Source organism: Carassius carassius, chromosome 17 (genome assembly GCF_963082965.1).
Source record: "Carassius carassius chromosome 17, fCarCar2.1, whole genome shotgun sequence".
Lineage (NCBI taxonomy): Eukaryota > Metazoa > Chordata > Actinopteri > Cypriniformes > Cyprinidae > Carassius > Carassius carassius.
In genome coordinates, this window is record NC_081771.1 from 15505251 (window position 1) to 15577339 (window position 72089).

At 38.5% G+C, this 72089-nt stretch overlaps 2 protein-coding genes across 6 annotated transcripts; both read right to left on the reverse strand.

Annotated features, from left to right (window-relative positions):
* Positions 1-30016: 30016 nt before the first annotated feature.
* Positions 30017-34208, reverse strand: LOC132160535 (prohibitin-2-like). 2 transcript variants are annotated; one of them, XM_059570196.1, is made up of 11 exons: positions 34083-34208; positions 33126-33255; positions 32432-32604; positions 31992-32076; positions 31778-31857; positions 31451-31629; positions 31167-31296; positions 30989-31092; positions 30670-30747; positions 30356-30432; positions 30017-30246 (listed from the first exon to the last, which is right to left on the reverse strand). In XM_059570196.1, exons 4-11 carry the CDS (start codon positions 32030-32032, stop codon positions 30225-30227), a joined length of 711 nt encoding a protein of 236 aa, XP_059426179.1. In that variant the 5' UTR covers positions 32033-32076; positions 32432-32604; positions 33126-33255; positions 34083-34208; the 3' UTR covers positions 30017-30224. The 2 variants fall into 2 exon arrangements, with proteins under 2 accessions (XP_059426179.1, XP_059426178.1); XM_059570195.1 differs by lacking the exon at positions 32432-32604.
* A 274-nt stretch (positions 34209-34482) lies between these two features.
* LOC132161195 (retinal rod rhodopsin-sensitive cGMP 3',5'-cyclic phosphodiesterase subunit delta) lies at positions 34483-41525 on the reverse strand. 4 transcript variants are annotated; one of them, XM_059571076.1, is made up of 5 exons: positions 41260-41515; positions 36733-36821; positions 36427-36537; positions 35109-35214; positions 34483-35009 (listed from the first exon to the last, which is right to left on the reverse strand). In XM_059571076.1, the coding sequence occupies exons 1-5, from the start codon at positions 41310-41312 to the stop codon at positions 34928-34930; spliced, it is 441 nt and encodes a 146-aa protein (XP_059427059.1). In that variant the 5' UTR covers positions 41313-41515; the 3' UTR covers positions 34483-34927. The 4 variants fall into 4 exon arrangements, 3 of the variants coding, with proteins under 3 accessions (XP_059427059.1, XP_059427058.1, XP_059427060.1); XM_059571075.1 differs by having other exon boundaries at positions 36412-36537; positions 41260-41512; XR_009438108.1 differs by having other exon boundaries at positions 34964-35009; positions 35109-35212; positions 36409-36537; positions 41260-41521.
* Between the last annotated feature and the right edge of the window lie 30564 nt (positions 41526-72089).

The window sequence follows — 72089 nt, forward strand, 5'->3', positions numbered from 1 at the left end:
ATTTAATTTAGATAGAATCTTTGAGTCATGGTCCAGGAGCCCCTCCTACACAGTAAGAGCCAACCAGATCTACTTGTGTTAAAGCCTAGGTGGCACTGATGTGCAGTCAAGACCTATATAGCTCCAGAGCTCACAGATGAATTCTCACATTCTGGCTTTACAGGAAGAAGCTCAATTACACAAGTTATGAACTGGAATCCCACTACATCATTCCCAGCTATTTGGTCATGGTAAGTGAGCTTTCACTGCAGTCATTCTATCTAAAATAACAGTGCACTACTGACATTGTATCTGGTTTTAATTTTACTTCTGCTGACTACAATCACAAGACGCATTAAATGCGTATGACTGCAACAGATGAAACCTTTTGTAACCAGTATAACATGTGGCATATCTGTGGTTTTACACAAAAGTCAGTGTTATGAATCTATTCTAAAAAAGACTAAATCTACTATTATACAGAGCTTGTTTAAAGGGTGTGGTTAGAATTAGTCAAAATAAATAAATAAATAAAATATTGAAAAGATAGAAAGAAAGAAAAAAGGCACATTTAATTTAAGATTATTGCTGGTTGCAAAGAGAGAGAGAGAGAGAGAGAGAGAGAGAGAGAGAGAGAGAAATTTGAATGATCATATACAGACTTCCTATAAAAAGTAAAAATACCAAATTACTAGAGTGAAACTTTAATGAAAAAGGCTGAAACTGTAAGCACAATGACATGACTGGATGGGCTGAAATGTGAAGCTTAATTATTATAATTTGTGATGATGAAATGCTAAAATGAACATTTTTGAAAAATGCATTTACCTCTCCATATCAAAGATTGATCATCTGGCAAAACATTAGCATTTCAACAGCAGTTATTACAGTTATTTAGTTTTTATATTTCTCCATGCAATGTGAGGCGTTATGTAAGCAATAAACTCAAACAAACTTACATTATCATAAATACATTTGAAAGGGGTAATCTAACAGTATTTTTACATACACTTTAAGTATTCAGATTATAAGTATAAAACAGGTTCAGTATAAAAAAATATGCATTTTTTATCTTAATTGCACATAATTTAAGAAAATGTGTAGGTTAATATTAGAATGCTATATTTTTCTTGAGATTTATATAAAATGTTTTAATGTTTAAATTAGTTAACTTTATTAAATAATAATAATAATAAGTTGTCCGAATTTGTTTTTTTTGCCTCATATTTCATCTCTTAATCTTATTAAATTCCAAAACACACAATAGCTGGCACAAATAGCTGACCCTGCTGTCTTCAGATACACAGATACACAGAGCCACAATCTACATGCATACAGTATACACAGATCCAATAAAAAGCAGTGGATAATGAAAAAAAAAACATGCTGAATAGCTCAATCAATAGTGATTCCCACTTACCTTATTTTTTATTTCCAAGCATTTCACTCGTCTCATACTAGACATGCACTCATCTGAGAGAGCTGGCAATAGGCCAGAGTAATCTTTACACACGCACACACGCGCACGCTCACACACACACACACACACACACACACACACACACACACACACACACACACACACACACATGGTAAATCCTGTAATATAAGCAGCTTTAATGCTTCTATCAGTGCATTGCCTATATGTCCATACTGTATAGCAAATATAAAAAAATCATAAAATAACCTTTAAAAAAAATGGTTTATGTTAATAATAATCCATCAAAATAATATTTTTTTCTTGAACATAAAAATGCACAAAACAAGTATTTTTACAAAAATGTATTCTACAAGCTTTATGTGGTTTTAAATTTCGAATCAAGTATATTGCTTCATAAGATTTAATCAGCCTATCCATACAGAAATGAAATTATTTTTTTTCAGGGTCCAACCAGGTGAATAGCTCCTAGTGTGGTGTTTCTCAAAAATTAAATTAAAGAATTTTAATATTATTATTGCTCAGTGTTGGGAAACATGTACATGTAACAGTCTTAATTTAATTACACAATAAATGTAGATTCTTGAATTGAGATTATATTCTTTTTTATTAAATTGCTTTAAAATCTAATTAATATAATCTTGATTCAAGAATGAAGAATTTTGAAAGTCAGTGTGGAGTACTACCGTACTACTTTAAATGTTTATAATGATTAACAGTTGAAAACATTTTGTTATAAATTTAGAAAAGTAATCAAATGTAATAAGTTACATTCATTTTGATAAAGTAATTGAATTAGTTACATTGCTCAATAGGGTAACTTGTAATCTTCCTAAACCTTCCCAACACTGTTTCTAAACACTTGTATAATCAAGATCAGATTGCTTAGGTCACATGATTGGAGATTATGTACATAAATACATAAGTATCACTGACAAGGAAACAGTTGATATGTGTGGGTGATGATATGACAGCATAATTTGAATGTCTGAGAACACTAGCTCCTAGTCTCCTTGGTAACTCACGGTGCAAGGTGCTAGAAAATCAGTCCTGTGAACATAATCACTTATACTCACTTGCTTGTTGAGCAGGCGTTCTCTATAGAGGAGATAAACCACATGTTTGCACTAGGTTACATATGTGATGTGTCTAGGCAGATATGGTATGAGAACAGGGCTTGCTCTCCTTACCCAGGAAGGAGTGTGAACAAACAGCAGATTGCACTTAGCCTAACGGTATGTGGCTAGTCAGCCAGATATAAAAAAAAAAAAAAAAAAAAAAGAAAGAAAAAGAATAACCATACAACTATACAAGCACATTATGAAGGCATGTTCTCACATAATTTTCATATTATATCCACTCATAAAGGGAATCATAAGATACAAGCATCATTTAAAGGGATAGTTCACACAAAAATGAAAATTCAGTCATCATTTACTCACAGTTGATGAAATTCCATTGTATGGGAAAATATACTCTGACTATGGAAGTCAATGGCTACCATCAATGGTTATCAACATTCTTCAAAATATCTTCTTTTGTGTTCAACGGAAGAAAGAAACTCATATAGGTTTGGAATAACTTGAGGGTGAGTAAATGATGACAGAATTAGCATTTTTTTGGGTGAACTGTCCCTTTAAGGTCAAATAGCTGGCTGTAACACTGATTGATTGACAGGGTTTGTCAATGTTAAAAGCACAAGGACTGGAAGTGTGTCAGGTTTTTATATGAATTGAAATCCAGTTCATCCCTCATCTGTCTGTGCACACTCCAACCATTTGTTTTTTCGAGAGCTCAACAAGATGGGGTTTGTGACTATTAACCTACAGTATATTACATCATACTTTTCAATTTTCAGAACTGATGATGGTTTAATAATGCCCAGGAGGAGGATAGTACGCATGGCTAGTGTTCAGTAGGGAAATGAGGCTTACTGCTGCCACAGTAACCAGTGCCAACAATCTCATCACAATAGTGTCTAGAACAACAGACTCTATGGGCACAAGATGTGATCAGTTGATAATTTCAGTAATCATAGAATTTAGATTAGAGTCAGACTCAGAGGACAAAAATAATGTTTGTGAACAGAAATCATTTTTGTTTTAGGATGCAGCCATAGTGATTGAGATTGGACAAAATTCTGAATTAATGACTTGGCTCCCTTTCAGTTCATGAGTCAGAAGTGGAAATGCTTTGATTATGCCCCACAGGACACTGAAATTGAATTTAAATTTAAATTTGTGAGACAGGAAGAATTTACTGAATTAAAATTCAAAGAAATTTAACAGATAATTGGTAAATGAACTGATCCATAATGCAGTTCATATATATGTATTATATATGTATTTCCCTTTCAGTCAGTCACGTTCAACATTACGTCAGTGACTAACGAAATTGGGATCTCGCTAGAGACAAATCGCCTTTGAGTGTTAACAAAACAAGCCAATGAATATTGGCATGTGAGATTTGCATCGTGCACCCCGCCCTGCAGCGCGGGTATAAAAGGAGATTGCGTGCAGTCGCACATTCAGCTTTTCGCTTCGGAGCCGAGCCTTCAGCTTCCTGAGCAGAATGTTTTCAAGACAGCCTTTTGATGAGTGTTGGTCTTACGGCGTGTCAGCGGGGGTTTCCAGTGCTGCTGCTTTTTTCTCAGCGTGCTGCAGCTTCCCATTCTGCAGTCACGCTGCAACTCCTCCTGGGCGCTTCAACACTTCAGTATTTTTTTTAACTAAAAGAATACGTTCTAAAAGAGCTCCATGTGTGACTTGGCCATCTTTTTAAAGATGTCTTTCCACTTGTGCGTTTCTGGATGTGGTCGCTTCCTGGCTCCATCTGATGGTCACGATCGCTGCATCTCGTGCCTGGGCCTCGATCACATTGAGGCAGTGTTTGTGGATGAGTCATGTTCTCCTTGTGGGAACATGACCATCGTAATGTCGCGTTCAAGGCTCCTCTATATCAAACGAGAAGGAGACCCCCTCCACATGCCTCATTCTAGTTCCTCCTTCAAGAGGAGGGCTACTTCGGCTCATGGCCAGGGTGATTTGAATATTATAGTGAGGGCTTCCCTGCCGAGTGAGTCTCCACAGGCCCCTCACTCCTCCAGCACATCATGCCCCTTGGTGTACCACGATGCGGATGCTGGTGCCTCGGACAGAGCGGGACCCAGCACTTCATCCAGCCCACCAGCAGATGACCTGATGTCGATCACTGCATCGGGGGACAAGCTAGGCTCTGGAGATGAGGATTTGGCTGCGTTGCCTCCTTCTGGGAGAGTGCCGTTGCCTGAGTTAGATCCAGAGCTGACTGCTATGCTTGCCCGGGCAACCGAGAGCGTCGGGTAGCCATGGAATCTCCTGAACATTCAAGGCTGGATGATTGGTTCTTTAGGGTGCTGTGCGCCGATCGTCGGCAGCCACCTCCGGTTGCATTCTTCCTGGAAGTGCATGAGGAGGTCACTAGGTCCTGAAGGGCACCTTTTTCTGCTCGAAACAGATCTAGAGCTTCCTGGTCCTAACTAACCCTTGATGGTGGGGCAGCTAAGGGGTATGTGGAGATTCCCCCAGTTGAGCGCGATGCAGCTTTGCCCGCAAAGCGCTGCTACCTGACAGCGTAATCCAATCCTCCTGTCCAGGGCCTGTAAGTTCTCGTCCGCACTGACAGCCAAGGCTTACGGAGCTGCTGGACAGGCCACCTCTGCCCTGCATGCCATGGCCCTCCTGCAGGTCTGCCAGGCCAAGGCGTTAAAGTAGCTGCACGAGGGTAGTTCTGACCCAGGTGTGATGCAGGAGCTGCGCACTGCGACGGACCTTGCCCTACGGCCGAAGAAAGTCATGGCGTGGTCCCTGGGTAAGATGATGTTTGCTTAAGTGATCCAGGAACGCCACCTTTGGCTTACCCTGGCAGATATGAGGGAGTCCGACAAGCACAGCATCTCTGAGGCTGGCCTCTTCGGCAACGCGGTGGAGAGCTTCGCCCAACAGTTCTCCGCCGCACAGAAGCAGATGGAGGCAATCAGACACATCCTGCCCCGGCGTCCCGCTGCTTCTGTCACCAAGCTGGCCGCTGCCCCTCTGCCTGCTCATCACTGAGGGAGCCCTCCTGCTACCTCCATCTCTGCTCCTGCCCGGCCTTGGCTTGGAGCTGGCACCAGGAACGCGGCGCAGCCCGTCTCTGCCCCGACGCAGCACGTAAATCACCAGGGCAAGTGGCGCCACTGAGACAGGCGACCTGGAGTCTCAGAATCCTGCTCTTCAGGAGATTGTGATGGCACTGCTCCTTCCCCCGGAGGAGGGCCAGGTGGAGAATCTTTTGTTTCCTTTTTGTTCTGTTCCACCACTGGCTCCCAAACATTCAATAAAAGAGCAGTTTCTTGTTTCTCTGGGTCTCAAGAGGACCAGGATGGAGGTGCATGAGGCACAGCCTCTACACTTCCATCCCCCTCTCCTTTCGCCTGTGGGCAGCAGGGCCTGGTTCGAGGACGCTCTGCCTGCTCACATGCCCCCTGCTTAATCGCGGAGCCAGGTAAGAGTCATATCACTCACTCAGACCTCAATCCGGGACGCTGTGCCTTCCAGGTTGGGTCCCTGTGCTCCACCTCGCTGCCCCACCGTGGGTATGCCAGTGGTCCCCCAATCGCTGACTCACGAGAACCATCAGACTTGGCTATGCGATTCAGTTCGCCGGGCGTCCTTCCAAGTCCAGGGGCATACGGTTCACCTCTGTGCTGGACAAAGATGCTCCCGTCTTGCGAGCGGAAATTGTGGTCCTGCTGGTGAAGGATGCGATAGAGCCGGTCCCTCCAGCCGATATAAAGTTGGGGTTTTACAGCCCGTACTTCATTGTACCCAAGAAAGGCGGTTGGTTACGGCCAATCCTGGACCTGCGCTTTCTGAACCGGGCCCTTTACAAGCTCCCGTTCAGGATGTTAACGCAGAAACGTATCCTTCAATGTGTTCGTCCATGAGATTGGTTCGCAACGATCGTCCTGAAGGTCTCGTACTTTCATGTCTCGATTCTCCCCCGAAACTGGCCGTTTCTCCACTTCGCATTCGAGGGGTGGGCATATCAGTACAAGGTGCTCCCCTTTAGGCTGACCCTGTCGCCTCATCTCTCCACCAAGGTCATGAAGGTAGCCCTCATTCCCTTGAGGGAAGCAGGCATTCATATTCTCAACTACCTCGATGACTGGCTCATATTGGCCCAGTCCTGACCTCAGATGTACGAACACAGGGACATGGTACTCAACCACCTCAGTCTGTTGGGAAACTGGAAAAAGAGCAAACTCTTCCCTGTGCAGAAGATCTCTTTTCTCGGTGTCGAGTTGGACTCAGTCAACCTGACAGCGCGTCTCTCAACAGAGCATGCTCAGTTGATGCTGATCTGCCTGGAGTCATTTCGGGGCAGGAAGGCGGTTCCACTGGAACAGTTTCAGAGGCTTCTGGGGCATATGGCATCTGCTGCCACCGTCAAGCTGCTCGGGGTTGATTCATATGAGACCGCTTCAGCGTTGGCTTCACGATCGAATCCCGAGATGGGCATGGCAACGTGGCACACACGGGTCTTGGTTACCACGTCCTGCCGTCAAATCTTCAGCCCGTGGTCGGACCTTGCTTTTCTATGGGCAGGGGTGCCCCTAGTGCAAGTGTCCAGGCATGTTGTTGTTTCAACAGATGCCTCTGCCATTGGCTGGGGTGCCATGTGCAATGGGCATGCAGTGTCAGGCACCTGGACAGGGCCTCACCTGCAGTGGCATATCAATTGTCAAAGGTCACTTCATGCCGTTCACGTCCCAGGCGAGCTCAATCGTGCAGCTGACAAGCTCTCATGACAGCCCGCCCTTTTGGGAGAATGGCGACTCCACCCTGAGACCGTCCAGCTGATCTGGAGATACTTCAGGGACGCTCAGGTAGACCTGTTTGCCTCTCCAGACACGTCCCACTGCCAGCTGTTCTACTCCCTGTCTGAGGGAACCCACGGCACGGACGCACTGGCACACAGCTGGCCTCTGGGTCTACACAAGTATGCATTTCCCCCAGTGAGCATTCTCGCACAGACACTGTGCAAGGTCAAGGAGGACGAGGAGCAGGTCCTCTTAGTAGCATCATACTGGCCCAGTCGGACTTAGTTCCCAGAACTGATGCTCCTCGTGACAGTCCCTCCTTGGTGTATTCCTCTGAGGAAGGATCTCCTTTATCAGAGATGGGGCACCCTCTGGCACCACGCCCAGACCTGTGGAATCTCCATGTGTGGTCTCTGGACAGGACGCGGAGATTCTAAGTGGTTTACCTCCTGCGGTAGTAAACAACATAACTTCAGCTAGAGCACCCTATACGAGGCACGCCAACGTGCTGAAGTGGAACCTATTCATCGATTGGTGTTCTTTAGACCCCTGTAGATGCACGATTGTGGTTGTGCTCTCCTTTCTGCAAGATGTGTTTCTCCTTTCTCTCAAAGTGTACATTGCTGCTATTGCCACGCATCACGATACAGAAGTCCATTGGGAAGCACAACCTGGTCATCAGGTTCCTAAGGGGGGCAAGGAGGCTAAACCCTCCGTGCCCTCACCTGGTACCCTCTTGGGATCTCCCCTTGGTCCTGACGGCCTTGAAGCAGGAGCCCTTCGAGCCTCTGCACTCAGTAGAGCTTAAGTTTCTGTCGCTGAAGTCAGCACTCCTCACTACATTGGCTTCGGTCAAGAGGGTCGGGGACCTGCAGGCATTTTCGGTCAACGATACGTGCCTTGAATTTGGGCCGGCCAGCTCTCACTTTGCCCTGAGACCCTGGCCTGGATATGTGCCCAAAGTTCCCACCATGCCTTTCAGGGATCAGGTGGTGAACTTGCAAGCACTGCCCCGGGAGGAGGCAGACCCAGCCATCGTTTTGCTCTGTCCTGTTCACGCCTTGCGCATTTACATGGACCGCACGCAGAGCTTCAGGACCTCAGACCAGCTCTTTGTCTGCTTCGGAGGACAGCAGAAGGGAAAGGCTGTCTCCAAACAAAGACTTGCCCACTGGATAGTGGAGGCTATAGTCTTAGCATTTCAGGCCCATTGCTTACCGTGCCCCCTTGGAGTGAGAGCATACTCTATAAGAGCTGTGGCTTCCTCCTGGGCTTTGGCACAGGGCACTTCGATATCAGACATCTGTAGGGCTGCCGGCTGATTCTATAATCTCTGTGTAGAGCCTGTGTCCTCCCGCGTACTCGCCTCAGATGGCCTGTAATGCTGGACCGGCTCAGTGTAAATCACGCTTGCTGCGCCTTTCCCCTCTGCGGACCAGATACGCAGTTTCCCTCTTGGCGAACCCTATTGAAGTTCCTTCCGCACTCTCGGCAGTCTGGCGTGGCGGAGCGCCAGACGCCAGGTCCAGCACTCGTGTGTATGCCCAAGGTCAGCCCTTGTGCTGGGCTAGGTGCCCGTGTGTAGTGATTCCCCCTTTGGGTGATCCCACATGTGTATTCTTCCATGGTTTGGCTTCCTTCACGGTGAGCCCGTGTCTTTCCCTGGCAGAGATCTCTCTGCCTTCTCTGCTGTGTAGTGATCTCACCCCAGGTGGGCTGAGTCTTCCACGGAGTAATTTCCACTTGTTACCTTCTATGTGCAGGATGTGGTTCCATAGCATTCCCCTATTTGTTTACGCTTTCCCAGTGTTATCCAATTCTCACTGTATGAAACAGCAATGTGGGTTCCTCTGCCTAAGCCCTGTCCTATCTTCTGCCCCAACTGGTGTGGGGGGACTTGCAGAGGGTCAGCGATAGTGGCGTAACGTTGAACTTGACTGACTGAAAGGGAACATATCGGTCACGTTCTGTCACCACAGTTGCTGTACCACCGCTGTACGGCCAGGGCACAACACCTCAGCTCCTCAGCGAAAAACTGAATGTATGACTGCATGCGATCACCTTTTATACCCGCGCTGCGGTGCGGGGTGTGCGATACAAATCTCGCACATCAATATTCATTAGCTTGTTTTGACATAATGTCTCCATTCCGTCCTTCAGGGAACGAGGGTTACATGCGTAACCGAGACGTTTTTAAAAAATATATATTTTCACTTACATTTACTGATTTAGCAGATGCTTTTATCCAAAGGGACTTACAATTGAGGACAATGGAAGCAATCAAAATCAACAAAAAAGCAATGTATATATTTAATATATGTATTGAATGAATGAATAAATAAATACATTTAAGCAAATCATTCAGTTTTGCAATGACATGAAGGTGACTTAATTATGACAGAATTTTCTTTCCGTTATTTTAAAAACTGAACTAGATTTTAAAAGTGTATAACTGAGTGATAGACTTTTAGAAGTGAGTGTTAGATTTTTAAAAGTGTTCTAATAACAACAGATCCATTGTTGGATATACGGTTCTAATCTCATTTATCACAATTACCATAAAAACATTATTAATAAAAGGTGTAAGATTTCACCACAACACATTTAATCCTGAAAATTGGTTACAGAAACAGGTACAAACAATTATTCAGTGTAAGTAGTGCTTTTAGGTTATTATTCCACCATCTTTGGCATGACAAAAGACACGTTGTCCTTTCTAATGTTTCTAAATCTCTCTCTCTCTCTTCTCTCTCTCATCTCTTCTGCTCCCACCCACCAAATCATTTGGTTCTAAATTTATCTTCAATTACATCATCAGTGCTATTATAGTAGGGCATGATTCTCTGTGGCGTTGGGGGTCCCACCTGACCCTGTATGAGTGCTAAGGCCTGAGAATTGGATTACAGCTTATCCATATCAGCATCTGTAGCTTCCAAACAAAGCCTGTGGGCCCCTGGGCATATTTCAAGCAAGCCAGAGTTCACCAAGGACACTCCTGACTGGAAAAGTGGAAAGGCAGAGGACTATCCAGTGCCATAATCCTCTTTCCCTCAACATATTACCTGATACACCAGCACATCGACTGGCTAACACTACCAACAGAATCGTAAGAGGTAAGAAATACTGTGTAGAAACGCTACTCAGCCACACAACAAGAAGGTCAGAGTTTATTTCCAGCCTGATAACAGAGACTCTCTAAATCAGTGTGATCACAACCTCACTGACAGGTTGTGACTAACCCATGCAATGCCCCTAAATCACACACACACACACACACACACTGGGCTCAGACCTCACTGCATGCTTTTATTCTTAGTGCAATGAATGAGGGCATTTCAGGTCAAAGCTGCAAAAGCCCCCCCCCCCCCCAAAAATATATATTCCAGACTTTTCAATGGCCCTCTCTTCCTTTGGGGCCCTGGTAATCAGTACTGGTTTTACCCCCAGTCCGACACCCCTGACACTAATATATACTTAACAACAAATAACTGATATTTAGATGATGCAAACACTTTTACAAGCACAAACTGTAATCGCAATGAACACTTCACATTAACTAACCACATAACGTCTTTACTTAGGTATATATTAATGTTATATGGACATTTTTACACATCTCTGGCTGATGACAGAATTTTTTTTTAATTGTTGCATTGCAGTGAAACAAGTATTTTCTGTAAAGCTGTTAAAAGCATATACAAATAAACTTGAATAAATAAAAATGCATACAGTGTCTGAAAGTTTTTTTTAATGTTTTTTTTATTGTGATACAATCCAACTAGATGTGATCCAACACATATCAATTATTCTATAAATGTATCAGTGGACTGAAACTCTGTGAGAGTACATTAAAAGGTCATTCATTTTAGCCTGAGGTCATGCATCCAGTGTGACATCACAGGCACAGATGATGTAAGCAATGCAGTGAGCTCAGAGCCAGTTTCAGTGGGAGGGCAGCTCATTTGGACCAGATAAAGGTGCTTTGTTTTCTTCACTTCCTCCTCTCTGGTACATGACTAGAACATTGTTCCTGTGTTTTAGTATTTGCTCATTTGAAGGGAAACTGAGTTGCACTTTGTGGATCTGACCTAACAGACACACTTACAAGAGAAGAAAGTATGTTTACCAAGGACCAATGAAAAACACCTATAATAAGCTAAGAAATCTTAGAAATAAAAATGGATAGATCTAATACTGCAAAATGGCTTAATGAAACACTTATAATACTGCAATAACCATGAATGCAGATATCATACAGTGTTAATCTTCACAGGTCAAACAATGCATGGTTTGCCGGCACCGATGGCCTCGTGGTAAGCGCACCGACATGTAGCACTGTTGCACTTGGGCATCCCCAATTTGAGTCCTGTCTTGCAGACCTTTCCCGATCCCACCCCCCCCTCTCTCACCCACTTCGCTTCCTGTCGACCTACTGTCTTATCTAAATAACAATTAATTTTCTAAAACATTAAAGAAATAACATTTTACCAAAAGCTCTACCAGAAAGCTGTTTTGTGTTGTTGTTTTGTTTCTGTTAACAGCTTAAATTAATTATAAATTAATTAATACAAAATATTTGATGAACACAAATCAAAATTTACTGATTTTTTTGGGGGGTGGAGTGTATGGGTCAGATGGGAAGTAAAAATATATTTCAATGCTCTTGCTTTCTCTAGCAAAAGTTTTAACTTCCCCAAAGAAAATTGCATGAAAATGGCATTTGCTTGTAAAACCTTTACTTTTCCTTTTGTAAATCTTTTGTGTTTGCTCACAATAGTTTTGGGGGGAACACAAACATTTTGCAAGACAACACAGACATTTGCAGAAAGAAAGCCAAATTTCTTGTTAGACAGCAATTTTTTTTTAAGATATATGAAAAAAAAAGAAAAAGGAAAAATCCTCCAATTTCATGTTTTTCCATCCGCGTGTCCTTTAAGGAGCTTTATAGCATAAGGACAGGCATCCTACTACATTATACAAGTATTATTCAAATACAATACAAAGTATTTGCATAAGTGATGAAAAAATAATCACTATTTTACATTTTGCATTACTCCTAGATATGAAAATAAGATTACATTAAGTGAAAAATCCTGGTCAATACAATGTTTCAAGCTAGACCAGTTTCCCCAGAGTCATACGTCATATCACTCAACCAAATGCACTAATATACTTAGGAGTAACAGCGATCACCAGAAGAGCTTTCTGAGCTGATTTTGATAATAAAGAGTCACAGTAAATGTTGTACTGGGACTCACGTGGGTCCATTAAGTCCCATGCTTTATGGGAAGACATGGGAAACATTGGAGTTTACATATTGACTGATGATAAACAACATCGAGCTAATGAATCATAATGGAGCATTTAACAACACTAAACTTTAATGTGGTTCCCTCGTTGGTAGGTCTTTTATAAGGTAAAACAAGTCTGGAACACTGGCCAAGCAGACGTCACAGAATGGTTATGTGTGTCTCACCGCTAAATGGAAAATGCAGTAATCTTTGCCAAGCCAGACAAACACAGGACATGGATCATTTTAGTGAGGCAAAACACAGTTTTTTAAAACGGAAGCTGAAGGAAATCTGTGTTTTAGCACAGCATAAGCATCCTTTGATTTCAGTATAAAAATGTAATGAATTAGCAGTAGACCAAATGTGTTGATTTCTCCGCATGCCTGTTACTTTCATGGTTTACACAATCCTCTGCTGAGCTCAACCTCTAAAGGTAACCCAGTCCCAGAGAGGACTTACAAAAACAATTCACTTCCCTAAAGACAAACAAACAGTGGAGCAGAGGCCTGTTGACCCAGCAGCATAACACACTGTGTTAACCGGTAATTCCTAGTTAAAGTGGGTAGACCATCACACCAGGTCAGACTAGCACAGCTGCAGTACCTGTCTTCTCACAAAAACACAATAAAGATTTGGTGCAAAGGTTGAGGAATGAAATCATCAGTGTCCTTGAGGATATTTTAGTGAAATTATGCTTTTAGGGTATTTGGGTCTTTGGCTAACTGATTTGTACTTTGTATACTATAATTTTGTCAAAGTCATGACGCTCATTAATTAAATATATATATATATATATATATATATATATATATATATATATATATATATTTCAATTCATCACAGATTTAAAAAAAAAACTGTATCATGAAAAAGAAACGTGATCATTTTCAGCATTTATTTAAAAAATTGTTTTTTGAGCATCAAATTAGCATATAATTTACATTTTGTCATTTTGCAGATGATTTTATCCAAAGCAACTTACAACTGGGGAATACATAAAGCGATTCTTCTTAACAGGCAAACAGACACAGGACATGCACGTTATACCAAGTTTTGGGCATTGTCCAAACAAGTATAAGCTAGAAAGGGAAGGAATAAATAAATAAAGAGAAAGACAATGCTTTTATTATTATAATTTTTTTTAATAAATTAAGGATGAAGTCAAGTAGCATCAAAAGAGATGAGTTTTCAGCAGTCGCTTGAAAATTTTCAGGGATTCAGCAGTCCGGATAGGGGTGGGAAGATCATTCCACAAGCCAGGAATGGTAAACGAGAATGAGAATGTGTTTCCCTGGGTGTCCACTAGTGGTCTCACTTCCCCATAGTCACCCCACTGCAGGCACTACTGTACATTTCCCACAAAGCCTTGTCCCTTCATCACTGTTAATTGCACACCTGTTAATTGCACTCAGCTGTCTCCACTTTCATCGTTTTCACCTGTCTATATATACCAGTCTGTTTTCATTGAGTCCTTGTTTTCCGTCACCAGGCTTTCTCTTGTCCCCTTGTGTTTTTCTTGTTTCTTGTTTGGACTGATTTTGTGGTTATGACTTCTTGCCTGTTTTTTGGATTTTGATTTGGATTACCCCATTAAAACTTGTTTCCTGAGTGCATTCGTTACAGAAGGCAATTTGTACTACTATTTACCAAAGAAAAAAAGATCTATCTCTACATATACGTGTGTGTGTGTCTATATATATATCTACTGTATATACTGTGTTCCTGTGGCTAAAGTGGTATAGCATTGTGTTAGCAGTGCAAGGTTGTGGGTCCGATTCCCAGGGAACACATTAGGTAAAAACTGTTTGCACTGAATGCACTGTAAGTCGCTTAGGATAAAAGCGTCTGCTAAATGTATATATTTATTTAATTCATATATATATATACATATTCATATACATATATTTACTTGACCAGAAAAGTATTTACATCTACTTGATTAGTTTCAAAGACTTGTCAAGAGCTGCAGAAACATGCCATTTTCACTTTAAACTGATGTACTCTACATACATATATATATCATACTTATGCTTCAGGAATGCTGCAAACCAGTCCGGGCCTTGTTTTAGTACATATCTCTGCACATGAAAGGAGTTAAGACATGTCAACACACAAGAGGTCCTCAGGGACTGAATTGTTGATGGTGCCTTTGTGTGGACGCATGAACACTACACTGGTGGTCTTGATGAAAGAGTTCCTCTCACAAGCTTTAAACAGACTCAATGTAAGAAAACGATTGCTTTTTTTCCCCACATAGTCCAATTAGAAAGCTTTCATAGAGAAAAAAGTGTGCAGTGCTGCAATTTCCGCTGTGATTATGTCAGATACTACCCTGTCCACCTTCCCAGAATGACTGGTCACATTAATTAATCTACAGGACTGACTGACCCCAACTCATACAAACCAGAAATTACATCTACTGAAGAATCAAAGGCCTGTATTGCTTAATGACCTTTATTTGAACCATGGACAAATAACTACTCTCTGAGCTCAGGTGCTGCCTAGGCTGTATGGCGCTCCTGTATTTGATGTCTGCTAAACTTATGTATGGGAATAGGAAAGGGTGACCTGTCTGTGGTAAGACTGGCTGTCTACTTTCCGAAACACATGATGATGGCAATGATAGCAGGACACCCAGGGACAGAAGCACCGTAACCATGACAAGTGCTCTGGCAACACCTAGTGGTGAGATCTGGAATATTCCTCATTCTGCCATCTATTAGGGGATGCCATTGAACTATGAAAACTATGAAATCTGATACAAGAGTGAGTTGTTAAAAAAAATCACCCCCCAAAACACCACTCAACCAGGAAGTTGCTCCTCTCAGCACAACCCCAGCGCTTTTCTGCTCTGGTAAACAGAAAGTTTACTCTGCTGACCAGAGCACCTTCCTCTCACTAATTGTCTGTCTTGCTTAAGTTATTACCTTTGTGATGTCACCACTAAAGCAAAATCTCAAACTTGGATAATAGAAAAAAAATATTCCTATTCCTGTTAAAAGAAATACCACAACAGTTTGCAACAGTTATGAAAAACATATGTTTCTTGAGCACCAAATCATGGCCATTTATTTTTAAGATCTGTTTGAAATTAGATTTTTTTATATAATAATCTTATTTATTTATTTATAAATGAACAAAACAGAAAAATAAATATAAAAAAGTATCACCATTTGGAATAATAAGCAGCACAACCATTTTCAAAACTGATAATAATAAGAAATGTTTATTGAGTACCAAATCAGCATGATTAGAATTACAGAATTAGAATTAGATTACAATGAAAATATAATTTTACCCCTGGAATTTAAGAATCATTTCATTCTCAAATTCAGTGTCTTCTTTGTTCCCACAGAACATTTAATGTGAGGGGGATGTCTCTAAAAATGCATGAAACATCAGAAGATAATTAATAATTTATACACCACATGGTGTGCACAGCTGTGCAGTTCCCTTAATCTGACATAAATAGTGAAAGGTTTGCTTTAACTATTCATTCACTTCTATAAAATGTCATGCAAAATGTACATTCTGTGTAACTGATACATGTTAACATTATACATAACAGAATACCTTTGCATAAAACACACAGCTGGTCAGTGACACTTTAAACTAATCAACAAAATGTGATGGATTGTTCTGATGCGCAAAAGACAATAAACAAATAAGAAAACAATGAAGAATTCAATTTCAACTTCAGGTTCCTTCAGAAACAGGCTAAAAGTGTGTAGTTATATAAAATAAATGCATATGTCATTACAGATATAACTGTAAATTCAGTCTCCATTTTAAGTGTCATGGCTAATATATTTTTAGGAATACAATACCTTTCCATTGAAGTACCTTACTTAGGCCTGTATTTGATGCAAAGAGTTGGAAGAAACCAAAGATATCTGTTTCCATCTAGTGGACATGTTTACAAACTGCATTGGGTATTTTCTGAAAAATTATTTCCCAAATTTAGTGGAACTGTACATGCCAAATATTTTCTATGGTGATGAGCATTACATGGGGGGTGGGGAGTGGGGGGGTGGGGGGCACAGAATGTATTCTGAATGTATTCAGTTCATGTATTTCATATTGAAACAGGAAGTTTTTTTTTTTTATAACATGAAAGCCATGAACCATGATTCTCGTCCAAATGTGTTTAGATCTTTCTCTGGACCTGTAAATGCCCAATAGCCTACATGACAAATATGTTCGATGTAGATAAAAAATAAATAAATAAATAAATAAAAAATACTAATACTAGTTTACTAGTATGTCTGCAGGTGCCTTCATGGCCTCTAGAGGGACTAAATACAGCCTCGGTTTACTCTGACAGCTGTTATGTAGCCTAGTCCACAAAATAAAGAGTTAGTTCTAATCTACCATCATGATACTTCAGCATTGTCCTTTTGCATATAAAGGAATATCTGAACTAGCATCCAATGTTAATGGAAACCTAATTTGATACCTATAAACATTTGTAAATAAAGACTGACTTAAGACTGAGATGTTTTACAGCAATGCTAATTTAAATTCTGGAATGTCAATATAATTTTTGGCTATATAAATACATAAAAGTGTGTAAAAGGTGCATTTGACATGAAACAAGTTATTGAGCCTATCAAATTCCAGCAAGGGAAAATACACAGTATAGCCTAAATAAGTAGACTAATATATAAAACCATGATAAGCACACTTTCCACCAATATTACTGTTACTTGCCTATATATATATATGTATAATAAGGAATAATAAAACATATTAGAATTATATTTAAAGATACTAATATATTATGTTGATAAAAGGATATTATAATAACATAATATAGCCTAACATCTTTCTATTATTAAAAAGAGAGAGAGAAAAAAACCCTTAAGCAATGTAGCACCAGGCGCAACGTCGACATACTAATACACTTGCATTGCAGAAGGGCTCAGTTCCACCATGACACGCTAGGCCTAAACGAAAATCTCGATTATGTGAAATGGCGGCAAGAGGAGGAGGCGAGGTCGGAAACATGATACAGTACAGCGCCACAGCACTGAACTAATGAGTGAAACAGAAAACCCGGAGCGGATTTTGTACATCAGTCTGAATCATCTACGCTGCAAGAGCCACAAACTTCCAGAAGAACGCTCCATTATCATCGTCACACTTCAAGTAAAACAGTCATGCAGTGAGCTAGTCTTCTTGACAAGGCTGATATTATTGACAACTTTATTTATTTATTGAACTCCCTCAGGCATTGTATTAGATACTTTTTTATTTAAATGATAATTAAATTAAGTACTACATTAAACAATTAAATACTATTATTTAAATATAAATGTAAAAATGCTAGATTTTATAAATAACCTAACTGTGGAAACATCTGTCTGTGAAAAGGCTACTAAGCTCATTATGCAAGGAATCTACTTCAACTTATCTGCTTAAAGGAGTTATATATGACAAAAAAAAAGAAAAAAAAGAGGAATGCATCACCATCATACATGTCCTTGCAAGTAATTTGTGAAGAAATGAAGTGGATTTAGTTCCTCTGCAGAAAAATGAGACTAAAGTTGTGCCCAAATACAAATAGGCTACTATAGCTACTGGATTTGATCAAGAACTTAGGCTACTTCTCAAAATATTGGTTAAGTATGTTATTTTAGTTGTATATTCCCAGGCATATATGTGGCAATTTTCCTTAGAATTGTGTGTTTTTTGGTTGTTAAAGATAATTTCATCATCAGTGACAACTTTTTTGTTACCAATAAGACTTTAAAAATGTCTCAAAACTGTATTTAGAATGTCAATGTTTCTAGTACATCATCTGAATATTGCTTACTCTATCATGAAGAATAAGTTGTTGGACATCTTCATCAGGTTGCTATTACAACAGTATAGTCTGGCTGACCTATTTGTTCAGAGTGGAAGTCTACGACTCTTAAATATTACTCTGCCTTCACTGTTTTTCATTCTTTTCCAGCTCTGATTATGCTGGTCCTCAAAATAAATACTTGTTCTCAAGTTAATTTTACCACTGGGGCCTTGACTGTTCCCAGTTGTCCCTCCTCCCATCCACTCTTGAACTGGTCCCTGACCATACATGGTCTTAGTTGAAGAAAGCGGCAGGCCAAGAGAGCTAGGAAGAAGTGATCTGCCATTAAACAAGCCTGTGTGTGAAAGGGAGGACTCAGAAGTGCTGGCCATGTTACTCCCCCACCGCAAAAATTTACACTGTAATAGTGTAGAGCTAAAAATGGGTGAGGAACTAACAGCAGCGAAACAGAAACTTTACCTAGACTGTATGTTTCACTCAGCTTGTAATGACTTGAATTGCCTTTTTGTAAAATATTGAAATAGCCTAGGTGTTTCTGGGTGTGGATGTTGAAATACTCTTTCTGTTACAGTTGCCAGGTGAGTCATGTATTATAAGCTTCATAAACAAAATTTGACTAAAAACTCTGAGGTGAGACTACAGCATTTACATGAATTCCAGGAATTTTTCAGCAATAATTGAATATAGTCAGAATTGTGATGCATGCTGGTTCACGCAGGCACAAACCTGTTCTTCAAATACTAGATGATATCTAGGCATCTTAGAAACAAAACAAAAAAAGTGTAAGTCTGAGCGTAAGTATCCTTAGCAAATTAAAAGGACTGTGTCTGATTCATGAAGTAGGTGTTTGAATTTGTAGTGGGAGATATGATGACATAGTTCCTGTTATGTTATTCTAATGATGTGGGAAACAGCCTTCCTTCCTACATTCTGATTGTATGACGCACTGCATGGAATTTAACACTCCTGATTCTTAAAGACTCTATGAAATTGCTTTATGCGCACGGCAGTGACCTGTGATCATCTATTTCTTATTGAAACAGGAAGCAGTTTCTTTTTTAATAAAATGAGGGCCATGAACCATGATTCTCATACAAAAGTGTTTAGGGTCCCTATCTGTCTTTATCTGTCTGTTTTTCTGTTTATCTCTCACTATCAAATACATAAATCTGTCTGTACATACAGTACAGGGGAAATGTACTGTGTTTTTTTTGTCCTTCTTTTTTTTCTTAGTGTATGATAATTTAGTGGTTAAAGTAATGTATGACAGAATGTATTTCATGCTTTCAGATTCATAAAACCCATGTACAAAATATGAATTTAAAGGTTTGCAAGTTTCAGTTTTGTCTGCTTATAGTGAAATTAAATTCCACCAAATAAAACAGATTATTAGTTACAAGAAAATATATTAAATTCAATAAATATGTTACATATTTAAAAAAAAGTTTGAAAACATGCATTAATCAAAGAATTTTAAATATACAATTAATTCTTTTTAACTTTTTGAAGTTTGTTTGAATTTGAATGTAAAAATAGTTTTTATTTCTGTTGTATTCGAAAGGAGAATTTTGTCAGAATGTCAATTCCATATGAGAAGTGAATGATCATCAGGGGCTTTCTGAAAGTTCTATTTAAAAGTGTTTAAATGTATTTAAAGTAGTTGTATGTGTCATTTGTACAGCTTGACAGTCCCTATCACTATTCAATTTCACCATGTAATCCAACAACATGAAGGTGAGTAAATGAAAGACTTTCATTTTTTTGAATGAGCTATTCCTTTAATGATGAGCAAAAGACTGACAGTTAACTGACAAGATTTCACTATACAGTTACATCCTACAAGTAAAACACCCCTGAGTCAGAAAGCCAACTCATTCTTGATATTACTCATGCTCTGAAAAACATAAACGCTTTTTGTGAGAGAGCAGAAAGATGAGCACCAGTTCAACAAGAGAAGCAGGATATAGGGACAAAAGACTGTCACAGTAACACTGCAAGCACCTTCTGTTATAAATCACAATAGATCTGATTGACAACAGTACTGCAGATTAAATATTCTATCTCTTGCCATCAGTACGATGTTCTTATGCAGTCATTGCTTTATCTTTTTTCTGTATGTCATAATATGAAAAACCTCATCATTATTTCTAGATGTTCGTGCACAAATAGAAAAAAAAATGTCATTCAGTATGTTTAAATACATGTTATCACTGATTACCTGTCAGTAAACCTAATCCTGTACTTGTGCTGCAAGTGGGTGTTTATGGGCTTGCACACACTCTCTGCATTTATCATTTTATTGCATGCATTGCAAAAGGAGGTAATAATTCAACAGAACAGCTGAGGTCAACAATTTTTTTAAAGGTGAAACCACCCTAACTTGCTGTCTAATCAGCCAAATACCTTTCATTTTGAAGATTTCTGAAGCTAGTTGCTTGTGTTTCTTATGTTAAAGCTGGTTTCACAAACAAAATGAGAAAATATGAACAATCATGCTTTACTATAGAAGGCCTATATGACGAAAGTGCATGACCATAAAAAAACAATAGCAAATGATACCAAACTAAGGTCATGAGGTGCGAGTGTGAATGTGACATCTATAATATTTCAGAGTATGTATTTAGAATAGTATAAGGTTAGGTTTGGCTAGTAAGGTGTGGTCAGATAGGCATAGTAGTCATTTTCTTAGCTTTATCAACAGTTTATTCGAGGAAAGATTTCTCAAATGTTTGTCTTAGATCTGTAGTTTTTACTAGTTGAGATCACTTTGGTGGCAAGGAATAATGCCTTCCTTGTAAAAATAAATAAATAAATAAATAAAAATGGTTGGCAGTTCATCAGCTACTTAATTCAGAAGATTTGGGATATTGCACCATCAAAGTTTTTGTCATTTGTATATCTTAACTGTTGTTAATCATTCACTTTCATTGGACAGTCGAAATGGCAAATGGCAATGTGAAAAAGCAGATGACTTTTAGTTTAGCTGGATCATGAAATGTATAAGGGCCAGTGCTGTTGATGGCCTTGCAGCCCAACAACAGCATTGTGAATCTGAATTGGGGAGCTGTGAGAAGCCAAAAATTGGGCTACAACAGACCAATGAAGAATGAGTAGCAATAATCTAGTCAAGAGATAATTCAAAATCTGAATGAATGTGACCCTCTGCAGCAAGATGAAGCTACATACAGCTGGTGAAAGAAATCAGAGAGATAATGCTGAAGGGCAGAAAGAGAGCCACTCATCAAGCTTTTAGAAGGAAACAAAATTGTTTTACATTCATTTATAATCTAAAATCTAATTTTCGACCCTAACAATACAAAATAACACTGAAATCCATGCTCCATTTATTACAACAGCAATTCATCAGAAACCATATTAGCTGGAAAATCTTTATTTTATTTAAGCATACGGTTTGCCTGGAGGCACCAGCACTATACAGAGTGAGTGTAGTATGCCAAAAAATGATCAGGTTTCCTCGTCAGTGGCTAGTGATAAGATCCATATAAAAATAGGGCTTGTAGTGCCCTTCTGCCTCACTGAAGAATCTATTCTAATATATAACACAGGCCTATCAAACCTCACTTTACCCCATTACAATTCTTTTGTTCTGACTAAGACTTTGTTATGGCTACAGATGTCTGTCTGAGCTGCCACTTTTTCTCAGGCAACAGAGGTGAAGCATGGAACGTGTGGAAATTCCCCTGCAGAAATCCACTGACAGGTACATAAAACCTAAAACTGAGAGAACGCCCCCTTTAAAGACAAAACTGCGCGAAAGCCTAATAATGCTTAGCTTAACGTGGACTTTAGAACTTGTATGTGGATAATGTCAAACAAGCCTCAACTTTGACCAAAACATTTAACAATTTAGTCTCTCTCATCCAGAAACAAATGAGCTGAAGATTTCCGTATTGACAGAGGGCCTGTTACCATACCTGCTTGTTCTGTACAGTATGTGTTGGTAGGTACAGATATAAACCCTGACAATTGAGAAGGCGAGATAACAATGGCGAGGAAGATGAAAGAGAAATGGCAGAAAATGGGACGTTTGACAGACAGAGAGGGGAGAGAGGGGGAGGCAGAGAGGGCAAATGCAACCAATGAATAAATATTCATGTTCACCGACAGAAAGGTTGCAGTGTGCAAAATTTCCAGCCATTTGCAATGTGAGTGGGAGATACCAATGCAGAACAGAGAGGGGGAGGAATGAGAGCATTTACAAGCTTGAAGAATGATTCCACTGATCAGGAGGTCCTCAGAAAATATATTCTTGCAAAACGAAACAGCCCGTTATTGTTGGTTCAGATGTGTCACAAACGAGCGACTCTTAAATAACGATTCTTTCCAGTCTGTTAGATACAAAAGAGGTTTTAGTGCACTGACATATTTCTGGGGCTTTTGAAGATACATAAGGCTGGAGATTGTAGGGTAAAATGTCAGTAGAACCAGAGGGTAAAAATTTTAACCACATCTGCTGCTGTTGTGCATGAGTTGCTTGGCAGAAGAACTTGAGTTTTTTGTCATTACTGAATGAGAGATATTAGAACATCTAAACCCTGCCTGAAGTGCACAGGGCTTTTAGAAATCAGTCAATATCCTTTAGGCATTTTCCAGACAGATTCAGATTCAATGGTTTTGTAACAATAAGACTGATCATACACACTTGGTCCTGTTTTGCATCAGACTGGCTCATTCTTCTTTCTAAAGCAATGTGAGATTTACAAACATGCACAGAACGTTCCTGCTGATACTGTCCAAATTCTTTCACACTGATTACAAATGGTCAAAAACATCTAAAAATCTTCTAAGAATGGAATTCTCATGTTCCTTTGCCATCAGATGATCACATTTTTTTTCTTTGAAACTTAAATTACTAAATTGTAAAGGGAGCAACTGTTTCTTTTTATTTCAAAACAAGAATATAAATTAAACGTTATAAAATTAATATATATATATATATTTTTTTCCTCAAAATGATGTGTTTTTAGAGAATTACATATTTTCCCACTACAACACTTTTTATAGTTTTAATTTGTGTTTCCATAATATATATATATAAATTTTTTTTTTTTTTTTAAGCTGATAAGGCAACATTTTTCATTTTAATTCATGTTTTTAAATTTTACATCTAATATTTATATTTTATTTCAATTACCAAAAACTATTTTTAGCAGCCTTATTTTAAAATACAGCTAGCTACAACACTGGATAAAGCAGACGTCATATGATGACAATGCCTCAGGATGTATGCAGATTGTATTCATCCTACACACATGTATATTTTATAAAACTTACGTCATTTGGGAAGTTCTTTAACAAATGCAATATACTCAGCAGATAAATATCATTGTGTAAGAACAATCACACAAAGTTATGGGTAAAGCCTCTTTATGGGTACTCTGTTCAGTGCCTGATTAGATCAAAGGCTTTATTGTAACACTGCTTTTACAGTGTATTTCACTAACCATGAAAATGTTATTTAATGTATTTTAAATACATATTACATAACCTCATCCATAAGAATAAGGTTTAAAAGTGTAATTGAGAAAAGTCAGTGGTGAGGAGAATGGGAAAGGCTGAATGAGTGAGTTCTGCAGATAACTGTGGGCACGTTAGGGCTGATGCCAAAGAAGAGTGACACCTCCTACAGACAGTATGATTAATAAACACATTGATGTGAACCTCTGAATATGACGAAGAAGCCTAAACTAAATCAGTCCTCATGGGGGAAATGCTTACAGGCCAGCACAACAGACATCACGACTCTTGCTGAGTGGTTTCCTTCAACTGGAGAATATTTATACATGAACTGGACCACCATGAACAAAACACTCCACCAAACTCTCACGTAATAAGTGTAAACTTCTATAAAGAATGTCTGCTTGCTATAATATCTAAAAAAAATAATAATAATTTTATTTAGCCAGTATTTACTGTTTCATGTTGCATGTACGTACATCCAAATGTAAACATATTCCTTTAGATTAACTATTTTAAACAAGGGTTGACATTCAGAGTCATTAGATTTATCATCTTTTAATGTGGTGCTGTAAACAAAATCCTCCCTTGGGGATAATGAAGGGGCCATCGAGGTGAAATGGAGAAATGGGTTGGAAATGAAGTGACAGGGTAAACATATACTGACTTTGCAGCAGGTCACCTGAGGTATACTTCCTCACCCCAACCACAGGAAGACCGACCACATGAAAACAGGAAACTCCACTGCTCTAATACATCAAAGAGCTACTGTGCATAGGTGAAGTCCTCAGAATAGCCGTGCCAAACTCAAGGCAGTTGGAGGACTTTCTGCGTAGGCTACAGAGGGTTATAAGCGATAATAAATTTGTTATTCTAAATTTCCAAGTTATAATATAGATATACTGTATAAACAGTGGAATGCATATATAATATAAACATTGGAATGTTGTGAGATGAACGTGAGACGTGCAAAAAAAACAGTCAAACAAATTAATCTAAAATGAAAGGAAAAGCACTGCAAAATGCATGGTCGCATTTACCTTTATATCATGAAATTCTCAATTGAGTTCTACAGGATCTGTAATTTTTTGTGAGTTGAAACATTTCCCACACAGATTTTGCATCAGTTTTGTGAAGCTTTTAACATGCAAATTTGACGTTGACAAATATGAAGCTCCTTTGTTAGGAAGTGACCTCTTGAGTTAGTGTTTCATGTGTTGCTACCCTATTAAAAATGGGAAATATAGATTTTTTGCTAATATGACCACACCTTTAGTGTAAAAAAAATCAAAGCTGTTATGAAACTGGATTTTGACGAGTGGTGCAGTCTATCAAAAGCGAAACTTCTACGTTGAATCTACATCTTAAAAGTGCGCGCATGTGCAAGATGCTGAAAAAACAGTGGGTCGCAGCGCAGTAGTCAAAGACGTCTGTTTAATGCGTGCTTACATAGTAAAACATCATAAAGATTTTAAGTTCTTAATTTATTTTAATGCATGTGAACTAGATGGACATCTGCATGTTTTACGTGTTTGTAGCCTTATGTATGTGCAAAACATCCTGCATTCATTTACTAGTGTGAGAAAGGAAAATTTGACTGCAAAACAGAAAACAGGCATTTTCCACTTAGTCATTTTTCCTACAAAAGTGTCAGAGATCACTGTATGGTCAACAGCTACATGGTCAACAACATTACATACATGGAAATAAAAACCAACAAATGAAAGTAATATGAGTGTTGTTTCGCTTTTTTTTCTACTCTGTAAGTTGTGATTTCCTTTCAGCACCCGTCTAGGCTGGGCCCAGTGGTGTTCATTATCGGCTTCATTATCAAACTCAAGGGCATCAGATGATGTGTGCAGACTGTCTTACACATGATGCATGTCAAACTAGGACACAGTTCCCCAATGTCACTTAGCACTTTAAAGACTACAGAGAAGGAGAGGGGGAAGGTTAGTGCGTTTGCTCTGTAAAATATTATCATGAAGCACTCCTGACTCCTGACTTTACAGATGTGGTTTCTGTTGAACTCTAACAGGAGGTGAACACATCAGGATGAAGAATGATCAAGAGAAACTGGAACTCTAAATACAAATAAATCTCAACTGTATCAGAGAACAAGGCTTATTGGTGAGTACACACAATCAGGAGGTGGGAGGACCAAAGTGAAAGTGAAGGGGGAAGGGTGGAAAGAAAAAAGAGAAGGGGGGGGGGAAGGAAGCTGGGCGGAGCTGTTATGGGGGCCCTTGTTCACATTTATCACCCACAATGAAGATGGGTGAGGGGCCTTTGCAGTACCCAACACCTCTGCCATGAGGGACACTACACACACCTTTAATGAGCCTTGAGATACCGAACAAGCATGGGCGGCACCCACGATCTGTCCAAACACACGTACACCAGCGGGGTATGCCAATAATTTCCCCCAAATTCTAATAATTCAGTTTGTGGTTTGATGCAAGTGCAATTATTAGTAGGAAGTATGCAAACTGTGTCAAAGCCTTCATTCAGATGTGCCGCTGGAGATGAAGATTAGTTGACCCAGAGCGCCACCTTTAGATTAAATATGGTATTCATAATTCTTAATTTGTCCTTTTAAGCCATGACTTACTTGAAGACATCAAACTCATAAAATAAATGTTTTCATAAGAAGGATTTTCATGATGGACTATGCTAAAATTATTCAAATGTTTATTGAATAATGAACGTACAACACTTGATGTCGCAGATCCAAGGCGGAATTGTAAACAATTGAATAAAACAGCAGCAGAACAAAGGAATACGTATCACAAATGGAAATGGGACATTGTAACTGTGTTGCCTGTTGGCTTCAGACATCACACAGAAATAGCTGCTGAGGCAATAGGTGTGGTGCCATGGCAACTGGGGCTCAGGTTTGATGTCACAACGATTCTCCATAGCAACCTGTCACAGCATGAGGTCAGTGTTGCCATGGAGACACACCAACTGAGCAATGGGCTTGCCATCTTTTTAGCAGTGTGTGTGTGTAAGGAAGGGAGGGTGCAAACAAGCCATGTTAAAAAATGCACTGCCGCAGCCATCACATTCCCCAATTAACATTCAGCTTATTCACACAGGTGTTTCACTGTTCTTGCCCAGTGGAGTAAATCACAGTCTAAAATCTTGATGTCGGTATTTAAATATAAATGCATCCTTCCAAACAATTTGAACCACTTAAAGGGATATATATATATATATATATATATATATATATCGTAGAGGTCATTGTACTCTAAAAACATCCTGTAAGTTTCAGAACTCAAAACTTTCTCAATAGTCTAAAAACAGCTTATATTGAAGCCAAACTGACAAAAAGACAGGTTGTTAAATGAGCCACTTTATGACGTAATAGTGTGGCCAAACACTGCCTCCGCAGAAGATCAACGCTTGCTTCTACATTACCTGTTTAGCCCCCCCTACCGATTCTACATCACTGCCTATTTAAAAATGAAAGATGAAAGTTGTGACATTTGCCAAGTATGATAACCCATATTTGGAATTGGTACTCTGCATTTAACCCATCCAAGTGCACACACACAGCAGTGAACACACACACGGAGCAGTGGGCACCTATAGGTCCAGCGCCCGGGGAGCAACTGGGGATTCAGTGCCTTGCTCAAGGGCACTTCAGCCATGGGTATTGAGGGAGGAAGAAAGTGCTGTCCATTTACTCCCTCCCACCTACAACTCCTGCCAGCACCAGAGCACCGGCAACCTTCTGGTAACTAGTCCAGCTCTCTAACCATCAGCCCACAGCTGCCCCCTAGAATTTGTGCTCTGCATTTAACCCATCCAAAGTGCACACACACAGCAGAGAACACAGACACACACACACACACACTATGAACACACACCCGGAGCAGTAGCCCAGCCCAGCCCACTGATTGTATATCACCTGTATGTCAGCCTGTTTAGCCACATCCACCGATTCTACATTGCTGCCTATTTAGCCCAAACTACTGGTTCTAAATCACTGCCTGTTTAACTTAGTCCCATATGCATCAGAGATTTAGCCAACGGTCCATTGGCGTCACGTCTGAGGCTGAGACTGTTTAACCCAGGCTACTGATTGTACATCACTGGCTGTTAAGCCCCGCCTACCGATTCGAGCAAGCAGTCTAAGACTATACACTACTCTTAAAAGAACTTTGATGTAGTGTAAATAATGAGAACTATTTTTATTGCGTGGTCACTTTTGCTTTGTCTGTTTGTTTGATGTGCACTGAGTATTTATGCATTTTTAACCTAAATCACAGCGTCCATCTTTGAAGAATGTAGGCTGTCAAACATACACATCTGTTAGCCAATCATAGCAGTGGGTGTTTACTTGTGAGTCTACAATATGCCACACCTATTTAAATAAATTGTTCTAATGAGGGTGGTCAAAACAGGACAGAAAATAGCTTATTACTTCTAAATTATGATGCTTTTGTATAAAAATCTTGATAACATAAGTGGACCTCAGAGAACAGTAAACCCCTGTGAACTGTATTTCAACAGTCTAACAATGTTTAATTGGACAATTTCCACTCAGAACCTAGAAGTCTTGGTCTGTTGTTGGGTTTTGAGGACTGGTGCTTTTGGGAGGGTTGTGTTAGTGTTTCTCTCTCAAATGCCTGACCTACAGCCCACACTCATGAATAAGCATGTGGCACAAAACCTCCTCTCCTTCAACAGAGCCTTTCACTATAGAGGGACATTGTGTAGGGGCCCATTAAGGATGAATACAAGCTTTAAAGCCTGAAGCAACACGCGTGTGCTGTCACGCTTAACCCAGCTGTGTGTTATGAAAACTACAGGAACAGACTTGACTTGAACCCTAGCTCAAAAGTTTGTAGTTTTATTTAGCAGACTATCTCAACAACTGAATGAAACGTGAGACCATAGTAGTACTGGGCGTTGGGTGCCACCTAGTGGGGCCCTTTAGCAAATCTGATACTGATAGGCTGTAGTTGCATCCAAACACGTACACAAATGGTTTAATATGATCTAATTATATTGAGACAGCACAGAGTCATATAAGAGCTTCAACACAACCCCTGATTATCCACTGAAACATGCAGGCAGTCAGCGACTTCTCAGTTCTCATCTGCTTATCATGTTTACCTGCAAAAATCTTACTCTGAGGTCAGGTTAAACTGTATATATATATATATATATATATATATATATATATATATATATATATATATATATATATAACCTATATATATTACCCTAGTAATGATAAAATAATTACTCACAAAGCTATAGTAAAGCTGCCCAAACTCACTGCAATTGGATCTACTGACACTTAGTAAGATTGCATTAAACAGCTGCACTTACTGCATTAAACATTATGCTGAAGTTAAATTAACACTTTGCAAAATATTTAATTATTTATTAATTAATAATTAATTATTTAATTATCAGTTGAAAAGGGTATTTGTTAGGGTACATTAGGGAAATGGACACCTAAAATAAACTTCCAATAATGTCAATGCTGAGAGCCAAACATCAGCCTGATTCATCAGCTACATGGCCAATAAACATCCATATTTATCTATTTATAGAAGAAATGTCTAAGAGATTAAGCAATAATTTCTTATGTAACTTTTTCTTATTGAAACACTAACATGTATTTGGCTATGCAGTCTGACAAAGGCTCAGCATCTGTTCACTGGTGCCTTTCAAAGAATGCAAATACACAGGAGCCAATCAGAGAACCAAACAAGCCCCACTCCACTGGAGAGAGGCAGTTCAAAGGATAAACAGAGATGTAACCTGAGCAGGAATAGACTGCTAAAGTAACCAGAACCAGGTGGTTGAGTGATGCTTTTATTCACCAAGCCAGTTTAATACCAAAAAATGTCATACTTATAACTGAAAATCCGTTTTTAGGATTAAAATATTGCAGGTTATTCCAAACACAAGGCGAATGCCCAACATGATTGGAAACTGATTGGAAATAGCAAAGTTTTTATTGGCTGTCATTTTTGAGTCACATGTTACAACTATTTTTAATTCTTAAGAAAATGGATGGATTTATTTTTTCTCAACCAACCTTGAGCTCATCTAATGTATCATTTAAAGACACGTTTCCTGTTACAACAATCACCATCTAAAATAATTAAATGATCTGGTACAGTACACTGTTGCCTTCATTCATTGTGCTGAAGATGAACACAAACGGCAATATCTTTTTTAAAATTTGTCGAGTCAAATTTAATTGACCAACCAGGACTACACCATTAGATATTGAATGAGTCTTCCCCCGACTGACATATTCATTTGTGACTCAATCAGAAAATGCCATCTCAAAGGACACACATACGTTACTTGTAATATAGCCTCTGACAACTGGAATGAGACTTGCTTCTGAATGGGTTACTTCTTTCCGAGAGACAAACTGCAATTCAAACAGAAGATTTTGTCAACATCAAATATATTTTGACCCAATGTAATTAATTAAGAAATCACAAAAAATGCATACAGTTGAGGAGGCATACAGTTCTTACTTGTTAAAAGAGTCGTCCTGTAGATTCAGAACCAAACTATCTGCGCTCAGGAAAACCCTGTTCTGTGAAGCCGCTACCTGGAAAACAACCTTCATCTGGTCAGGGCTTTGAGAAAGGACATCAAAACATTCAGCTTTTTCTAAAAGGAATTGAATAAATGCTAAGCCAAAACATATGCCATCCAAGACCAGCTGAACTTTGGCAGAACTGCTAGTGAACATCAAATATTTACATGGATGAAGTGTACGGTTTACATCAGGAAAACACATTAAAAATGCTGAATAAATAAAATGAAGTGAGTAATAACATCGTACCGTTTTGGCGATGTTCTGCGCTGCTCTGATTCTTCTAAGTTTAAGGTATCCAGGGTTCTTTGTGACGGCTTTCCCCAACTGTCAATTAGACCAGATCAAACTAAAGTTCTCATATTATAGAGAAAATAATTCTGATATTATTCATTTTCTCACATTAATAATATTAACATAATATAATACTAGTCTAATATAATAATTATTATTTAATTATAATAATATACTAATAAGAAAATTAAAAATAACATATTTAAAATACCCATGACATTTGGACTTGTGAGTGTTTGGCAAAATTAAGTATTTTTATGTAAGAAGCTCAAACCATTTTGGCTGCCTGGGCCTCTCCTTCAGCTTGGATGATTTTCTGCCTCTGTTCTTGTTTTGCTTTCTCCACAAAGAACTGAGCTCTTTGCGCCTCCTGCTGGGCTGGAAGACCACAAACAGTTTTTATTACAGTAATTATGTCCACATATTATGTGCTTCAGTACAATTTTACCTACCAACTTGTTTGGCCTCCACAGCTGCTGTGTACTCCTTGCTGAAGCTCAACTCTGTGATAGCCACGTCATCCAGAATAATGTTGAAGTCCTTAGCGCGTTCAAAGAGCTCCCGTCGGATGAGCAGAGAGACCTTTCATCGAAATCAGTGGAGAAGACAGATTAAGAATATAATCATTTTTAGACTGTAATTTGGAGATTTTCCTTCTTTTGAATCTAGACTGTTCATGTCTAGAATAGGTGAAAGTCTTTCAAAACTGAGTAACAGATTGTGAGAAAATACTAACCTGGGCTCTTTGTGTAATTAGTTGGGATGCGTTAAATTTGGCGACCACACTCTTCAGAACTTCATTTACAATGGAAGGCAGCACGCGCTCATCGTAGTCCTTTCCCAGATGCTGGTACAAGACAGTAAGGTTGGAAGCCACAGACAGCACACGCAATGCGATGTTCACCATCTGCAGGTCTGAGCACATTACAAAAACAAGAATTAACAACTTGAAGACTTACGGATTTGGTAGCCACATTTAAATAATAGGTGAATGAATTATGACTGTTGAAATTAAAGTAAATAAAGCATGACTATGACAATGAAATAAAATTGTAAAATGTACCTTTGCTTCCTGTTAAAGAGGATATTTTTCTTGGTTTCGCTCTGATATCATATATGATTGGATATTGAAACCATGGTATCCTATAAGAACAATGTTGTTCATTTTTTAAGCTACAGCTTTCCTTTTTTTTATTATGGTGAGAGAAAAAAACATTGGTTCGCTTTCAAAGAAAACAAGTATAGAAAACTGTTCAACAAGTCAATTAAAAAACTACCTGAAGTGGAGACCCTCAGAGAGGACTGTATCCATCTGCATCCCTCCAATTCTATTAAAGATAATTGCACGCTGACCGCCCTCCACTAGAAACAAGACAATTTGTGTGAGTGATGGCATTACTAGTCCTCTAAATTTATTATATTAATTTCAGAAGTATAACATTCAAAAACATTTTATCCAAAAAGCTTCTTATGCCCATCAAGGCTACATTTACTTGGTCAAAATACTGTTAAAAACAGTAATATTGTAAAATATTATTACAATTTAAAATGCTTCCTACATTAATAGATTTTTTATTAATTCTTGTAAAAGCAAAGATTATTTTAGCAGCCATTACACCAGTCTTTAGTGTCACACAATCCTTCAGAAATGATTCTAATATATGCCAATTTATTAATGCATGGTTTTTCCTTCTAGAGCACTGGTGAGTATTTGAACCTTCTGTAATATTTGCGTATGAGTCCCTCAGTTGTCCTCAGTGTGAAAAGATGTTTCCCAAAATCATACAGTAACTTTTGGAAAAGGTGGAGGATTTTGGAAAAGCTGGAGGATTTTTCTGAAGGACAGCAGGCAGATGAACTGCTAAGGACCAACGCAGGACTCATGAACAACTACCACAAAACAGAAAAGCAGTAGTGGATCATCCAGGAAACGGCACACAGTATTTAGATGCAAGTGTATGTAAACTTTTGAACAGGGTAATTTTTATAATTCATTTTTAACTGAGTTATTATTTTTTCTTGTGAAGTATATATAAACATCTGTTATTAGAAATAGCTTATTCAGGACAGTACTAAATAAAAAATATCATGCAATTTTCATGAGCTTTCTTATTCTTCTTAAAATTATTAACATATTTTCATATTCTGCAAGGTACATATATATATATTAACCTTTTTCATGATTTTTTGATCGATAGAAAGTTCAAAAGAACAGCATTTATTTAAAACAAATATTTTACTGAAACTTTTGATCAATTTAATGCATCCTTGCTGAATTAATTTCTTTTTCAAAAACAAAACCTTAATCACAAACTTTAGAATAGTAGTGCATACATTTGCTCTAGACACCCGATCTCTATTTCTAATACCTTTTTTATGTAATACTTTACACTATTGTAATACTGAATTACCTGTATATGTGGCCTATTTGACTCCATAAGCAAGTGCACCTGCTCCAATTAACAACTTCAGACCAAGTCCAGCACCCTTTGAGCCAGAGGACATGCGTCCGGCGAGATCCTTTAGGTTCTGGAGCAGCCTCTGTGAGATTACAAAATAATAATATTCATTTTCAGTGCAAATTACATTACAATACAATATTACAATACAATATTAGCGTTATATATCAACAGTAAAATCTGCACAGACAGGGTCTTACCAAAAGGGTTAAATGTTACGACAGCGCCATCATTTGAAACTTAATGGGCAATTAATCATGGCTAGAATTTTCCAGTTTTCTATTTTAACGTTGCCCTATTAAAGTGTTAATATTAATAACCATTGTCTGAGAAATTACTCTATTAGCTGACATTCTGATTCAGATCATGGAAGGAACTGTGACAAACAAAACAGTAAATCTTGCATGAAAATATTAAAATTGATTGTGAGTCTACACACCAACTACCTAGTATGTATCTAGTGTGTAATAACTACCTAATATAATGCAATGAATACCTAATAACATTCACACGGGACAGATGTGGGCCGGATCTGGACCAACACTATGTTTCTGTCTGGGTAGTTGTTACAGGTGATGTTAAACGTCAAAGGTCAGGACTTCAAGTATTCAGTATTCAAGTATTCAAAGTCAGATACTGTTATTCAGAAACTATTACCATTCAAATCCCAATTAATAAGTCTAATTTTAGCTTAGATATCCGTGAAGGGCTCTGACAGCAAGTTTAATCTAAAAAATGCGCTTTAATTAGAGTATGAGGAGATCAGGGTTACTGATCATGTACAGTACTGTAACGTTATATGTAACACTCTCTTTCTCTTCCGATTTCTGTTGGCAAGCTGAATGTGACAGTGTATTAAAAGTTGCCCCTTTCATTACTGAGAAATAAGAAATAAGATAGTATACTCACGTTAGGCTCTTTATTCGCCATGCTTGCATGAGTTACCCTGAGTTTTAAGTCACGATTAACTTCCGCTCAAACCTGAAGGAATTATGGGTAATGTAGTACTCTTGGGTATATACACGTTTTGGATGGTTAATCTTTATAAAGCAATTATATGCTAGGTCATATCCAAGACTAAACATTTTATTTAAAACAAATGTGATGTAACTGGGCCCAGATGAAAGCCATTAAGATATTTTAAATGGATAAAGATTTGAAATCAAAATGCACAAATTGTTTTAAAACATTCAAACTGTTTTTTTTTTTTACATTTTTTCTTATTTTCTACATATTTTATGTTATGTTCATGGACATGCAATGCAATGTGTGATATAAAAACTGGCAGAGAAAGACTTATAGGACAATATTTTAATCCATAATTATATAATTTATTTTAAAACACAGCCTATTTTACAGTTTAACTAAAAAAAAAACAAAAAAAAAAACCAGACCATGAATAACCACACAGACTGAGAGCAAACCTTTTAAAAACAGCTGATAAGGAAGAAGTGTACATTGCAGGATTGAATTATAGAAGGAGAAGAGGAAAAATATACAAATAGGTAATTTACACAACCAGGTTGTCATGAGCATGACAGCTCTTATGTACAAGTCCTTATCTGCCATAAAACTGGTGTGACCATTGGTCTTGAAACTGGGTCGTACTGAAATGTTCCCTTTAATGCTGTTGTCACTGCGCCTCAGAGTAAATACTCAGTATGTAGAGTGTCTCCTCTGGCTATTCAGACTTGTAGTGATGGGTCCATCCTCTGGAGTGACAGTAGAAAAAAAAAAAGTAAAGGTTCCATGTCTCAGACGTAGAAGAGTCGTACCCGGGATGTGCTGACATGAAGATCATCATCAAAAAACTTGGTCTCTATAACAACATTACCACTGCAAGAGACAAAATTTAATGTGTGATTAATCCATGAGCAACTTTAACTAATATCAATTATGTAGAATATCAGATTTTCCCCCCAAGAAAACTCTTACGTTAAGACATTTGCAGGCATCATCTGTGACTCTGGTGCAGCTTCTATCAAAGATTGCCATGTGTTTGTAGAATTAGGAATCACAAAACCAAACTCAAAAAACCACTCTGAAGAAAAACAAAACAAAACAAGAAAAAAAACAGACAAGGTACATGTGTAAGTACTTTGTATTTTTTTTATAATCAGGCTTTCAAAAATCTTTTCAATTAAATTTTTTCAATTCAAGTCAAATTGCAAATGGTTTTCACATTATACAGTCTTAAGGCCTGTTCACACCAAATACGATAACTATAAAGATAACGATAAAGATATAGTTCTAAAAATCATTCTCAATATTAAAGAATAGCAGAGTACACACTACAAATATAACGATAAAGGCATTGAGAAACGGTATCGTTGGAATCATTTTCAGAGCGATTTTTTCCAGCTGATGAACGATACAAACATTGACAGCCAATCAGAATCCATCTTGCTGTAACGAGCTCGAAAATTTAAAGCGGCAGACGAACGTGCACTTAGAATAAACAGACGATATCGTTCGCTGGTGTGCTAATATCGCTATCTGTATAGTTATCTTTATAGTTATTGTTCTTGGTGTGAACGGGCTTAAGTCTAATTCCAAATAACCATGAAGGCAAGAATATATCAAAATGTAAATGGCCAACTGTAGTGAATTAGTGGTGAATGTGTAATAAATATTTTATTGAAAGAAATCTTAGAACATTGCATTTAAATTATACTGTTCAGGTTATTCAAGAACATTAAGAATAGTATAAGTACGTTTAAATATTTTACAAGTTACATGTACCTGTGATTTGGACTGCATTAAAACGAAATCTAACTAAACAATGACTATGATATGAAGGTCACATTAATGCAATATCATGATCAAATGTTTAGCACAGTTCATATATAACACATTTTAGCAGTGTTTAGTTAGAATGTTTATGTATGTTAAAACATCTGTAGAAAAGATAAGAACATATGTTTAGTATTCAGAAAATAAAGGTGGTGTATTACCCATTTTTTAACACTACAGTCTTGTGACAATCTTTTTTTTTTCTTTTTTTTACATTATTTGACTTCAGTGGCGACACTATTAAAATGGATTATGTCCTTTTTTATTAATGGACAATGAGAAAAGTCATGGAGCTCCTTACCTGAGAAGACCTCTCTATGTTAGATAATTTGAATGATATTTCAGAACCAGCCACTTTATAAAGGAGAGCTCTAATTTTACACTACTTTCATAACTGCTGTTCCTTATCACTAAAGTGCAATGTGCAAGAAAGAATTAGAACAACCTTCTAGGCACTGGCCTTTAAAGAAAACTTTTTGTTCCAGTCGGAATTTTTCCAGTTTTTCTACTGAAGAGAAATTCAGCTCTCTGGAGACAGCTTTACATTTCAGGATCTTCTTAGGAACCCGGGCTGGAAAACAAAATCATATGTTAGCTAACCAGACATGGCCCATTCTGCACCAAACTGTACCAAAACTGATCTTGACCACTTACTGACATCACTAAAAGGAGCAGTGGAGTAGTGGAAATAAGAGAAGAATTGGCATAGCTTAATCGAGTCAATAGTTTAAATCTTTAATGCAAGGTAATGCTGAGAATCACAAACCTTCATGTTCTACCCCAGGAAGAGAGAGGTCTTCAGTTCCCTGCCAGAGAACCTTTCCTGTCTCTGCATCTCTAAGATTCATCCAATTTCTGAAGACAAGTTAAGGCATGTTGAACAGACGGACAATGAAAACATCTCCTGATGTCAGGGCCCACTCCAAAAAGAACAAAAAAGCACTACAAAAGCGGCCCATAAGACACCTGCACTATATTCCAGCTCTTCTGAAGCCACATAATAGATTTGTGCGAGGAACACACTTTTATATCTTGCTTGTTTTTTTCTGTTCCACAGAGAAAAGTAAGTAACTCTCAAAAGGCATGATGAGCTAAATATTCCTTGAAATTATGTCAAAATTCAAGAGCATCTAATCACTACAATCAGCAGCAATTAGTGCAAACAGCCCAGCAAGGTTAATTGAAATAGACCACACTTGAAGTCCAAAAACAGCCTGATCTTTTCAGCTAGTGACAATGTCCTTTACTTTGTGTCAATGACATCTGACCTCTTCATCTTCAGACCAACTGTATGAGCCTTTCAGGCTAGCAAAGCGCACTCAGACAAGGCTGCATGTGTCATTATAGGTGCATTGCATAGGCCCTAGATAGCGACCCCATGAGACCTCAGCCAGGGCTGCATAAGTGTGCTACATGTATCATTCTAATCTATCTCTAAAGCATTAATAGCAACACATAAATGCTTCTTAACAAATGCAAATCCCTAAGTTGTTCATGTAGGAATAAAAAGGGCTCATCATAAAAATCCTTCATTAAAAAGTAAATATTACTGACACTTCAGCTATAACAATAATATACTTCTGTAAAACGATTAATCGCGATTACTCGCATTCAAAATAAAAGTTTTTGTTTACATAATATATTTATGTGTACTGTTTATTTATTATGTATAGAGATAAACATACATACAGTATATATTTTGAAAATATAACAAAATTCAATATATATTTATATTATTGTATTTTATATTATATATAAATATATTTAATATATACATCTAACATTCATATACATATATGTGTTTGTATTTATACATACATAATAAATATACACACATCTTTTATGTAAACAAAAACGTATTTTTGATTTGCTATAAATGGTTTGACAGCTCTAAAAATAATAAGAATTACAATTATTTTAAAATAGTTTATTTCTTTATTATTATTATTATTTGGTTCTTCTCATTTTTATAGAGACTCAAATGTATAGTGAACAATTCTGAGGCATTAAAATACTTTAAATGAATCCCGAGACCCAAATAACCAGAAGCATGAGCCAGGATTCATTTTCAAAATGACCAAACTGTACCAAATGAAACTATTTAGTGATAACTTTACTGAATACATTCCATATTTTCATGCACAATGTGTAGACTGCAAAAAACAACAATTACATTTTAGATGTTATGCACTAATATTAATGTGCTTAAACATCAATTTAGCAATTTTTCCAACTTCATGAAAGGTTAAGAGATTCTCGTATTTCCAGTTAATTTGATGTGCTTTATCCTGTGATATAGTTCACCCTGAATTTATGCTAACAGCTGAAGTTACTAAAAATGAATAACTACACCCTTAAAGTGCCAGGCTCTGTATCTGATGAACCAGGTGACTGCATTTGAGATTATTGGTCACAGATGTCTGTGGGATCTCACCTGCTGAGCACACTGAGAGAGTCGCAGGGGAGAAACCCTTTTACTCACAAACACTGTCACTGTCGAGGTAATTAGTCCCTTCGGAACCAATGCTTTCATGCCACATTCGTTTTTATAATGTCATCCATTGTTGCGTATTGTTGCAAAAGAGCTACAGTAACTGTGTATAGTTAAAAAAAATACAATAAATTAGTACATCAAACGCATCACATGGCAGTGGAGGCTATGTTAGTTCTAAAGCTTTACCAAAAATACACACAGTACTGTGTTCCTGAAAGAGGAACATAAAATTAGCCTTGAAAGCACACAAAATCCAAACACCTTTAAAATATCTAAATACATAATTTGGCACATAATACAATCTCTGTCTTTTTCATTATTTAACACAGTGTTTTTTGTAGCCACTCAAGGGATTGGTGCTTTGCACACAGTAGTCACCTCTGGGCCACACTGGGGTAAAAAAACTACACAGGGCAAATATGATGAAGCCTGGAAATAAAATTGCATAACATAGCCTTTGAAAATTTGTCTGTGCTGCGCAACTACTTTGTACCAGATTCACGCTGCTATATAGATCTGTGCTATATTAGATGACACATATTTGGTTAATAATAAAAAAAATAAATAAAAAAAAAACCTGTACTCTAAAATGATTTTCAGGGCCAATGCAATAATAGACATTACACTTAGTGACATCTATGGCATACCAGTCCATTCTCCAGTTTACTATAAACAACTACAGCATACAGTTGTTTTATCCAGACACTCTAACATACACTACCATTCAATAGTTAGGGGTTGGTAAGATTTTTGTTTCTTTTCAACAAGGCTGCATTTATTTGAACATTTGAATTTTGAGCAGCCATTATTCCAGTCTTAAGTGTCACATGATCCTTCAGAAATCATCCTTATATGCTTATTTGGTGCTAAAGAAACATTTCTTATTATAATCAATGTTGAACAGTTTTTTTTTTTTTTCAGAAACCGAAATGCATTTCTTCAGGACTTCTTGATCAATTGAAAGTTTAAACATTCTTTCACTTTTGAGAAATGTAATACTTAAGTAATATTTTTTTCTAATTTGTATTACAATGTTTATAATTTGTAGCTTTGCTGAATAGAAGTGTAACTTTATTATATGACCCCAAACTTTTGAACAATAGTATAAATCCCACACATTTCCTTACAGATGATCAACACTATCGTCCAAAAATCTTTCACTGAAAGATAAACATTTGCATAAGTTTCAATCATTTTCCAATGCTTTGCCACAAAGCAACACAGAGTTGGATGTGAGGAGCATAAGGCAGCAAATCCCTGTCCTTTCAAATCAAGGATTTAAGAATTACCAGCCTGTAAGACCAACCCTTGCTTTCCCAGAGAAGGTCACACAGAGTAGACACATGTCTACTTGAAGAAATATTTGGAAAACAGTGTACATCAGGACTGACAGGGCAGTCTAAATGTTCCAGAAAAGGCCATTTTCAGTAGGTTCTGGTGCTAGTGTGATTATTCTCGTCAGATTTACAGAGCCTATTATAGAAACACTAGCCACTGTTATGTAATCGTGATGGCAGGCACAAACTGTGTGAGGAGATTTCACCTATCTAATGCACCTGATCCCAAGAATCAGGTGCCTGTCAGTCTCATAGTATCCTGAAGCCCATGAGAACATTAACCAAACTTTCATCTGAAGGAAAGAGCAACATCCCACAGTTAGTTACTGATGCTGATATGCTCAAATAAATGTCAAACTTTGTGGGAATTTTACCTGGAAGTGCCTATAATCTTATAAGCACTACCAGACTGCTTTGAAATGACTTTCTTCAATATAATTAACTCCACTAGTAAATTTCAATTTATATGCCAGCAACAAGGTATGCATATTAACAAAAACAAGCATATTTATACAATTTATAGAATAACAGACGTAATCTTGATTAGAGGAAATTACACCATCCATTCATTCACATTTAGAAATTACATTTACATTAAGTCATTTAGCAGATGCTTGTATCTAAAGGGACTTACAAATGAGGACAATGGAAGAAATCTAAATCAACAAAAGAGCAATGATATACAAGTGCTATAACAAGTCTCAATTAGCTTAGTGCAGTACACGTAGCAAGGGCTTTTTAAATAATATAATAAATAAAAAGAAAACAGATAGAATAAAAAAAGAATAGTGCAAGCTAGTTTTTTAGTGTCTTTTTGCTTTTGTTAATTGTATAATAATTGAAAAGAAAACAAAACAAATGAATAAAAAGAGATTAGAAAGCTAGTGTTAGTTTTTTTAAAGAAAACGAGCAGCAAATGAATAGAGTGCTAGAGTTAGCAAATTAATAGAGTGCTTTAGAAGTCTAAAAGGGACAAGTTTTTAAAAAGAAAAGAATTAGAATAGAGTGCTAGAGTTAGATATTATTGAATTAGATATCATTCACACACTAATAAACAAACTGCTCATACATACCGCTTAAAAATTAACAGGATGAAATTGAAAATGTCATAATCGGTTTAAAAACTGACACCACATCTATTATAGCCTTAGTTTGTTTGTTAAAATAAAAGGCATTTCTATTTATATATGTATATTGTTGAAACTGAAACCTAGTCTCGAACATAATAATTAAGAAAGCATGGCATAATATGAAAATGGTTCACCCCCTAGTTTGTTCTGTTAACTGTAACTAGCATCTCTTACAGCATCAATAATACTGAAATCCTGGTTTCATAACCGATAAATGAATTACCTAATCCAGATTTACACCTGAATAAACATAGCTAGCTATAATGCAGAGTTGTGTGAGTTTGAGGCTTGTAGCTAACAGGCTAATCTGTCCCATCATCACTTAAGGATACAGTTTAAACCCCTTCAGAATCTCCTTCGCTCTGTCTTCATCCGAAGACATCATTTTCCTGGATCTTCAGCTTCAGCAGATGAAACGAGACGAATTAAAACGTTCCGCCGAGGAATAACTAATAAATACTGGACAAAATAGCTTGTTAATTACATAGAAACCACCTCGAAACAGCTTTTAGTTACAGTGAGATCCAGCTTTAATCTTAACGGATACACTTGATCCGCTCACAACCTACTGTAAATAGATTTTTGTGGAAGACTGATAGCTGGTCCGACCAATCATCTTGCGAGTTTTCGAAGGCCTGGATTAAATGCCCAAATCGTAGCGGAGATGCAAAGACCAGGGCGGGTTTTGGTTGCGTAGGGACGCGTCACCGATGGCAACCCCTCATTCGTCCTTCGAACACAGCAGAACGGAAGCGCACGTGAGACAAAATGTTATCCATACATTATTTGTTATGGAATAAATATGGCGCTTAAGGGGTTAACATATAAATACAGTTCAACTGAATAACGGTCTATTTATGCATAGTGGGCTTTAAACGAAGCCGGTGTACGTACAGATTGTTCTCTTTATGTAAAATATTTTGATGTCACGAATTGTCGTTAACAAACATGCCAAGTATGTCAGACAAAAAGATGCTGGAGTATATTGGTTAACCATCTTTGTTTGTACTATGTACTATTTTATACTTTACGATAGATAAAAAAATAATAACATAAAATAACATTAATATTTTCTAAAAGTTAGGCTATAATTTCATAATTATTAACACATTAATAACATGTCTTATAATAGAAAGGCTCATCCTAAAGTAAACAGGGTGCTTCAGTGTAGTGCAGAGTAAAACAGTTTAGTTATATAGTTATGTATATAGCAGTTTTTGAAGTTTACTATATTATGAAAGCTCTGTGTCTGCAAATTACATGTCTAGAAGAAGCCTTGCGGGTAACAAAAACCACAGGGACAGCACAGGGAATAATGATGACTATATGTCTAACATACACTACCATTAGTCTCAAAATGCTCTCCTTATGACTGAAAATTGGTCATGTAAAAACCACAGAGATCTCCACGTGTCTCAGCACTACACTACAAGAACATAATTTAGCCTATATTTATTATAAACAATATATTTTATTATTTTGTTTTAATTTTTTTGTATTTCATGCAAAGAGGACCTGTAATGGCAGAGTGTGACCAGGGGATGGTGCGATAATACAAGCAAAGAAAATAACTACTTTTGCAGAGTCTTGACCTCCACCTTTTCAAGACCTTGATTAATTTCACCTATTCATTCCACTCATTACATGTATTTGAAATGAATACATAATTTTATCTTACACATAGTAGTGGTTTGCACTGAAAAAAATCTAGAACGAAGTAATTAAGTAACAGAAAATAGAAGTAAAGTTCATGGACACGTAATCATTTATTAACATTAACACAAACAACAACAACAACAATAACAAAAAATCTACATATTCTACAGCCTACATTACATTGGAAATATATGATAATTCATCAAACACAGCTCTGCTATTTCAGAGATATCACAGCCAAGAGTGAAAGGATGAGAAACTGGGAGGAGAAAGCCCTTATATTAACAGTAAATCATATGTCTCTGCAGTGGTCTGCAAAATCCAATGTAATTTATTGCATAAATTGCTGTCTCTGCATCTCCCTGCAACTTGAAATATACTTGTGCATGGATTGTATTTTTCCCTTGCAAATACTAAATTTGACATTGCATCTTTCAGTCAGACTGCTCAACCACAAATAGCACATACACTGCATTTAAAACAGGAGATCTATTCATATTCTTAGACTTGCGAACTTGCATAAATATTACACAAACACTATAAAGTGCCTGATTGATAGGTTATAAAACAGGAAATCTCTTCCAAGGAGACATTATGCCAGAAAACACACTTTCAAATTTTTATTATTTTTCAAGCAATTGAGCTTTACATTGAGCTAAATGCACTGTTACTCAAATTCTGTCAAGTGTCAAATGTTGATCTGGTCAGTGTCAGTTGACTCATTGATGGAGAATGATGTCATATGAAAGTCAGGAGCAGAGATCCTCTACTCCACAAACTCATCACTTCAAATTACTCTTCCAGACAGGAGACAAACTTAGACTTGTGTTGTTCAGTTAATAATTACTGCTTTCACCTCATCTTTAATGAATGATTGGGTCTCATATCAAAGGTGATGAAAATGATGAAAATGCTCACAAAAATGAAGACAGGCCTACTGACGTATATACTCAGTAGTATCTTTCTATTTTCATAAGCCTTCTTTCAACCTCTATACACTTTATATGAAATAAGCAGGGCACGTTTAAGCTACTACATGATATTAACATTAACTAACTGATCTATTTTTAAGCAATAGTCTTTTTAAAATGACATTCAGTAAATTTGATAATCTGTCTTTTTCAATAAATATGATTCATTTTAAAGTTTTATGTTATTCCAGTTCTTTGAACTGAGAGTTGCTTTTGTGGTTGTTATCGTGACAGTTCAGAGCAGTGAGGCCATTACATAAAAGACAGTGCTGAATCCAGTCTCACACATGTAATGCTGTTTTATGATGTCAGAGCTGCAGCTGTTCAAATAATTTCTTAGAAAAACAACATAAAAGTAGACAAAAGACAAAAATCGCATTACCAGTTCCCAGGAAACTGCATGATTTTGCACCCTGTTGTTAAATGTGGTAATCTCTTTAAACTCATATAACATCAAAAAAATGTAATTGCTTTTGGGATATTTTAAAACATGCAAGATTGAAGATAATCTATCTTTCTTTCTGCAACTATCTAGCAAGCACACAGGACAACCTATAGCAACAACCTAGCTACCATGCAGAACACCGTAACAACCACCGCAGAACATACTAGAAATACCTCAGTAAGTACAAAGCAATACCCTAGCAACCGCCCTAGAATCTGCCTACAATGACAGAAAACCTTAGCAACTATCCAGAACATCAGAACTGCCTGGCAATGCCCTCACATAAAACACTTAAGCAACTACCTATAGCAACCACCCGAAGCCCCTAGCAAAATCTAGTTAAACATAACTGTTCTACTCTTTGACTTTAACATAACTGGCTTTCAGATAAACAGCAATGAAATATGGAGATTTTAATGAGAAATCAGCCAGTCGATTGCACTCAGTGGTTTTGGCCACACGTGCGCCTTTTTGCCGTTCACCCCATGAAATCATTTTCTTTTTGAGTGAATGGAGAATAAAGACTATTCATATACTGTATGAAGGAATGCTCTCGCACAGCCAGGGTGAGTCCATCGTGACTCTAAGAATCCTGAGCAGAAGGCCAGGTGCACATTAGCAATTCAAAGTTTTTCTGTATGTATCTTTAGCACAGGTTATCGCCGACAAAATGACCAAATTATCTATTATCATTTAAACTTCTATCTTCCAGGGAGAAAGGATGCTAGAATTAGTGCTAATGTTGACTGGAAATGGAGCTGAACAGGAAATAGAGTGTGTGAAAAGGGCTTGCAGTGGCTAAATGGGAGAGCGCATAAAAAAGGCAGGAAATTAGGTAAAGCTCATTAAAAGAGAGTGTTGCAGCTGGAAGATAAGCAGACTGTGACTTCTCTATTAGACAGCTCGTTACCTGGAGTTATCGAGCAGCAAAGAGCATGCAGCTATAGTCAGAAGATAGATTAGTGTCCACAGAGACTTCTCTGAAACAAAGAAACTATTAAAGCTTTTAGACATATCCACACATTCAGCATATTGTATTTTACCACTTTATCCATCAAGACATTTGCTAGTGTGGAGCATTGCATTTGATCTGTGAAACTCTGAAACGTTATTTGCTGATTTACATTTAGATCTGTCCACTGTGATAACAGCAAAATTGATAAAACCCCCATTTGTCAGGCAGCTAACTCTTACTAATCAGAACAGAAAGCTTTTTCATCAAAACAGGCACATTGATTTTTCATCAGAGCTATTTTTATCCTCTTTTCCCATGCAAGTCCCATCTAGTTTTACAGTTATAATTATTGTCTTGTTTCCAGTTGGTCGGACAACATTAGCTGGTATGTTAGTCCTGATTCTGCCAGTGGAAAGAAATTCTTAGTTTAGTGTTCACTGTGCATTACAGTGACATTGAGGTCTTAAGCAAACTGTGCTGCCTAACTTCACCGTTCTTCTTTACAAAGATACAAAAATATTACGGTTTTTCCCATTTGCTTTTGCTCAATTCTTGAATGAAACTTTTAAAAACACGTGTGCAAAAGAGGTTTGCTGATGATGAGTTGATTCTCAGTGAAACTGTCATACTCTTCACGGTTCCTAAACATTATTCAATAGTGATCCTTTCGACTATCAAAACCTGTCATCTGTCATTAATATCTTTGACATGGAATGTTTTGTTTATATGTAACATACTGTTACAATAGTTAATTATTTTAAAGAAAAGTGTTTACAAAACAGCATTAAGAGAGACACAACTGACACACTATCAACAAAAACTAAAAATTACATATAACAAATATTTCCAGGGTTGACTGCCATCATGCCATGGTGAAAAAAAAAATCATTTTGGTATCATTGGCCAATTTACTGACACAATAACTAACTATAGGTTATGAATTATGAAATAAATGTTTTGGATGAGTAACAATTTGTGTGTACATACATTACATTTTGTTGACATGCAATAGTACTACATCGTTTTAGTGTCGTAAAAAAATAGAAGATTAAAGTCATAATATTTCGAGAATAAAGTTGAAATCATGGGAATTAAGTCAAAATACTTTGAGAATAAAGTTAAAATACTTTGAGAATAAAGTCAAAATATTTCAAGAATAAAGTAAAAATATTTCAAGAATAAAGTCAAAATATTTCAAGAATTAAGTCAAAATATTTCAAGAAAAAAGTCAAAATATTGCAAGAATAAAGTCAAAATACTTTGAGATTTAAGTCTAAATATTTCAAGAATAAAGTTAAAATATATTGAGAATAAAGTCTATATATTTCAAGAATAAAGGTAAAATATATTGAGAATAACGTCTAAATATTTCAAGAATAAAGTTGAGATTACGAGAAATAAAGTTGAAATATTATGAGAATAAAGTTGAAATATTATGAGGATAAAGTTGAAATATTTCAAGAATAAAGTCGAAATTACAAGTAAATTATAATTACAAATAAATTAAAATTTACAAAAAATTTAAGCTGTTAACACTCGGAACACTGGAAATAAGTAAATTAAATCAGTCTGTTGTTTTCCTTTCCTTTTGATGTGCCTTCACATTTATATCATGCTATAACTTGAAATATAAAGAGAAATAAAGAGGAAAAACACATTTATAATTTGTATTTTGTGATAAAACTGACAGAATTTGAAAGCTGAGCTGTGTTATATTAAAAGCAACAAAGCACAAAGCTTATTGTAATCAAAATGGCGCATTACAATTAATGCATTTGAAGAGGTGAAATATTAGGCCTATTTTCAATCATTTACTGTATTATAATATAAATGAATAAAACATCTTGTGAATAGTCACTTAATGTTATATAACCTACCTCAGAAAAGACAACAAGTTGGAGCCCCAGAAAGTTGGTCGCCACAGACAATTTTTTGCGGAGTAGTGGAATTAAAAAAATAAAAATACAGTATAAATAATGAATTGATTCATATAATACAGTGATCTGTCACGTCACACTGAAGAGCTTGAAAAACACATTGCACATTCTCAACATGTTGTATTTCGCAACTGACAGATTTTGAAAGATGACACTTTGTTTTATATTTAAAGTACCAAAGCTGCAAATTATTGGGTGGCTGGCTCACTACAAATAACAAATGCAATTGAAGACGTGAAATATTATTTCCACGCAAACTGTTGGTATGATTTGAGCTAATCTCACATTCATTCAAAACAATTCCGGTGGTCTGGCAACTTCTCCCGGTGCTCCTAATCCATGCCATTTCCATGTATACTCTCAGCATATTATAACTTTAATTGCTACAATTTAATTTCTCGTAAATTCAACTTTATTCTCGAAATATTTAGACTTTATTCTGGTATTTTTGACTTTATGCTAAAAATATTTTGACTTTATTCTTGTAATTTTTTACTTTATTCTTGAAATATTCCAACTTTATTTTCATAATTTTTACTTTATTCTTGAAATCTTTCAACTTTTTTCTTGTAATTTTGACTTTATTTTCAAAATATTACTACTTAAATCTTGTAATCTTAGTTAATTATTATTATTTTTTTTTACATGGCACTAAAACACCGTGGTACAATAGAGATGTGATGTCCTATAAAACAAGACTTGCAGTTTACAGAATGTTAAGAATCCTAAGAAAAATGAGTTAAAGCAATTTAGAAAAAAATTAGCTTCTACCTATCAGTCAAATTATTAATATCAGTGTACCCATAGCAATAACAGTGTGTCAAGCTTGCCTTCAAGTTTTAAAAGCCTTTAAAAGTGACAGACAGAAAAATAGACTGTAGATGCTGTTACAGTCAAACATTTTCAAAGAAAATCTATCGCATCTAAGATTACAGGAAATTGTTATGCAGACCATTTAGAAAAGAAGAAGTATACTAGTTTGAACAGTTTGAATTCATGAATGCTCCAGATTGAGCAAGTGTTGAATTTTTAGTCTGAAAATTATAAGATTTAATATTATTATGTTGCAGTTATAATTAGTCTGTATGTTTTGTTACTCAAAGTGGATGGCTTTAGAAACCCAAAGAACCCAGTCATCCACATTTAGCATCCGCTTCTGTTAGCTCTTGCAGTAGAGAGGAGTCTCAATAGGCCTCCATGAAGTTGTCAAAATGGAAACACATTTCTAAATGAGAGAATATGACTAGAGTATAAATAAATAATGTGAACACATTTCATTGTTGTACAGTGAAAATGTGGCAACATTCATAGTTTTATCAAAATGTGTGATTTTTCCATAAGCAAACCACTAATGCAAATAGCTTTCTTAATGGCTGTGTGCACCTACAATTTCCGTGGAAGGGTTGAATGAGAAAAAGAATCTGAAAATCTGCTTAATCAGCAAAAATCCACCTAATGTGTGTTTTATGTTCAAATTCCAGCCAGCTACCGGGCCTGTATCTGATCCTGGTGGGAAATAACAGAAACAGATGCAAGGGTGCTGGTGTGAATTACAGATATAGCTCTGGATAACATCATCAGCATTCAGACGTTTTTGTTTGTGTGCGTTTCGCATCCTCTAAGCCTTGCAATTTAATCACCCAGATTGCTTTTGATGCCTTTATACTTCAAACGCAAGCATGGTAATTTATCTGCAGTGAATGAGAGGTATGGCTCTGAACATTACTTTGACAGCCTAGGAACACAGAGTGCTGTTTGCCAGACAACCTCACATCTGGGTTAATATGAGGTTATTTTAGGGACCTAATCATACATACGAACAAGGACAGTATTTCCTAGTCAAAGCTATTGTCAAATATGGATGAACAGGCCATTTAGAAATGAGTGCTGGAGGGTTTTCAAACACATTCTTATTAAAAGGTCAGCAGAGTCAGCACTGAGCTTTGAGAACTGCTGTATTTAACATATGTCTTCAGACTCTCAGCAGTAGCTTTGATAAAGGTCACTGAAAAGCCACTGTGAAAATGAGTATCTGTCTATAATGGGCATAGAATGAATAGAAAGTTGGTGGGTTTTAATGATTGTTCATACATCACAGTCACACACACACACAAACACACACATACACACACACACACACACACACACACACACACACACACACACACACACACACACACACACACACACACACACACACACACACACACTCTGTTTTTACTTAGTGCTCAGTTAATATAACATAAACATTTGGCCACAACATTAATTTCAGGTATTTTCCAAAAACAGAGTTTCTGTTGTAAACACTATGTTATAGTAAATAAAGTTTGCATATTTAGCATACAATTGTGCATTGCTACTAGCTAGATTCAAGAAATTAATTGGACAAATCATTTTTTATTGGGTTTACTGAATTTTAATTTCTTTCAGTGTGGTAGAGTCAATGCACCCCCCCCCCCCCCCCTGGATTTACCCAACCATTGCATTAGTAAGCGCAGGATTTTTCCATTTTCTTCAGGAGTAGCTGAATTTGTAAATATTTTCAATAAAATACAGGTTATATGTTGGTTGTATTTAATCGTAATTGTGCTGTAACACTTTATTTTTTGGAACACAAGTACAAGGGCACGATGTCAGTGACTTTAACAAGTGTTGCATCTGTCAGTCTTTTCTCGTGCTGGAAACATCGAATTTGATAAACTGCATAACATAAATAATTTTAGTCCTAAAATGCTGAATGCAATTGCATTGGACGTTAAACAGTGTTCTTAGAGCTGTGCACTGTTTATTTATGGGCAGGTTATGGAGTCAGTCACAGTACCTTTTGGCTATGAGTGAAACATGGGGTGGTGGTCTGAGATTCTCAGTTCCCCCGGCAAACACGAGCCCAGCTCCGGCACAAGATCCGGCACCGTTACGGCGGAAACAGGATAACAGAGACTGGTTGATTTTTGCTTGTAAATGCTTATATTTACTTCTAAAATGTTAGTTAAACGAGTTTAAATGTAGGCAATATTGTTAAAATATATGCTTTATTAAATACACATAATATAAAAGAACTCAAAGCCTACTCATCGAATGTAAATGTTTACAAAGATTTAGGGAATTAAGTTAACATATAAGTACTAACTTATGTGTGAAATATGAAAAAAAAATACTGTAAAAATTAATTGATAAAACCAACCCATTAGGTGGGTTAAATAAACAACCCAACTTGCCAGGCCTAGCATGTGTTCTGTCCTATATTCACCCAGCAATTGGGCTAAAAACAACCTAAATTTGGTGGTTTTAACCCAGTTTTAGAGTGTAGGTTTTCACAAGATTAGGGCTTTTAATGTAATTTAAAACCCACTTCAACGATATCAATGCCGTTCCAGACCTGTGTTACTACAAAGATAAAAAATGAGAATATCTCAGTTTTTTGATAGAAATCATTGGTCAACACTAGAATGATAGCCATACATGTTGATGAGAGATCAAATTTTTGGGAGAATTATCCCTTAATTCACGCCGCCATTGTTATCATTAAATCATATTGATAGTGTCATACTGAAATTAATCATAACACAGCAACCTTTGTCATTATTGCCATAGCAATAGCATGGAATCATGCAAGCATGTAGAACCACACTGGAAGGCTACTAATCTACTCAGCACAAGTCTGATTGGGATAATGTTTTACATGCGTTAGGTATAAATGGAGATCAATTCTCACAGCTACATTTGAAATGCAGAGGTAAATGGAAATCTAATTGTGACCGTGCACAGTCTTTGTGACAGTGCAGTCTTTCAGCAAAACATTATCTCAAGAAGGAATGTATCAAATATGCAGAGCAAAATTTATTTTACAGTTTATTTTAATGTTAATATTTTGTGAGTTGCTGGCCTCCTTTTATATTGAAACTAAAAGTCTTTGGCCTTAATGTGGAAGAAATCTTAACCACGAGAGCCTTTGTACATTTCTCACTGTCAGTGCAATAGCTCGTTTTAAGAGTCATTTACTAAATTATGTTACATTCTCATTCATCTTTGCCCCAGCGAGCCACACTTAGTTTGAAAAAGGTGCAATCCACTTGAAGTATGTTTAATTTCCCGTAATGGAACAATAATGGAAGAAGTGCTCATTCACTTCAAAGAGTCGGTAATCATTACTTTTCATAATGTTAACTGAGATCATGAACACGTTATGGGAGGTTTGTAAGTTATTCAAGTTGACTCTCTTTTGCATATTTTTTTGTATGTGCAGAGCTTCTCATATGAAATTTTACTACAACATGCACTCATACCATGAATATTTAAACACAGCAACTTAAAACACATAAATATATAAGACGCATTTTCTCTGACACTTACTCCATTCATGTAATTGTTTTTCAGTTTAACAAATTCTATGATAATCATCATACAATTTAAAACAATATTAAAATGCAGGGAATCTAATTATTAATTTCTTGCAAAATTATTTTCCACTTAATACTAAACATAATGCAGTGAACTTTAAGAAACTGCTGCTCAAGTGCAGTTTATTTTGCAGTGTAATTTGTTAGAGTGGTGATCCATTCCTGTCATGACAGCAAGAAGAATAATTACAGTTACAATGAGTCACTTTGGAGAATTGCTTGAGCCTTAAGTACATCCACCTGTCTTTTGAGTGGCAAGAGCACATGCTGTGATCCAGATGAAGTAAATGAGAACTGAAGATAACAAATCAGCTCCACATTCTTGATACAATACTGTGTAATCACCATCAAAAATGTGACCGCAGCAAAAATGCTAATTTAATTTGAGAAAACAATCATGTTGATTCTCCTCGGCTCATGTAGTGAAACATGTATCAATTTTAGTCTTTAATCTCTTTTAACCTCCCAAAAGTTTTGTAGAATTGTTGACGCTGTGAAATCAGTCTTGAGAGAGATATGAAGAACAGGAGCGGGGAGCAATGACTCACTCCTGCAGAGGTAAAAACTGTGGGAATTGCATGTTAATAAAGGGCCCAATGAGACAGAAGTCTAATAGTGTATTGAGGTCCAAAAGAATGAATCAGCTAGTTATAGATCTAAACTCGACAGGTTATATGAACCATAAACTAGACATGAGGCCACCTTTGGATTATATGCATTTTAAATTGGCTACTTTTGGATTAAAAGTTTTTTTTTATGTTTGTATGTTATATCTTGTACCAGTTTATTTTGTCTAAATATACAGTATTAAATCCAAAAAAAATTCTATTATGAATTGTTTATATCTCATAACATTTGATGTAACAGAATCTTTATGTTTTTATGCACTAACACAATACTGTTGGGTGAAATATGCCATAATGTAATTACTTTCAATTTGCAAGTGATGCGTAAAATGAATTTGGGAATTTGATAAAGAGGGCATTGAGTATATCAGAAAACCAATGGTCTATATCATCTACACTGAATCACACACCATGATAGAAAATAAATTGGCCATTGATTAACTGTTTTTTCCCCACTGTGCAGACACACTTGTTATTTATTTTCCAGCTTTATGTAGGACTAAGAGTGACATTTAAAAAATAAAATGACATTTAATTTTATTTAATTTTATTTATACAATTTCTGATTTAACATACAAATTGAAAAATAAATATATATACATATATATACATATATATATATATATATATATATATATATATATACAGTACAGACCAAAAGTTTGGACACACCTTCTCATTCAAAGAGTTGTAGAAAATTGTACACACTAAAAATTGTAGATTCACACTGAAGGCATCAAAACTATGAATTAACACATGTGGAATTATATATGGAATTATATACATAACAAAAAAGTGTGAAACAACTGAAAATATGTCATATTCTAGGTTCTTCAAAGTAGCCACCTTTTGCTTTGATTACTGATTTGCACACTCTTGGCATTCTCTTGATGAGCTTCAAGAGATAGTCACCTGAAATGGTCTTCCAACAGTCTTGAAGGAGTTCCCCGAGAGATGCTTAGCACTTGTTGGCCCTTTTGCCTTCTGTCTGCGGTCCAGCTCACCCCTAAACCATCTCGATTGGGTTCAGGTCCGGTCTGTGGAGGCCAGGTCATCTGGCGCAGCACCCCATCACTCTCCTTCTTGGTCAAATAGCCATTGATGCCTTCAGTGTGACTCTATTTTCATAGTCATGAAAATAAAGAAAACTCTTTGAATGAGAAGGTGTGTCCAAACTTTTGGTCTGTACTGTATATATATACATTTATTTTTCAATTTGTATATATATATTTTTACATATACAGTATATATATATATATATTTTTTTTTTACTTTTTTCTTTACATTTGTCATGAAAATCATTTGTCAATCAAAATTGCTATTGGCTGATCTCATGAAAAAAATAACACTTTTATGAGATGGATGTTGTGTTGGTGAGTTGATGGTATCCTTAGGCATGCTCCGCTTTTTATGTGGACATCATTGACATAGATGTACATTGTCCTCTTAAATAGGCCATTGGATGCTACATGTACTTTTACAAGTTGTATAAATATGTGACTGAAATGTGTGTACGCAACCACCCTATAATGATAAAAATCCACCCGCAGTGTTTTTTTTTTTTAATCTACTAAAATCTTTACCCCTTTCTAAAATCAAGCCGATCTCAGATGCCTGTCTTTGTGATGTCACACAGAGAGGCCTCTCCCATGATAGCTTGTTTGACAGTAGTTTTTCAGCACAGACTGGACTGGCATTTTACCTTAGACCTGTCCTGAGTGACCTGTCATAAGTCCATCATTATTTTCAACAATTCAGGGACTGGAACACTCCTTGGGCTAAACTTGGGGCAGGAGCCGTCACCTGGGTAAACTTGGGGACTGGAACCCTCTCTGGGCTAAACTCGGGGGCTGGAGTCCTCACTGGTCTAAACTTGGGGACTGGAACTCTCACTAGGCTCAACTCAGGGGGCTGGAGTCTTCACTGGGATAGACTCAGGGAAAGGAGCCCTCATTGAGCTTAACTTGGGGACTGGAACCCTCTCTGGGCTAAATTTGGGGGGTGGAGTGCTCACTTGGTTAAACTCAGGGACTGGAATCCTCATTGGGCTAAACTCAGGGGCTGGAGCCTTCACTGAGCTAAACTCGGGGACAGGAGCCCTCACTGGGCTAAACTATGGGACTGGAACCTTCTCTGTGCTAAACTTGGGGAATGGAGTCCTCCATGGGCTATACTCAGGAACAGGAGCCCTCCGTGGGCTGTATTTGGGAACTGGAGCTGACACTGGAGTGAGCTCTGGGGATGGAGCCAACACTTGAGCAAGCTCTGGGTCTGGGATGAGGGCTGTGAATCATGGGCGTGAATTGGGTGGTCAGCGGACTTGACATTGACCCGGCCAGCAGGCTTGAGTGCTGAACAGCTGGCTGTCTTTACAACGGAGCAGCTGGCAGGCTTGACTGTGGAATGGCTGGCGGAGGGGTTCCGGATTGGGATCAGGATCGGGATCGGAAGCTCTCCAGACACCGGATGATTACCTCCTTCCACTATTTCCATTGGCAGATGTGTTCTGTGTGATTAGCTCCTTACTTGATTCACTTGGGTCACATATAGCCTACAAACACGTGCATTTGGACATGGATCTTGTTTAAAATTACAGAATAATCTCACTCACTTACTGTGATCCACAGGTTAAGCCATACTCAGCTACCACAGATCTCCTAAATGTTATGGTTATGCTCTGCTAACTTGCAATTCAATTGTATTTCCGTTTCCATGGTACTACAGAGGCAAATGATTAGATGCAGATGTGAATAATTTCTAGCATTAGTGTTTTGCAGTCTGCACACATTCAGTGCCTGTTGAGGGTGCATTAAATGTATCCATGGAGACAAATGTAACAGGTGCAAATCCATTGTTTGTGTGAGCTGAGAGATCTTCCTGAACATCCTCTGCTGATTTGGCTTTGTTGGAATTGTCTTGAAATTATCCTTTTAATAGCAAGCACTTGCAAGAGGCCTCTATTTCTAAGCGGGCTGAAACGGTGATCGCTGGAAGAAGAACTTCACCAGTGGATTGAGAGTGGATTTTATTCATTTTAATTTACATTTGAGAAGGGTAGAGTGCAAAACACAAAGACTCAGGTGAAATATAATAATTGGTGCACTTTTCTGTACTCTCTGGTCTTTGTCATTTATTGTTAAATGGTCAAGTGCTGACGAGACTCTTTCTTGAAATATCTATAGCATCTTAATGGATGTTCCACACAGTTCAGTGGTTTTATCATGGTTTTATCAGCTGTTTAGACTCTTATTCATGTTAACACAGCGTTTACACATGTATAATGTAAAATCTTTAAAACTGTCTGTATGAACACGGCAATAATAAGTCCAAGATAAAGTTTACAAGGTTTCAATAGGACCTGGGTTAACAAATCCAAGCCTGAAAAGCTCTTTACTCAGCATTTTTGCCAAAAGTCTGCAGGTTATTTAATATACACTTAGGAAACATTAGCATAGTATGTGCTCTAGATGAAGCACAAGGGCAGTTATAAACCTGTAAGAAAAAGGGCACTTTGCCCTTAAAAAGGGATCACAAGAAGACATGCAGGGTTCAACCTCTCAAGGCATTACACAACAGTTTATGCAATGCAGCTTGCAATGTCTCGCCACTCTTTAGCAGGTACAGAAATCATGCAAAATTAAAAGAGCCTGCAGTTTGGATAAAGTCTCATCCCAAATTCATTTTGTACTAAGGGGTCAACATCTGGTTAAAGCTTATGCTGCTTAGGTTTGCTGAGACTGCTTTTTTCTGTTTTGCTTATAAGGAAGGTTTGGGCTGTTGGATATTTTATGCTCATTTACTGTATGTGTAATTTTTTAATTATTTAATTTGATTTGATTATTTAATTTAATAATTTGAGGTCCCAGAGGTTCCAGTATGAGAATATATTCAAGACCCACTAGACATCTATTATATAAGCTTTTACCTTTGTCTGGTCATATTCACATTTTTTTTAACGCTGATTAATATACTGTACAGTGAGTAATGTTGATTATATTTAGGGTCAGATTGAAAAATAAGAGAAAAATAAATAAATAATAATAATAAAAAAATCTGGCTTACACTAGGAACCCATCAGAGAATTGCATTTGACAATTATTATAATCTTTTTTTTTTTTTTTTTTTTTTTTAAGAGAGAACACATATTACCAAATATACAGATCTAATCAAATTCACAAATGTAATAAGATTAGGAAAAGTCAACCAAGGGCCAGGATGTTTCTTTGTTTTAATGTCCAAGAAAAACATGAAAATGTTCAACAGTGGCCGGCAAACATATTAAAGGAATATTTCACTAAATTAAAATTCGTTGAAAAGTCAAAGATTAGAAAAAGTCAACCAAGGGCAGGAAGTTTGAATCAAAGTTCAGATGTACCAACGACAAATTGCAATGGCTACAGTAGACTCACGGTATGTAACTGGATAAACAGGTAAGTAGGCTCAAGACTGAAAAAAAAAACCAATAGCTAAATGCAAACTTAAATGGGGCCCAACGCAGGTGAGTATCATCAACAATGATTGCAAAGTACAACTGAGAGTTCTTGCCAATGGTTGTCCCCTGGCAACTGGGAGGAAGACTGCAGGCAACAGACCTCCTGCAGGAGGAAGTATTGCTGTCTAAAGTCTTACAGGAGCCCACTCTTGATGAACGGCTCCTGACGTTCCTTTTAGTGCTGTTCGACTGTTGTTGTCGGAAGTCCCTGATGAGCTCTGGGTCCAGTATGTCTCTGGCTGGTACCCACAAGCTTTCTTCTGGACCAGGGGTAGGCAAGTTCGTTCCTAGAGAGCCGCAGTCCTGCACAGTTCAGCTTCAACCCTGAAAAAAAAAGCTCACCTGCCTGTACCTTAGTAATCCTGAATGGATTGATGAGCTTGTTCAGGTGTGTTTGATTAGGGTTGAAGCTGAACTCTGCAGGTCTGCGGCTCTATAGGAACGAACTTGCCTACCCCTGTTCTAGACCATAGCCTTGCCAGTCAACCAAATATTGGACTCCTCCCCGTACTTTGCGCTTGTTCAAAAGTCTCTGCACGGAGTAAGCTGGTTGCCCGTCCACCATCTGAGGAACTGGAGGGGGTCTAACTGCAGGAGTCAAAGGAGAGTAGATGACAGGTTTGAGGCATGAAACATGGAATGTGGGGTGTATGCGCATAGACCTGGGCAATTGGAGCTGGTAAGAGACTGGGTTTATTTTCTTGAAAATACTGAATGGTCCCATGTGTCTAGGAACTAGTTTCCATGACTCGAGGCGCAATGGAAGATTTATAGTCAAAAGCCACACTCTCTCCAAGTCTCCAAGTCCAAGTGGATGCCTGCCAGCATTCTTTATCTTGGTATGATGGGCTCTGACCTGTCCTCCTCTTCCTGGGACTTGAACTGTCTTGACAGAGCATCAGGCTTAATATTCTTGGAACCAGGTTTGTAGGAGAAGACAAAGTCAAAACAGTTAAAGAAAAGTGCCCCACTCCACACACTTAAGAAAGTCTTGCTTAAAGCTTGTTTGAGGCTTATCTATTGTCCAGTATCATGTGCTAGTCCTGCCGTTGCATAGGAGGGATTTATGCTTTCGCTGGCTCCACTTGCGAGCCTCCGCTGACTGAGCGCGCACCCGATTAAACGGTCAAGGCTTTATACTCGTCACATTCGCCATCGTACAGGGTCATACGGGTGCTTGAAATCCTTGAAAATGCTGGAAATTTAATGCAGTGTTTTCAAGGTAAAAAAAGAAAATAACAAAAATGCTTGGATTTAGATAATTGCTTGGAAATGCGTGCATTGGGTTAATATTTGCTTCTTTACTGAATGGGTAACCATGGTTTCATTTTATAAGCAGCTCCGCTCGAGTCTGTGCCTGTGGCTGCAGAGTGCTCTTATTAATGCGAGCCCTCCGATAGAAGAGAAAAAAAAGTCTTCTTGGTTTGTTTTCCACGGGAGAGCGTGCGCTTTGAGCATATAAAGTAAACTAAATTTCCCTGCTCAGTTAAACTACATCCTAAGACCGAAATGCATACAATCTTATGCAGGGTTCCCCAGCATCAGAGTAGGTATTATTGGCATTATAATTAATCACACACGGGGTTGAACGCTACAGTTGTGTTCAGATCATGCATTCACTGGACTGGACTCTGGCGAGATGCAGTGGAATCATCAGTCAATAATCAGGAATGCTTGATGCTCGGTTCGGTAAGTTAAATCCTGCATGGATTAACCATCTCATTAATGCTACTAAAATCACATATTGAAGGATGTATGAATATGATGTGTCATTCCCCCACAAAAATAAAATAAAAAGATACTCGACATTAATCGTCATTGTGACAAAAATCTAAGGACATTCAAATAAATGTAAGGACATCCATACAAACCGTTGTACCAGTTCAAATGCGCCGCCAGCTGGCAATTTGATGATTTTTGTTTAGAACAATGCAAATTTCTAATGTGCCTTCAAAATCCAAATGATTTACAAGTACGGGTGTCCATGGGGTATCTGTGCGTGTGCTTAACTAAGGTAAGAGTATGTATGTAAAAAGGTAATTTACCCAGTCATAAAGTGCTGGAAATTGAAATGTCCTTGGAAGTGCTTGGATTTTACTTGAAGGTGTAAGAAACCTGGTGTACCATTCTCTGAACAACAGGGGGCGACGAGGACTAACCATCCTCTAAAACAATCGGGAATCACTAGTGAAAAGTACTGGCTGCATCCGATTCTTGAGGCAGGTGACTCGCTGAGTATCAGGCATTAGGTGCATTCGACTTCTCACAGCACTGTGCAAACCGATTGCAATCTGACTTGAAGCAGTGCATACTGGTTAGAAATTTTGTCCGACTTGAGACTGCGCCGATGCCACATGGCCGTCACGTGTGGCATCAAAGTACAGCGAGAGTGTTTCGAGAGTTTCAGTTCTCCAGAGCGACTGCAAGAGCACTGATGACGACACAGCTGTTTCACGATTGGCCAGATCCACCACATGACAACGATCACATGTGTTCAGGGTTTATTCAACATTTGGAGCTCCAATAACGGCCACAATCTGTGTTTTTAGAATGGTAAAAGGTTTTTTAATGTAGTCGCACTGTCGTATCATACTACACAGATCAAAGCGTATACACCACTGTATTAGCATTTAAACAGCATATGATCATGTTGAACTTTTATTCTTGAAAAATATGGTGCCGTATTAAGCAGTATAAAATTGTCTGTTGTTCATAGAAACGGGATGAACACCCTGCTACTTAAATTAAAGAGGGCACTGCTATTCTCTCCCTCGCATTTAGAGGGGAGAATACCCCTCTCCTAGCCAGTAGGCTATATTAAGAATATCTCAATAACACTGTCTTTTCTCTTTTGCAGGGATGGAACAAGGTTGGTTTTGGGGGGTTCTTCTTCAGGCAGTAATACCTCTCATTATGTTTTGGGTTTAATGTTTAAAGCTCTTGTATGTTCAATTATTTTGGGAGCAAGAACCCCCATAAGGAACCATACCACCAAAGATAAATTGTGTTCAGTAAACTCAAGTAAACTTGCCTAAGTGGTTCCTGTCTGAACTCCTAGTGAGAGCTGTGAGAGGTTCTGCAATGGAACTGATACCTCGAATAAATCTCCTATAAAAGTTGGTGAAACCCAGGAAGGGTTGGACTTGTTGTTTCAATGAATCAGGGTGGGACCACTCCAGGACTGCACGAACCTTGCTGGGATCCATCTGTACACTCCCACGTGACACGATGAAACCCAAGAAAGAGACTGTAGTGCTGCGGAACTCACTTGTCTCTAGTTTGATGAAGAGGTTGTTCAAGAGCAGACAAGAGAGAACCTGATGGACATGTTGAATGTGGTCTCCGTAACTCTGGGAAAATATTAAGATATCATCGAGATATACAAACACACATTTGTTGAGCATCTCTCTCAGAAAATCATTGATAAGGGCTTGGAAGGCAGCCGTGGCATTAGCTATCCCGAAGGGCATCACCTGATACTCGTAATGCCCTGTAGGGGTGTTGAAAGATGTCTTCCATTCATCCCCCTTCCAGGTTCTCACCAGGTAGTCGATTCTGGAGGTCTAACTTAGTGAAGATAGTAGCACCCTGAAGAAGTTCAAAGGCTGTGGCCATAAGTGGTAGTGGCTATCAATTCTTCACCGCGATGTTATTTAGGCCACGATAATCAATGCATGGGCAAAGACCTTTGTCCTTTTCCACAAAAAATAAAATAAAATAAAAAAAAAACAGCCCCTGCCAGTGAAGTGGAAGGCCGAATAAATCCGTTCTCCAGTGCCTTACAAATGTAATCATCCATTGCTAGATGTGACATCGAGAAGAGTCTACCTCTTGGAATTCAAGTTCCAGGCAGCAATTCAATTCAATTTAATTCAATTTTATTTCTAAAGCACATTTAAATTCAACCTTTGTTGGCCAAAGTGCTGTACAATGTAGAAAAATAAAATACAATAAAATAAAAGCAAGTAAACACATACAAATTATGGAGAATTAAAAGCATTAGAAAAAAGTTTTTAACCTGGATTTGAATTCGGCTAATGTGGAGGCGGTTCTGACAAGTAGTGGCAGGCTCTTCCATAGCTTAGGACCAGCTACTGCAAAGGATCTGTCTCCCCTGCGTTGCAGGCGGGACTGTGGTATTCGCAGAAGATGGCCATCTTGGGATCTGAGTGACCTAGCTGGATTGTAAATGCAGCATTCAATGGTGCAATCATAGGGTCAGTGAGGAGGATGAGTATCAGCACAGGATTTACTAAACAAATCCTGGAGAGTGACATATTCCTGGGAAACTCGAGATAGGTCAGGAGATGAAACAATCAGAGCAGGAGGTGTAAGTTTGACTTGAGGAACGGCTAGTACCTTAGTTCTTGGCATATTTGACTCATGCTGGTTCCAGAGTTGTTGTTTAGGCCCCTAAAAAGACTCAGGAGATGAAAGAATTCCGAATTCCTGCAGGGGCTGTGAGCGGAGAGGCGGAGTGTCGATCCCTCTCCCTGGGTGGAAGGAACCGCAGAGCGTGCTTCTGACTCCAGAGATTGGGCGCCGGATCTGGCGGAAGTAGAAGGAGATAGGGACTCGCCCATCTCCATTCCCTCTGCCAAATCCACTTGCGAACCCCACGAGTGCAACTGCCGTTCTGCCTCAGCAGAAGCGGGGCCAGCACTGCGGGGAACACTGGCGAAGGCTCCCTCCTCAAAGAGAGCCCTCCGGGAATGAAGCAGCTGCATCGACATTCTCTCACAATGCCGACACACAATTCCCTCGAGAGCCGACTCAGCATGCTTCGAACCCAGGCAGACCATGCACAGACTCTGTATATCTCTCTGTGTATCAAGCCCTTTCTTTCGGAACATGCTGCACAACTCCTTGTTCAAGCTGTTGTTCTGTCCAGGCTGGACTATTGCAATGCCCTCTTGGCAGGTCTTCCAGCCAATTCTATCAAACCTTTACAAATAATTCAGAACGCGGCAGCAAGATTAATTTTTTATGAGCCAAAAAGAATACATGTCACACCTCTGTTTATCAATTTGCACTGGCTTCCAATAGCTGCTCGTATAAAATTCAAGGCATTGATGTTTGTCTACAAAACTTCCACTGGCTCTGCACCCATTTACGTAAATTTGTTACTTCAGACTTATGTGCCCTCTAGAAGCTTGCGTTCTGCAAGTGAACGTCGCTTGATTGTGCCATCCCAAAGAAGCACAAAGTCACTTTTACGGACTTTTAAATTAAATGTTCCCTTCTGGTGGAATGATCTCCCCAACTAAATCCGGACAGCTGAGTCCTTAGCCATCTTCAAGAATCGGCTTAAAACACATCTTCCATCTTTATTTTGAACTTTAACACTCACTATTCTAATTCTTTTCTTAAAAAAAATCTAACTACTTTTCTAATCTTTTTGTATTCTATTTTCTTTTCATTAATTATGCAATTGTATGTGTGTGTGTGTATGTGTAAAGACCTCTAACACTAGCTTGCTCTATTCTTTTTTTATTCTATCTGTTTTCTTTATATTATATTATTTAAAATACCATGCTCTGTGTACTGTGTTAACCTAACTGAGACTTGTTTTAGCACTTATATATCATTGCTCTTTTTGTTGTTTTTGATTTGCTTCCACTGTCTTCATCTGTAAGTTGCTTTGGATAAAAGCGTCTGCTAAATGAATAAATGTAATGTAAATTTAAATGTAATCTCCGCTTGTTATATATCGCGGGCAGGGAGGAACACACAGTTTTGTTTTTGCCTTACTCTTAGACATGTTTTGGAGCTCTACTGGACAGACAACAGTAAATAAGACTCACAAGACAAACTGAGGACATTCACACACAGAGCGCTTGCTGAAGACGCGTAGCTGACGTCAGCTGCGTGGCACGTGCTTTTATAGCTTTCTGGTCGCTTACGTCACCCCGCCCTTGACGTCACACTCTTCCATTGGACTGATTACACAAGATATTCAGGGCCGCTCACGCTAGACACGTTCCCCGTAGCAGTTCGACGCAGCTCGAGTTCCTGAAGAGGAACTATGGCTAAAGGCAAACTTAAATAGGGCTCTACACAGGTGAGTATCAACAATGATCGCTAAGTGTCACTGAGAGTTCTTGCCATTGGTTGCCCCCTGACAACTGGGAGGAAGATTGCAAGCAACAGACCTCCATCACCCCCTTGTGACTGGGAGCAATACTGCTGGTAAAGGTAGGAGTGTGACCCCTAGCGGTTGGAGGAACTATTGCTGGCTAAAGTCTTATAAAAGATTACTATATGTTATGAATGTGATGCCATTGAAATATTCTCTCATCTGTGGCAGAAATATAAAGTACATTGATGATTGATTCACATATGCAAACATGTCAACATAAAAGAAAGCCAGCCTTTAAAATGATTCAGCATAACTTTCTGATTATTATTATTATGAACTTTTTTTAAGTTATAAAACAGTAGCGGTTTTAATCAGACTGCAAGTGATTCAGTAATATTGTTTAACTTTAACTGGTTGAGACATTAATCGTGTTCATACTTTGTATTTTCTACTTTTCAGTTATGTCGAATGGCACTTAGATGAAGAGGTGACATTACAGACAGGCAATCTTTGCGTGCATATCCACCTCACTTAGAAGGAAATGGGGGTGCAACCCTATCTGTTCCCTTGGCAATTCTTTAAAATCCCCATCAGTCTGTGAATATGCTGTTCTGCATGACCACACTAGCCTATTCTTGGCTGAGCTGAACTGTTCATTGCTTTACTTCTGCCACAATAAAACATACCAGAGCTTTGCCAGCAAAGTAATGGCAGGTGTTATCCTAAATGTATTATGAGAGGCCAAAAGGGTTTTACTACGAGGGCACTAACCACAAATTTTGTACATTCATTGATATATTTTAAAATCAAAGGTGAAATATTACGACTATCTGTCAAGTCAAGTTTAACAAAAACTGAAATGAAGACAAGATGGCATGTAATCCATCTATATGAATATGATTAATAAAAAGCTATGAAAAACTTCAAGTGACAGTGATGAATTAACAGTGGAAGAAAGAACCCTGGAGTGCTTATTTGGCTCACCATTAACTGATGTCATGCTTGTTCTCACAGTAATAAAACACTTAATTGTGATACGAAAAGATATCAATACAAACAATCACATTGTGAGATAAAAAGTCACATTGTAAGATCACAATAACCATTTCTTCACAATTACATTTTTTAAACTTATGTAAACAGGCCTCCATACAAAACAGATTTAGGGCTTTCCTCTTTGCTTCAGTTTTTAGACTCTAAAGAATTCTTCTTATGCCTCTGGTGTTTATTCTTGTAGAATATTCAAGGGAAAATGTAAGAAAAAATCTGTGTTAAAAAATAACTAAAGTATACTAAAGCATTATTTTTTTAATCAAACTATAAAACAATTTCCTATGAAGGCCACATTTGTTTGTTTGTGTCCTGTCCTGTGCTATTTTAAGCTCAGTGTTGTCAGATATTATAATACATGTAAATCCTTGCTGCACTTTGAAATTAAATATTTTGGGTTGAGTGAAGGAGGTAATTCTTTTTACACCACTAGCGACACCTGTGCAAATGTATTTATTTTACTCCTGCTTTCATTTCTTGCTGACATGCCAGGTTTTGCATGCATGTTTTATGGCATTTGTGCTTATTGCCCTTGTGTGTGTGTGTGTGTGTTCAGATAGTGAGTTGTTAGGTAGTGTGATGAAAAAGTAAAGAAGCCACTTAAAATGTAGATCAAGCTTATTTGCTTAACATTTCAATGTTATTTTGTTAGTTCTACTTGAAAATGGTTCCAGTTCCGTTTTAACTGTACACTACAGTAATTTTTTGCCTTCAATTTATATATGATATTTTTGAAGGCATTCTAAACTACCCACCTATTCAAACTGAACTCAAATAAAAAAGCTCTCTTCTGAAATTGGAAAGCACTACAGTCACAATAGCAGACAACACTATTTATGCAACTCGTGAGACCTTGAAAGGTTCAGCAGGAGTTTTAAGAAAAAATCTACCCAAAGTTGTGAAATGAGTTACAAATCATTACAGCTTTGCATTAAGGCAAGTTTCACACATCCACATAAATCAATTTTAACCGCTTAAAGAAAGTTTGTTTGAAATATCAAAGATGGAGTTCCATAAGAATTAACTGTGCCCTCTTATTTATTTGCAAATACTGTCTGTATTGTTTTAGCGCCAACTAAATTTGGAAATTATATAAATCAGTGGCACAAAAACACCCATAATTTTTTTTTTAAAAGTAGTTTGTGACAAGCGAAACATAAGTACACCTAGACATGAAAATTAAAATGGTTCTCATGCTTTGGTTTTCATAAATAGTTTCTAAAAAAGCAACAAAAAAACAAACAAACAAAAAAAATTATTAAAATAAATAAACTAATAATCTTTTTTACTAAACCATCAATCAACCAATAACATTTAAGATTCAGGTCACACATGGAAAGGTAACCTGATATCCAGTTATATGTCATGATTTTGGTGTACAGTGTTTCTAGTGTGTTTGTAGTTTCTTCTCCTGCAATGCACATAAGTTGATTTCATTCATATGTGATATGTGCTCTGACACCAGTTATTAGCTGAATAAATTAATAAATTATAATTGACACTGAACATGAAAAAATACAAAAAGAATACTAAAAGAAATAAAACACAAAATAGATGCAATGAAGATTATACAGTCAAGTTTGGGTGAAATATCTTCACTATTTCATAGAATCTTCTATGATGCCTCAAATGGCGCTTTTCAATTACCAGTACCAGCTCGACTCGACTTGCCTCGTCTTGGCACGGCTTCTCACAGCAAGAAGACAAACGTTGTTTCAGGAGAGGCAGAGGACAGCAAAACGAAACACTGCTGAAAAAACAGGAGAGATTACTCCGTCTGGCGTGTGCAATGATGACGCAGTGAATAGTGACGATTCTCTCTAACCAATCAGCAGTCTGCCATGTTTTCACGTCACATTTTAGTATCGCCTCAGCTCACCTCAGCTCGCTCATAACCTCTTTGGAGGTGATACGAAAAAGAGTACCTGGAAGCAGGTACAGGTACAACTTTTACACAGTGGAAAACCAAACAAAGGCGAGTCGAGTCGAGCTGGCACTGTGTAGTGGAAAAGCACCATAAGTCCAGCATACATGTGTATTCTTAGTGGCAGTTTCTCTCTGCAGATGATCTGTAAACTGCATTCTCCGGTTCTAACTCTATCGTGATATTAACTCTATAGCTTATTAACTCTATGGCTTTCCCAACTTATTTATGCATTTGCGTGGCACATTATTTCTTCTGCGTGCTCTGTGGGCTCTTTCTTGGGATATGTGATAAAGTTTGTATAAGTGGAAAAGAAAGAAGTCGGAGTCAGCACGACTGAGGCTCATGACAATTTATTTAGCACAATAAAATAAACAGTATCAGTGTGATCACATGCAACAAACTAAGATAAACTTGGCACACTTGCGGGACCTCCCACACGGCGAAAAAGAGGGGTTTCAACCACCTTTTCCAATTTTTGGCATCCTCGCAAACAAACTTCCCAATCATGGTTTTTAATGTGCGATTAAATCGTTCCACCAGCCCGTCTGTTTGTGGGTGATAGGCACTGGTGCGTATCAACTTAATGCCCAATAATTAATAGGCTACAGCTTGCGTAACATACATGACATGAACATTGTGCCTTGATCAGTGAGAATCTCTTTTGGGATTCCCACTTGGGAGATTAATCGAAACAGCTGAAATGTTGCGAAGCTCCACTGCTGCCGGGTATCGGGTTGCATAGTCCACCAGCACTAATGCAAATGGGTGCCCATGTGCCAATCGTTCTAATGGCCCGAGGTCCATACCAATTCTCTCGAAGGGGACCTGCATAAGAGGGAGAGAGCGCAAAGGCGCTTTTGGGGAGGCCGGTGGATTCACCAGCTGACATTCACGACAAGCCAGGCACCACCTGTGCACATTCTTGTTCCAAAAAAATCTGGTCATGAGATGATTTAGTGTTGCCGCCTGTCCCAAATGTCCCACCATGGGATTAGAATGAGCTTCCTGGAATAACATTTCCCGATGGCTTATGGAACTAACAACTGAGTTGTATCCTGCTTTGTCTGAGTTTCTTGTGTCTTGTGTCTCTTTTAAAATAGCAAAATAGGGATAGGAAAGCAGCCATGCTGGTTGGAGACGCTGACAGTCGATGGATTGGACCTGCTCAAAATGCACATTTTAAGGTGTCATCCTGGGACTGCTCCAGGGGAAAATCATCATGCTCAGTGAGGATTAGCCCCTCATCTGCAGTCCTTTCCCCTGACTGACTGGTCCGGATTCAGGCACTCCCATATGCGCATCTGCTCCCTGCTCCCCAGCTTTTTTGACCACAAGAAACATCTGCATACAAACACCCCATTAATTGTCGAAATGCTGGCCAATTTGTTCCCAAAATGAGTGGATGTCGGAGGTGTGGGTTAACTGTCACCTCTACACTATGCTTTTTCCCCTGAAATTGAATAAGCGCGGCCATTAAAGGATACTTTACCACATCCCCATGCATGCACCGTACCGGAACCAAGCGGCTTTTGTCCAATGCCTCGAGCTGAATCAGGCTTTGATGGATTGAGGTCTAGTTACATCCGGAATCCACCAAAACCAGATATGTACCTCCCTTAATTCTCACAGGTATTTGGTAAAGGCCAGCCTGATTGGGGGCAGCCTGTGGGTCAGTCTTCCCCCGCTGCCCCAGTGGCAGGGAGTGGGTCAAGGAATTGGCGTGGGGAGAGTGGAGAGAACGGTACCCCGGGGCGACGCTCTCGGGCCAGCAGATGACCCCAGGATTGGTCCACCCTTTCGCCCAGATCCAGAGAGCGGTACCTCTGGCGATGTTGTTCTGGGCTTAGGCCAACCCGCTGCTCTCTTCAGGTCAGTAGGATGGCTCTCTTCAGGTCAGTAAAGACCAGGAGGTTCTGGATGGGCACCTGTGCCTCCCCTGAGAGCAGGGGATGAGAAGCACTGGCCAGTCCGCCTTCGCCCCATCAACTGCTTTCACAGACTTTTTAAAAAGGTCAGTGAACGCCTCTGGATCATCCTGGGGCCCCATCTTATTCAGGGGCACATGAGTGGGTGCCCCCACATTCCGTGTTGGCGGCCCCCCTTCCCGTACCTCCTGGTCCATCCAGCTCTGGAACAGCTCACGGTCCTCCTGCTGTGCCTGCACCAGGGCATGGAAACAATGCTCTTGGTCTTCCCTCATCTCGATGAGGGCCTGATGCTGTTCCTGATGGTGGCCCACGAGCAATTGAATCACTTCTTCAAATGACGACGTTGACGGAGACTGCATGTTTAAAGTTCATATAAGGGGAGAAGGAAGAAGTCAGATTTGGTGTGACTGAGGCTCGTGACAATTAATTCAGCACAACAAAGTAAAGAGTATCAGCGTGATCACAAACAACGAAATAAGATAAACTCTGGGCACGTTGCTTTCTAACGAAGTCCCACCAGCAACACAACAGGGAAACACAGCCACGAGCCCTCAGCTGCTCTCTATCTGCAAATTCTGTCACTCAGTTACCCCATTCCAATCACTGTAATTAGAATCAGGTAAATGTTATTTTGTACTTGACCTACTTACTCATCGCTCGTCTCCGAACGCTCGCTCCGGCTGAAAATGCCGCTAAACCACGCCCCCTCACTTCTAAACATTAGATCACTTGCACCCAAAGCGGTTAATATAAATAAAATGATCACAGATAATAGTTTTATGTACTCTGCTTGACTGAAACCTTGCTAAAACCAAATCATTATATTGGTCTAAATGGGTCTACTCCACTGTTATAAGCATGAGCCCCGTCAGACATTCATTACGGCGTTGTTGCAACAATACATAGTTCAATTCTCAGTGTTACTCAGAAAACAGGATACAGGTTTAACTCATTCAAAATACTTCTGCTTAATGTTACACTGTCAGATATGCAAAATAAATCTATTGTATCTCTTGCACTGGCTACTGTGTATAGACCACCAGGACCGTATACAAATTACCCAAAAGAATTTGCAGATTTTCTCTCAGAGATTTTAACATTCATGTTGATAATAAAAATTATGCATTAGGACTTGTGTTTACTGACCTAATAAACTCTTTTGGAGTCAAACAAATCGACACCAGGCCCACTCATTGTTTTAATCATATGATAGATTTAATTATATTTTCAAAAAGTTGTGTCTGCTCAATTGTGCTCCTTCCTGCAACAACAACAACAACAACAATCTCTGTGAAGATTTTCAGTCAGGTTTCAGGCCCCACCATAAAACAGAAACTGCACTTGTTAAAATTATAAATGATTTGATTCTTGCATCAGACCAAGGCTAAATCTCATTGCTAGTTTAACTTGATCTTGCTGTGTTCGACACCATGGATCATGACATACTTATAGATCGATTACAAAACAATACGGGTATTTAAGGGCAGGCTTTAAGATTTAAGATGGTTTGTCCGATCTCTACCACTTTGTTTATTTAAACAGGGAGTCATCTCAGTTATCACCAGTAAAGTATGGAGTGCCACAAGGATCTGTCTTAGGTCCTCTGCTATTTTCAATATACATGTTTCCCCTTGGTATCATTAGAAAATACAGGATTAGTTTCCACTGTTATGTTGATGATACTCAAATTTATATCTCAACAAGACCAGATAAAACATATAAATTATCAAAGCTAACAGAGTCTGTTAAAAATTTAATACTGTAGATTGGATGACTAATTATTTTCTCCTATTAAATTCGGATAAGACAGGGATATTACTAATTAGACCAAAAAACAGTACACAGAATCTCTTTGATTACAATTTGCAACTAGACAGATGTACTGTTAAATCAAAAATCTGGGTGTTAGATTAGACATCAACTTTTCTTTTAAAAATCATATTTTCCATGTTACAAAAACAGCATTCTTCCATCTTAGAAACATTGCCAAGCTACGAAACATGTTACCTGTTTCTGATGCAGAAAAGCTATGTCATGCATTAATGACCTCTAAACTGGACTATTTTAATGCACTGCTAGATGGTTGTCCTGCATCCTCAATAAACAAGCTACAGCTAGTCCAAAATGCAGAGTCTTTACCAGGTCAAAAAAATATTATCATATTACCCCAATTACATGTACATAATTGTGTTTTTGAGAAAGAAATGTTTATGTGTGGTTAGTAAAAAACTAAACATTTCAAATTACTTGAATAAAGCCATAAAACACATACAGAAAATTTGTTCATAAGACTTTTGAGAACGTACTCGGTTACTAAACGTAACCTCGGTTCTCTCTAGAAGAGCGAACGAGTACTGCGTCTTAGCTAAGACGCTACGGGAAAAGTCTCTTTTCACGAAATACTGAAGCAAAAAATTATCCTTAATTTTGTATTTTTGTAAAGCGCATTTGCAGCAGTACACAGCCGTTCTCTTACGAGAGCTCTCTCGTACTGCATCTTAGCTAAGACGCTACGGGAACCCAATGTAAAACGCTGTGCGCGCAGGGATCACACACCAATAAACCTGAAGCAACGCCCAGGATTTACAGTGCACAGTCACCTGAGGGACTCACAGAGAGTCCAGGACAGAAAAGGGGAAAAGCCCTCCGTCCCATATCTAGCAGCATCCGTAGATGCGGCAATATGACATCACACAGCCGAGGCAAGGCCTGACCAATGTGGCAATGCGGGTCTTACGCAATACTGCCCATATAACAGTCGGCAGCGCATAGCGCTCGTGAACTCAGAATTCCCTTCAGGGCCCTGATTCGACTATACCGAGAGTAGCCTTGCTTGCAAGGCGGGAACCTCCAGGTTATAAAACCTGATAAATGTAGACGGCGAGGCCCAACCTGCCGCCATACATATACCCTGCAAGGAGATCCCAGTAGACCACGCCCATGACGAGGCGACGCCTCTTGTGGAGTGTTCTCTGACGCCCAACGGGCACTGAAGGCCCTTGGAAGCATAAGCTAACGCTATGGCGTCAACTATCCATCTGGATAGAGTCTGTCTCGAAACAGCCATTCCCTTGGAACGTCCACCGAACGAGACAAACAGCTGCTCCGTATGCCGAAAGGCAGCAGAGCGAGACACATAAGTTCTTAAAACCCTGACAGGGCAAAGAAGATTTGAGTCTCTATCCTCTCCTGACACCGGCAGGGCAGACAGGGCAATAACCTGAGCCCGAAACGGCGTGTTGAGGGATTTCGGCACATACCCGTGCCTTGGTTTGAGTATGACCCTTGAGTCATTAGGCCCCAACTCTAAGCACGACTGGCTCACCGAGAGTGTGTGCAAATCAAGAATACTACAAGAATACTGTCTTGAACGACAGATGCTGAAGGCTAACCGATTGGATAGGCTCAAAAAGGGGGACCCTTCATGGCCTCCAAAACCGCCGCGAGGTCCCACATAGGGACTGACGGAGGTCTGGGAGGATTCAGCCTCCTAGCTCCTCTGAGGAACCGGATGACCAAATCATTCCTTCCTATTGACTGACCGAGCGCTGTTTCAGAAAACGCTGCGATGGCCGCGACATAAACTTTGAGCGTGGATGGGGCTCTGCCCTTATCCAACAGCTCCTGTAGGAAGGAGAGAACCTCCGTCACCTCACAACTAAGGGGTGAATAACCTCGAGCTGTGCACCAGCTGGAGAACACCGACCACTTCGAGGCATACAGATGTCGTGTCGACGGAGCTCTAGCCTGAGTGATGGTATTTAGCACTCCCACCGTGAGATCAGCGGGTAATCGTTGAGTGCCCACACATGGAGGGACCACAACTCCGGTTGAGGGTGCCAAATCGAGCCCTTGGCCTGCGAGAGGAGGTCTCTCCTCAACGGTACTGGCCACGGGGCGACATCTGCCAACTGCATCAAATCTGGGAACCATGGTTGGTTCTTCCAAAGAGGTGCTACAAGCAGTATTGAACATCTCGTTTCTCTCACCCGTTCTATCACCTGCGGAAGGAGGGAGACGGGAGGGAAAGCATAAAGCGGGCAGCACGGCCATTCCCGTGACAGCGCGCTTTCGTTCTTGGAAAAGAACACAGAGTGAGTTTTCGTGGGACGCGAAGAGGTCCATCTCCGCTCTGCCAAATCTCTCCCACAACAGCCGGACTGTTTGCGGGTGTAGAGACCATTCGCCCGTAGGAACATTGCCTCTGGACAGCCTGTCTGGACCCAGATTCTGTAGCCCAGGCACATGCACTGCCCTCAGCGAACGCACGTTCCGCTGAGCCCAAACCAGGAGGCGTTCCGCCAGCCTGTACAGGTTTCGGGACCCGAGACTGCCCTGGCGATTTATGTAGGACACCACAGACATGTTGTCCGAACGGACTAAGACGTGGTGATCCTTGATTTGGGGACAAAAGCACATCAGCGCGTTCTCCACTGCCAGCATTTCCAGACAATTGATATGATGGAGCTTTTCCCGTTCTGACCACAGGCCAAAGGACGGTCTGCCCTCGAGCAGCGCTCCCCATCCCGAAGTGGAGGCGTCCGTCGACACCATCTTCACATTCGGGGAAGTCCCCAGGCTTACACCTGATTGTTACCAGCCGTTCGCTGTCCAAGGTGCCAGAGCTGCGACACAGCTCTGATTGACCTTGAGATGCAGCCGGCCAGACGCCCACGCTCTGCGCGGGACCCGCGCC

Bases quoted from the DNA above. Each gene is read 5' to 3' on its own strand.
- LOC132161195 (XM_059571075.1), bottom strand. From the start codon at position 41,312: ATGATGTCTTCGGATGAAGACAGAGCGAAGGAGATTCTGAAGGGGTTT. The intron at 36,822-41,259 runs GTATCCTTAAGT...ACTTGTCTTCAG, and splicing joins ATTCTGAAGGGGTTTAAACT to AAATTGGATGAATCTTAGAG. The intron at 35,215-36,411 runs GTTGTTCTAATT...GTTTTTCTTCAG, and splicing joins TAAAGGCCAGTGCCTAGAAG to AGTGGTTTTTTGAGTTTGGT.
- LOC132160535 (XM_059570195.1), bottom strand. From the start codon at position 32,032: ATGCAGATGGATACAGTCCTCTCTGAGGGTCTCCACTTCAG. The intron at 31,858-31,991 runs GTAGTTTTTTAA...TTGTTCTTATAG, and splicing joins TCTGAGGGTCTCCACTTCAG to GATACCATGGTTTCAATATC. The intron at 31,297-31,450 runs GTTAGTATTTTC...TTTCGATGAAAG, and splicing joins TAATTACACAAAGAGCCCAG to GTCTCTCTGCTCATCCGACG.